The following is a 72,089-nucleotide window of genomic DNA, read 5'->3' as shown; positions in this document are numbered from 1 at the left end:
GAAGCAACCAGGGGGCAAGAAGAAAAATAAAGGGAGAAAAAATAAGCAGGATGAGTCATCTCCTGAAAAACCTTCCGCAAACCCTTCTAGGCAAAGGAAACCCCCTGCGAGGTGTCAGATATGCGATCAGGATCATCGGACGAGAGATTGTCCACACAAAGATGAAGTTAAGAAACTCTTTAAGAGTTCAAAAACCTCAGCAGTATTGACTAATCCGTTTCCAAACCCGGGAACCAAACTGGTTGCTAATCAAAATGCTTCCCAATCCCAAGTGCTTATGTTGTATATCTCAGAGCAGCAAAATGATGCTTTGACAAGGAATAAAGATTACGGGAATCCACAGCTGTCGAATAACAAGGCTAATGAGTGACCTGGTAGTTCGGCAACAACCTTGACCGAAGTTGTGCCACCCATCATTCCTGAGCCAATGATAAATCTGCCAAAGGGAGTAGTACACAAATCGACATTTAATACTCATGCCAAAGTAGCACAGAATTATAATATAGTAGAGGACCTAGCCCAATCGCCGTCCGCTATGTCGACACTTGAGGTACCACAAAATTTCCCCTCCCAAAAGCAGGATCTATTATCAGTAATAGGTGGGATTGACCCAACAGATTCCAATCTTGTATCCTTTAATCAGAAAGGATATGACCCTCAGTTACCAGCTCAACTAGCTTTCCTTATTCAAGTGAAAGCCCTCAACAAAACTGTTCATCGAACAATTATTGATGAGGGGACATCTACATGTATTATGTCAATGAGTTGCTGGAAAAATTTAGGCTCACCACCCTTGTCGGGATCATCAACAATGTTAAAATCATTTGATGGACGATCATACACTCAATACGGGATTTTAAGTAACTTGCAAGTTGAACTGGGGGGAAAAACAGTAGAAATTGATGTTGAAGTAATCGATGGAAACCTCGATTACAACTTCCTACTGGGAAGGCCCTAGATATATGCCATGGCCGCAGTTGTGTCGACCTACTTCAGGAAGATTTCATTTCCCTTCCAAGGAGGAATTACAATCATCGACCAACAAACATTTCTCCCCAACAGTTCACAAGTTACGGGAAGCATTCCAATGATCCATGGAAGCAATCATTCACTTCAAAATATTGGAGTAGGCCTCCTAAAAGACCTTGCCTTAATGGGTACTTTTGCCCTACCGCCTCCGAGTAATTTGGCAGAAGTGGCCACAGTGGAAACCTGCAATATGAAATCTTCTATATCTAATGGATTCGGAAGATTCCTAAACATTTTGTCAGCATGGATCATCGCCATTTTAGAAATATTGTTGCAATCAATTTTCTTGGCCTGGGGGGCAAACCCAAATCAATGCTCATCGAGTGTTTGGATAGATAAGTCTAAGGAATATGGCACCTCTTCAGATCCTTGGTCGCATGTACATACTGCAGATGAAGGAATCATTCAATCAATGATGATAGGAGAGGCACAATGGGAAGATTACCACCATCACTCCCATCTCTCGGATTACCACGGAGATTATTCTAGTAACCTTAAGCATCCTTCAGTTGTTGATTTTCTATCAAATACTATAAATATGGTGGATTCCGAGGACGGTTCTTATCTCGTGTCGACCTCGTTAAAAAATAAACAAGGAGTCATGAGGATAGTTCTTTTACTATGTCAACCTCATTAAAAAATGAAATGACTTCCTTTCCAAATCGAGTCTTTGATTACGATCTCGTAAAATCAAAGTTGAGTCTTTCGAAGATCTCGAAGGTAAACCTTCATTCCAACCACTGAGATGAATGAAATGAAGCTTGGGGGGCATGCACCACAATTTGTGTTATTATGCTGGGGGCATGCAAACTTATCACGAGCAGTGTTACTGCAGGGTTCAAGCTCGTTAAAAAATAAACCTGCCATGAGCAGTGTTACCGTAGGGTTCAAGCTCGTTAAAAAATAAACCCGCCTCGAGCAGTTTTAATGCAGACTTCATGCTCGTTAAAAAATAAACATAAGCAATGAGCAAATGTTTCCCCCAGCATTTAAGCTCATTAAAAAATGAACCAATTTCCGGTAAATAACCATCGTGAATGTAGTACTTCAGCCTTTAAAGCCTTGGTCGTGTTCTCATCATCACCTCCACTCTGTATTGGCTGATCATTCACCTCCACTTGATTGTTTACCCCTTTTGAGGAACAACTGCGAAGAGTGATCCTATTAGCCATCCTTGTAACACTGCCATGATTGGAAAATTCCAAACCTTACCTGGAATCAGCTGCTACCCGAAGTTATCACTCGTTCCTCAAAGACGAGTCTCCTTTAAGCTCTTTTCAACTGACTCATAAAATATGAAAAGGTTGCCGAGTCATTGGCCTCTCCAGCTCGTTAAAGTGACCGGAAGTGCTATCCCTCCTTTAGATTTTAATATTTTTGGACCTGAGGGATTATTACACAAAAATATCGAGCGCTTGTTTTGTTCGGCTCGTTAAAAGTACCGAAAATTCATCCCTTCTGTATTATTTTATACTTTTTCGGACTTAAGGGATTAGATGATGAAAAAGGATTTTTGGAGTTTCCTTTATGTCCCTTTTCAGACTCTCTAAAATTGAAAAGGACCGAGTTATCTTTGTCGTTAAACTCGTTAAAACCTAATAGCGACAAACTTGTCCATAACAGACAAGAATGAGTTTCACTATTGCTAGGCTCATTAAAACATAGCGATGGGTTTGCCCGAAGGGAAAATTATAGAACATGCATATGTTATCCTCCTCAAGATTGACAAAAGTAAAGAGGTACTGGTCAGTAATGACCGGGGAAAAATTGGGAAGAAAACTTGAAGAAACTTTGTTGATAGCAAGTTGCTCTTGAACATGACACTTTCACTCCACATCCAAGTCGGGTTGGGTTGTTCCATTCACTGGTCACATCACCATGGTTCCATCACATCATCCACATTTGGGGTTAATGCTACCGATCCATCATGTTAGTGTCACCGATATGTTCAAGAGAATTCGCTCAGAGAATTCACCTGTGTCTCACCCACTGCAATACATTTATGCTCCATTCTTTCATGACCGCCACCCTGAACCTTATATCACCAGATCATTTTCACCTCCATTAAAATCATTTGCTCCGTTCCGTGTCATTGATGTGGGATTCATCAAGGCCCTCCTATGATAGATCGCTTCTTGTCGACATCAGCTCATTATCCAAGAATTCAATCTAGGGACAACCCTTTCAGTACTTTGAAGCTTGCATGACTCAATGGCAAGTTTCTCACTTCCGACGATAGGTTTACATCAATGGCCTTCGACCGAAATATTTTGCGTGGTGTTCGATGCCAAGTCCCTTATTCACACCACATGAATTGTACTGCAGTAACTTGAGGATCATTATCATTATCGGTGATTCCTCTCGCACTTGTTAACAGCTTACATCATTGGCTAGTAATCAGGCAATGTCTTTCCATGTTAGACTCCAGAACATCTCTCACATGGATCGACTTGTACTTTGAGTGAAGATCGAACGAGATTGAAGACCCCGGATCTAGTTTCATCCATCCAGGTTGCGATATATATTCAAGAAAATAAAAACATCAAATGTACATCATTGCTGCACAGATAATCATCCAATATAAGGGATGATGACTCTACCAGAATCATCAGTCTACGATTGTTTGTCTCATGTACATGAAAATGAATTTATAAAGCTGAGCATGGGAATGCCCGCCTCAGCTAGATCATGAAAATATTATGAAGATAATGTATTGTACTATATCTTATTACAGGTCACCTTCCAACTTGAAAAAACTTCGGATCCTCATGATAAAGCATTTCACCCGACATCAAAAGATTAACGACCTCATGCTTTAGGGGCCAACTGTTATAGACATTTTTGGGCATTGTCCATAAACCAAGGGCTCCTAAGTCCCTAAAAGTGTTGTTTCATACCCTAAAGGAACAAGGTCAGCTGGTTACATCATCTCCCAGAAGTTCTCCATGAAAACTACTTAGAACTAGTCAAAATTGGATCATCTCACTTGCTCCATGGCCAGGGTGTGATGCATCTCACCTTGTACACACGGGAAGTGTGATGCATTTCAAAAAGCCCTTCTATGGGGTGCGATGGACGAGAGTAGACAAATGGCAGAAGCAGATTGCTAAGTGGATGATCTTGGAATCTTCCAGAAACTTCTCCTTGGACACTTGCCTCTCAGAATCGCCCAAGGATGAGTAAGAGATCAATGAGATCTCCAAGTGGAATCAAGAACTATCAGAGAGAAGACACTAATCAAAAACCCAGAGCTGACTCACACCTCTGCAAATATCTATATATAGATATCTCATCCCAGAGATCCAAGGGTTGGAGGCTGGAATTTTGTATCTTGTAAGGAAGTGCTACTGGTTTACTAGTGCAATATCATAGTGTTGGGTGAACTAAGCTTTTCATGAGGTGAAGAAGGGCTTCTTGCTGAGAGGATGATGCTGGGTTAGAACAATTGGTTGTAATTCTCTTGTCTCTTTCTTGATTATCAATAAAGCTATTCAAGTTTTCCTCCATACTCTTGTATGATTTATGTTTTATGCATTTGTATGGTTAATATACATCTGATCCTATATTGCTTATGATAATAGATCTATGTTCTCGTATAGTATTATGTTTCTTTGAATCTATAGGTACTCTGTGAAGCTGGGTATAAAAGAAAGCAAGTAGCAAAGGACTATCAGAAGAGAGAGGAATCGAGCAAGGAACCAAGCGCAAGGCAGAGGTTGGTCTCCTTTATTCTTCTCTCATCTATCTTTCATAAAGGAAAATGAAAGTAGTTTTACTTTGTTTGTTTCTAAGGTAGCTACCAGCCTTAGTGGGATTAGCAGTTCTGCATAGACACTATTCCCGGTAACACCTGGGTGTTCATCTACTTGAACACAAACCTACAGACTTTATATCTCCCACCACTTATTCATTTCATTCCACCTTTGAACCACCAGAATCTTCTACTTCTAAACAACCTAAAGGGACCTTTTCTTTATATTCAGAGCCACTAGTCGAAACCAAAGAGGATATTCATTCTCAGGTCCATAAGTTGGTTATTAAAACTCCTTTAAAATTATTTAGGAAGTCTCCACCTTCTTTATCTCCTCCTTCTTCACCCCCACATAGTAATTGTCCCCCTCTTTCACCATCTCCCTCTTCCATATCATCATCTTCACAAACATCTCATTCATCATCCTCTACTATGGCATTTCAACGCATTGTATAGGAAAGATATGCTACTTTATTTTTACCTCCAATCATTGATGTTTTCCCTAATGGATATTTAAAGCACCTTCCTAGATATAATGGAGAAGAAGGTCCCTTAGTTGAGGATCACCTTCAAGAATTTCTAGACTTTGAAGTTAACATGAACATAGAACAAGAAAATGTTTACATGAGGTTTTTTGTTCAGTCCCTTGAGGGAAATGTGAGGACTTGGTTTAGGTAGTTACCTGTAAATTCCATTAGAAACTGGGAAGAATTAACAAATATATTCAAAAATCAATGGGGGGTGAAGAAAGATGCTCTTTACTTTTTGACTGAGTTTGAAGGAAATAAAAGAAACTTTGGTGAACCTATCTCTAATTTTATCAAAAGGTTCAACAAACTTTATCATAAGATGCCCCCTAATTGCAAACCACCTATAGCAGCAGCTAAATCTAGGTTTTCAAAAGCTTGTGAAGATGACTTTTTTGTGATGTTAAGAGAAATAACTTCAAGAAATATTGAAGACATGGAAACTAATGCTATAGAGGTGGAAGAAAATAGGTCTGCATTAACCAATTTAAAAGCTAAAGAGGAAAAAGCCCAAAGAGAACTTAAATCAAGCCAAGAGGCCTCAACTTCCTCTAAGACTAAAACTGAAGACTCTAAAATAGATGAAATCACTTCAATTATTAGAAACCTATCCAATAGAATTTCCAAGATTGAGACTCAACCTAGAACAGTTCAACAAACGGTCACTCGACCCCAAAATCAAAATCAATGTCAATACAAAAGAAATCTACCATTACAAATTCTTCAAAGGCCTAGAAATGATCAACAGGTTCCAACTCCTTTATTGATAGATGATCAACATCCTGATGACAATACTACAACTATAATTGAAGATATTAATAATATGGATACCTCTTTCGGTCAGATTGTTATTATTCCTCTCTCACAACAAAAGTAGGTTCTACAAGATCAAGTCTCTTCACAGGCTTCCAAATAACATGCCTTCTCTGAATTCCTAATTGCAGAACTAAATAAAAGATATAGTCTTAGGCCTGGAAGACCCACTAAGGAACCTCCAACAATTGAAACTCGAACCAAAGCTATTGAAACTGAAACAACTAGTATTCGACCATTAAATCAGTCAACTAATACTACTCAAATTGAAAAAACTGTTTTAACTACATTTAATGTTGAAAAGGAGTTAGAAAGAGTTAAAATCCCTATACCACTTTCAAAACTTTCCAAAAACCATAGATATAAAAATCAAGTCTCCAAATGGATACAAAATACCTCGGTTGATGATGAAAGTGATATAATTAGTCTACATGGTGAAAAACCAGTAGTTGTTTTTGGTCCTAGCTCAGATATGGTAGATGAAATAGTACCCCCTTTCTATGTGACTCTTAAACCAAATGATTCTATGTTATACAATTGTATGCTTGATTCTGGTGCATCACATAATCTTATGCCAAAAACTATCATGGATCATTTAAATCTTGACATAACTAAATCCTATCATGATTTGTACACTTTTGATTCCAAAAGGGTGCCTTGTCTAGGACTGATTAAGGATTTAGTAGTCACTCTCGCCCAAATCCCAGTAAAAAGTGTAGTATTAGATATAGTTTTCATAAATATCCCTTCCAAATTTGGAATGCTCCTTTCAAGGTCTTGTTGTGCCAAATTAGGGGGAATCCTTTAGATGGACATGTCTTATGCCACTATCCCAGCTTATGGGGGAGAGCAACTAAGGCTGTATAGAGAGGTCAGATTTGTCCACATTGTTTTCAAAATAGATCAACCAAGAAACCATCCCATATATGCAATTGATCAAGATTTTGGTTGTTTCCAACTTTCTTCAAACCAAACACATGAAACTCAAGTAAAAATTGAAGATGTAATTGAAAGATTGTACCAAATCAAACTGATGTCTAGAAGATATCCTTTGATCGTTCTTGTACAAAGGATGGAGCAGGATCTGGGGTATTATTAATCTCACCAGAAAAAGAGAACATTACACAATCGTGAAAACTTGATTTTGAAGTTACAAATAATGTAGCTAAATATGAAGCTTTTCTTCTAGGACTATAGTTAGCCAAGAGCTTAAAAGTACAAAACCTGAGTGTTTTTACTGACTTAGAGCTCATTGTTAAACAAGTTATAAATATTTTCCAAACAAAACATCATAGGCTAAGATCCTAACGAAATGAGGTTTGGGATTCAGTCGAAAATTTCTTCAATGATTTTAATTTGACTTATATCCCAAGGGATCAAAATATTCATGTAGATTCCCTAGCTATTTCTGCTAGTTCATTTAAAATACCTTATCAAACTAATGTGCTCTATCAAATACAAGTCAAATACAAACCATTCATCCCAGATAAAGTAAAATATTGGCAGATATTTGAAGAGATGAACAGTTAAAATCTTTTATGCAGGTTATAGATGAATTTTCAGTTCTACAAATTGATGAAAATACAACAGAAACAATTGAGAATTCAAATGAAAATGATAATTTAGATTTCAACTCAAAAATTTCTAATCATGATATCATTCAGCTGTCTAACAATTTTATTCCCAAAGGTCTCATTACTTTAGAGAAATTGTTTGATGAAAATGATATCCCTAGAAACCCACAGTCAATCTCTCCACAAGATGGCATAGAGGAGGTAAACATTGGAACAAATGATGACATTAGGAGCCTCAAAATTTATGCATCCTTAGATCCTGGAATTAAATCTCAATGCCTTAAGTTATTTGGAAAATACAAGGATGTTTTTGAATGGAACTATGCCGATCTAAAAACTTATGATACATCATTGATACAGCATAAGATTCCTTTAAAACTAGAAGCAAAACCTTGTGAATAGAAACTTAGGAGGATTAATCCAACACTTCTACCAACTGTAGAAAATGATATTAAGAAAATCCTAGATGCTCGGATTATTCTCCCTCTTAGATATTCTAATTGGGTTGCTAATTTATTTCCTGTTAGAAAGAAGAATCAAGAAATTAGACTTTGTGTGGACTTTAGAAATTTGAACAAAGCATCATTAAAAGATAACTATCCTTTACCAAAAATGGATAAGTTACTTTAGATGGTTTCAGGAGCACAAAGACTTTCCATGCTTAATGGTTTTTCAAGTTATAATAAGATAAATGTTGATCTAGCAGACAGAGAGAAGCCAAATTTTACTACACCCTGGAGTACATTTATGTACTCTATAATGCACGTTGGCTTGTCCAATGCTTGAGTGACTTTTCAAAGAGCTATGGACATAACTTTTGTGGGACAGGCAAACAAATTCATAGTCATTTATCTTGATGACATAACTGTTTTTTCTAATTCTGATCAGAAGCATCTAAAGCACTTGACGAAGGTTTTTGATAGGTGTAGGAAATTTTGAATATCCCTCAATCCTAAAAAGTCTCTTTTTGCTATCAAAGAAGGAAAGCTGCTAGGCCATATAATCTCAAAATAAGGAGTGGTGATTGATCCCAAATGTGTTTCTGCGATAAAAACATTGTCATTACCTAGAAATAAGAAGGAGATCCAAGCTTTTCTAGGCAAGATTAATTTTTTAAGGAGATTCATCCCAAATTATGTTGAAATTGTGAAAGACAACCAATATTCTCCGAAAGGATCATGAAGTTAAATGGATTGTCTCTTCCACGTATGCATTTGACCAAATCAAGAAAGCTACCTTTGAAGCTCCAACCTTGGCTAGTCCTGATTATAACAAGCCATTCAGTATATTTTCCTTTGCCTTTGAAACAACCCTTGTTGTTGTTTTATTACAAAAAAATGAAGATTCCCATGACCAACCTATAGCCTTTTTTAGTAAGGTTATGAGAGATGTCGAGCTTAAGTATGACATAATTGAAAAGAAAGCCTATGCCCTTATACATGCCCTGAAATCAATCAGGATGTATTCGTACATTCACCCATTACTGCTTATGTTCCTAACAGTGCTGTGAAGATTGTTTTAATCCAACCTGACATTGATGGAAAGAGAGGTAGATTGATCACTCAAATACGAGAGTTTGATCTAACTATCAAAACTACAAAGCTAGTCAAAGGTCAAGGATTAGCTAAGCTTCTAGCTAAATCAAAATATAAAGTGCTTGGCATCAACTCTATTTTGGAAATACAAGGGAAGAATCCACAAGAACCTTATGTCCTTGTAGAAGGGAGAATCCACAAGAACCTTTTGTTCTTGCAAAAGGGGAGAATCCACAAGAAACTTCCCAAAACTTGAATGAGGAGAATCCACAAGAACCTTCCCTTCATCCTGAAGAAAATAATCCACAAGAACCTTTACCTTCAAATTAGATCGTCCCTTTGCACATTGGTGGCATATTTCTCTTATCAAATTGGTATCAGGATGTTGTAAATTTCTTGATTCATTTTGAATGTCCAGCATCATTTTCCAAAAGTCAATGTAAAGCTCTCAAATTGAAGGCAATCAAATACTGTATCATAAATGCAAATCTTTACTTGAAGGACCCACTAAATATCTTGTTATTATGTTGGACAGAATCAGAAACTGAAGGAATCGTTGATCAATTTCATACAGGATTTTATTGGCCCACATTTTTCTTACAAGTAGGAGCAAAGGTCATAAGTTGTGTCCCTTGTCAAATGTTTGCTGGTAATCAGAAACTAGCAGCTCATCCACTGATCCCAACAGTAGTCTCAGTACCTTTTCTCCAATGGGGACTAGATTTTATTGGAGAGATTCACCCTACTTCAAGCAATCAACATAGATGGATTCTCACTACAACAGACTACTTTACCAAATGGGTGGAAGCAATTCTAGTAAGAAATGCTACTAATTCAGTACTAATCAAATTCATTGAATAAAATATCTTATCTACATTTGGTTGCCCAACACAAATTGTTACTAATAATGCAACAACATTTTCCAGTGTTAAAATGATTGATTTTTTCCAGAAATATCAGATTTTGTTACATCATTCAACTCCATATTACCTTCAAGGTAATGGTCTTGTAGAATCCTCAAATAAAATTTTGGTAAAGGTGATCAAAAAGACTTTAGCAGATCATAAAAAGAGCTGGGATTATCATCTAATTTATGCAGTCTGGGAAAACAGGATTACTCCAAATAGGTATACTAGAAAGTCTCATTTTCATATAGTCTATGGCAAAGATGCAATCTTCCCTACCAACTTGACCTTCCCTATTTTAAAATTCCTGCAGGATTCAACTAATGAACCTGATGATTTTTCAAGGAGAATAAATCAGATTATTGAACTAAATGAAAACAGAGATGAAGTTCAATATAAATTGAAAAAGTATCAGAATAAGATGAAGAGCCTATTTGACAGAAGAGCCAGGGAAAGGGACTTCAAGGAAGGTGATCTAGTCTTAAGATGGGATTATAGAAGAGAAGATAAAAGAAAACATGGCAAGTTTGATAACCTGTGGTTTGGACCTTTAGCTATTGCTGAAGTAAAGGGAAACAACACTTTTATGCTTCAAAATCTTGAGGGACTATATTCAACTTATCCTATTAATGGAAGGTTTATTAGACATTACATTCAGTACTGAGAAGTTGAAGTAGATTTCATTACTATCATTGTAAAAAACTCTAGTTTATTTTACTTTTCAAGCTGTCAGTGTGACCTTTTTGCAGCAAAGACTCCATAGCCTGAGGAGAAGGCACATGGATCTGCAGGTTCTCTGCATTTTACAGCAGAAAGCAGTCCCTAGTTCGATCCGATGTTGTAGCATTTTTTGGTTTTGGTAAGTTAGTATCAATTAGCCAAAAAATGAAAATATATTTTAAAAAAATGTTAAGTTAGGATATGGACAAAAAGAATATTCAATTTAAAAAATGTTAGGGATTTTTTATGAATAAGTCCATATCAAAAAAAATGATAGAATAGATGCCCTAAAAATGGAGGCAAAAATAAAATGTTAGGTTAAGAAAAAAATAATAAACTTTGAAAGTGTGGCAAATCCAAATGCCACTACTCTTAGTATAGTTTAGTTTAATAAAATTGTGTGCAGATTGTTTAAATGCCACACTAGTTCATACAATCCAATTATACCATTTAATCATGGTTGGATTTGATTTAACTTATTTTTCAATAGGTAGAAAATAAAATTGGCTCAACCATTTAATCTGAGCGAATGGAGGAAATAAGGGATAGATGTAGATTAGTCATTAAAAGGAAATATTGAGTTGCTAGCCTAAATGCACTCGAATGAATAAATGAAAATGTTAGGTGTGTAAAGTGTAGGTAGACATATGAGAAATAATTGGAGCATGAAAGGATTTTGTCCTAAGTTGTAACATTGGATAATGTGTGCATACAATGTTTCATTTTTAATTAACCATAATCCTAGGTACCAATGTATTTTATGGTATCCTAACTTCATTCATTCATTCGTCATAACACCAAATTGTCACATCGGCCAAATTGTGACCCCACCATCACTTGTTGCTCACATGTTGAAACCTTTTCACCTTACCTTACATCTCGTATGATTCCCCGAGATTTGATGATCCACATCGCTCCTCGGCCCTCTTTCGCCATCCGAACTTTATCGGCAAGGGGGGTCCAAAGTGGGCAGTTTCTGAAACAGCCTTCTTAAACCACCTTATCCTCATTTTAGTCTTTCGGGACTTACAATCTGAAACAACTTACCACCTCAAGTTACTCCAAAACGTGGTTTACATGTGACTGTTTATCGCCGCTCCATGTTAATATCCACGTCTTCTCCATGTCACTTCTTCCATCCAATAAACTATCACATATCCGTTATTCATTCAATTCATAACTCCCATGAATTTATCTCCCAAAGACCCGTTGGACAATTAATGCAGATTTAACCGTTCATTCAATAGCTCCACTCCAAGTTTTCCATTAAAAGCCTTGTTCCTCCATGAAAATGGTTATACAATGCATTTATGTAACCAAATTGATCACTCAAAGATGTCCTCCTTGCAACTCAAAGATGGTCCAACACTTAAGCAATTATTTTCTCCTGTTCAGAAGAAAGCCGACATCTAGGTCCACTTGTCTTTGTTCAGTCATACTATTTTCATTGTTATCACTCAGTTTCAGACCAATCTTTTCCATTTCCATCACTTTCAGTCTGCAATTCATTTGATAAGATGCATCCTAAGGGAAAATAAATTGTAGAAATCCCAAATCCTCTTATTCATCCGCAGGTTTACTTCCATCGTACTCCCCTAGTCGACAGAGATTGTAAAATCATTCAGACTTCTTCTCAATTTGATTTATATGAAATTTATTATTGGATGGAGGATCAGTAATTGATCAGATAGATGAAATAGGAATGTGGGACTCCCTCCTTCCCCACTACATTTTCCCTCAAATACACAGAGCACCTAAATTTGTCAGGAAATTCCATGAGTCCCATGATCCCATTCAAAGAGAAATTATTTCACCCACATGAGAAATCCTGTGTTTTATCAATGCTGAGTCCATTGAAAAGATGTTACAAGCTCTAGCTATTACACCAACCCATCCTTTCTCTCATGAAATCCTGATAGAAGCTTATCAAAAGCTAGATTTTACTAAAAGATCCTAGACCCCTTAACTTTTCCTAGATATAGATAGTCCTCTGCCTAAAAGAAACCCTCCCTATGATTCATCCATGTTTCCTGACAAAACCAAGCAAATCACCACTATTTTGTCCTATTCGTTTGGTTACAATTCTGATCAATATGTTAATGAAGCTATTCTAGGTTTCTTGTCCATATTTTCTACTGATTCCAAACCCATTGTTCTCTATAACTTTAGCCAATTCCTAGTTGAAGCCATACATAAGAAATTTTTCCAGTTTAACAGTGAAGAAGTATTCAAGTATGCTTCAATACTTGTGTAACTTTTTATATATTTTCAAGGAGACAAATTTTCATTTACCTTACAGAAGCTAGATGAGGAAGGCAACCAGTAATCAATGATCTTTTGGACTACAATGGGAATGAAGGAGAAATAAGAGTTTACCTATAAATAGTTCATAGAATTGTTTATTCATCCAACTATTAGTCTTATGAGTAGCACTCTAGTACCAAGAATCAGTGATGAAACTGTGAAAGTGTTGCAGCTAGTTGATCAAGCCATAACAGGAGATTGGTATATTTACAAAAACTACATAGAAATCAGGGTTTATGGTTGTGAGCTTCCACCCTACAAACTTCCCAAGTACCTCCCCATCAGAATCTTTGCACTGGAATATATTAGGCAGAGGTTAAATGCAGATGAAGTACACTTTGTGGTAGCAAAGAAAAAATCTCAATTCAAGCTAAAAGCTCAGGTTGGTCCATTCATATGCAATACCAGAGTAATAGGAGAAGAAGCAGACAGATTACTAAAGGAAATGAAGTTTGGTCTCAGTTTCACTTGGCCTTATGACCCAATGGGAGTTATTTCTAAACTTAGCGTTGAAAATAAGTTTACTGCATATCACCACACAGCTAGACCTAAGATAGAGAAGTACAAAAATCAGTTGGAATGGAAATAGAACACCCGTCAAGAAGCTGAAGAGCAGGAAATTTCTACTTCAAATGTGCAAACTCCACTTGCATAGGAAAAGACATATAAAAGAGCAAAGGAAGAATAGTCATCCCCTATAACTGAAGCATCAAACTAGGGCTTTAGGATTGTGCATAGGAAAAAGATACCAAGGATCTCTGTAATTGTTGGAGAAACACATGAGTCTCAGAAAACAACATTTGATGGACTTGGAGAGAGTGTTCTTTATACACAGTCTGGTGGACAGTCTACCCAGTCCCCAACTCATTCCACTACTTCTCATGAACAACGGGTAATTCAGACCGGTGGAATCATTTAGAAGGACAAGGAGGAGGACATATTTCATGTTTTTAGAGAGATTAAAAAGAATAATGAAGAATTGAAGTTGAACACCTATACCAAATTCTGGAAACATTCCTCCAACTCTTAGGCTAGACTCCTTTTAGTTTTTGATTCTGAGAATGGAAAAATGTAGATGGATTTCCTGCAAGCTTAGATTCCACAGCCCAGGACTCATGCACATTATCAGAAGCAATCCTCATTCGAATTTAATATAAAGGATGTGCATTCAATTGATCAAATTGAGATGCATAAACAAACTGGACAGATGATTTCTTCCACTTTAACTCATACTGCCATGAGTTTTTCAAAGTTCTAGGTCACCTTGGCCAATACACAGTCACAGTTGAAACTGGAAAAGGTTTCCTCACTGGAAAAGGACACCAAGATCAAATCCTTGGAATATCTGGTGCTAAACATGGGATATGATCCCTCAAACATAAATGCAGTAGAAGAACTTGTTAAGAAGAAAAATTTTGAGCTCTCAACATTAAGGAAGTAGCTAAAACTTCCAGCTTCTAAGGATTCAATGACCAAGGAGATTGAAGGAACCGAGACTCAAAAATTTGACATGATGAAGCTCATCATGGAACAAAATCTGCAAATAAACCAGATGGAGGAGAAAATGGAAAAATTGTTCAAAGAGAAGGAAGAAGCTATTAAGAAGGCTCAAATTCCAATGGATGTAGTTCCTCTTTCAGCAGTCTCAATAACCAGGGTTTCTACTTCAGGAACAACATCAAGTACAGGTATGGCAGAAGAGTTGAACAACTTGCAGAAGTTGTTTGAAATCTCTCCATTCAGACAGTTGAAATGAAGAAGTTGCAGGATGAATTGAAGGAATTAAAACATATGAAGGCAGTTGCAAACAGTTCATATGCAGCCGAGTTGCAGAGGACAAAAAGTCAGATTGAAGTTTTGCAGTAAGAAATCAAAGATTCCTACCTTGGAAACAAACTAGGTTTGGCAAAGGAAATTCTATGGAAAGAAATTACTAAAATCAAGTTCCTCAATTCTAGAGACAGATATGATAAAGAATTGGGTATAAATGATAGAAAAGAAACTATATTGGAAGTAAAGAAGATCATCACCAAGAAAAACCTCATCCTTCAGTTGGAGGAAAAGTGCAGTAGTGTGAATACTATATTTCAAAGGTTTTTCAGTAGGTTAGAACCCTTGACCAACAAGGGTTTACCCTCTATGCTTGAGATTAATGACAAATTAATGCCCATTGAGGATTATGTTTAGAATCTAACAAAGGTGGGTACTAATGTTGCTTCAGTTTCAAACATTAGAGGTGCAACAACACCAAGGTTTGTGCTAAATGCACTCAGAGATTCCTTTTTCATCCTAGATTAAATTAGGCATATATTTCTAGTAAAACCCACTTTCACTAAGTATACAAAGATGGATGAAATTTATAGGAGAGTAACTAAGTTATCTATCCTAGATAAAAAAAGTTGGGAAGAATTAACTAATTTACTTGACTAAAAGGGTGATCAAACAACATTCAATATTTATAGGGACAATCATCACCAGCTCAACAGTTCTCAGTTTTTTTAGCAACAATCATCAATAGCTCAACACTAAAATAGTGACAGATCGACTATTAGTTTATATCCCTAATTTTGTAATTATCTATTTTTGTAAAGAAGTTTAAGATATTTTCTCAATTCTTAGATTATATAAATAACTCTCTTTCACGAGTTATTAAGAGTTGCACCCTTGAAGAATCATTTCTAAACATTGAATGTACTTGAATTTTCTTAATCATTAATACAAAATAAAATGGATTTTGAATTCTGATTCATACAGTTTCGTTTTTCTGTAAGTTTTTTCCAGTTTTATTTCACAGTGTTTTCTTCATGTTCTTATGTTTTACAAAGATAACCAGGTAGGAGTAATTGTGTTTAAATTATTCTTATAAGCTTCTGAAGTGATCATCTATAAATAGAATGAATTATATAAACTGTTTGTTTTATTAATTCCTTCTAAATCATAATATCATCAGCATCTGTTGTAAGCTTAAGCATATTTTGTTAAACCTTCTAAGCATAGTTTAAAGGTTTTCTTATTATTATTTAATTTTCAATTTGAAGACTATGAGAGTCATACCATCTCTCTATTTTTGGTCACCACCATGCAAGCTATATCACTATGTGAATTTTAATAACAGCCCTCTGTTTAAATATTAATATTATTCAAAAGGTTAGGCATCACTATTTTAAATCTATTTCATACATTGGTCCTCCAAATTAAAACAAAACCCCCAAAACAATTATCTTAGATGCCCTGGCATGATAGCTGACCATTATCATCTCACAGATACAACAGAACCAAGTTTCCGCACCCTGAGATGCTCGTGATTTCGGTTTTCACCCTCTACCCCTACTTTCACGCAGGTTGCTAAGCCTTAGGGTTATGTCAGTCTACCCTTTATTTCACCCTCCAGTACCTATGTGAAGGTGTACAATTGACCTTCACGCAGTCCTAACCCATGGTCCAGGTACTTTCCCACAACTATGACAGTGTATTGTATAGGTTCCCAAGTTATCTCACATGTTCACTTATCTTACTTAGCAATCACAGTTAGTGCCATGTAAACTAATATCCTTACTTGTGTTCAATTAACCGATACAATCACATATATTCGCACATCAAATAAACATTGTAAATTAAACCCAAAACTCAATATAATTAGATGCATTAACATGAACTAAATACATAGTAATTGCAAAATACTTCTCTTTATTGATATCTTCTAGTTTAATATAGACTCTATCCACCCTACGCACACAGCTGCAGGGGTCCACGCACTTAGCCGCGGACTTCCACCCTAGGCCTTTGTGCACTTAGCTGCAGAGCCTCTACATACGCTAAGACCTGAGAACACTTAGACTTCTCCACTCTACTTCACTATTTTCTTCCTTACTTCACTATTTAGAGCTTACTTACTTAGCTCCTTTTTATACAATCCCATGGTCCGCGGACCATGGGTGGATATTTATAGCTGACTTGACACTTTACAAAATAAGGGCAGACAACCCTTTATGACTCTTGACACCTTCGCGCTCCGTGACCACAAAATGTGGATACTTTACAACTTTATTACAAAATTATCCCAAAACATGGGCTTTTATCCCCAAAACTACTCTTTGTGGAACCCGTTCCCAACACCCCCACAATCAATGTTTTTGTACAACTATTTGATCTGATGCTTGGGAGGGTGATCTTTTCAAAATACATGGATCCTGGTACCTAGTATTGAATGTGCACATTGATGACATTATGGTCCCTAATACCTTGATTTGTCTTGGGGATGAAATAAATGTAATGACCAGGGAAACTATGTTGAAGATCAACCTCCATGGGAATTTGAGTTAGACCACTATAGTGGTATAGATTGTAGACAAATCCACATTAGCTCCTGAGGGAGTTATTGAGGATGTCATGGTCTCCATTTAATTCTGAGAGTATCCCACTGATTTCCTGGTCCTCGAGCCCGAAACCAAGTTTAATTGTAATCCCCTTATCCTAGTGATACCTTGGTTGGCCATTGTTGATGCCTACATTAGTTGTAGGGTTGGAAACATGACAATTAAAACTGGAAATTTATCAAAACAACGTTTGTCATATCCTCCTGCATAGCCATGATTTACCCTTATGGTTAGAGGAGTATGAAGAGGAAGAATTTTATCATACATTTCTCTACCTATTCGGCACTCTAGACATTGTTATAAGATGGGGGAAACTTAATGAAGATGACCTTATTGACCATATCTTACAAAATCAACCTCCCACTGGCATACCAATTGAGAAACTGATGAAAGAATCTAAGAGTAATCCTTGTACTATAATTTTCTCTATGGATTCTAGCCTAGAAGATGTTAGGATTGTGGAGATTGGCCCATCTAGGACTCTAAATATCAACCCCTCTCTTAGTCGAGCAGGAAGAGAAGTTATGCAGCGTGCTTAGGCAACACCTGGATGATTTTTCTTGGGATTATAAGGAGATGAAAGGTGTGCACCCCTCAGTCTGTACTCATCATATTTACATCAAATAGGGATGTAAACATGTGTGCCAACCCTAGAGAATAATGAACCCAACTCTCAAGGATATTGTGAAATCGAAGTTACAAAAATTGTTGGATGTAGGGTTCATATATCGCATTTGAGATAGTGAGTGGGTGTCACCTTTTGTTTTAGTCCCCAAGAAAAATGGGAAGTGGAGGATATGTGTTGATTATCAAGAACTTAACAAGGCTACAAAGAAGGACCATTTTCCTTTTCCCTTCATTGACATGTCCTAGTTAGCCTCGCAGGAAAGAAAGTATTCTCCTTCCTGGATGGATTTAGTGGATACAAAAAATCCAAATCAGCCCTGAAGACCAAGATAAGACAAAATTTACATGTCCTTTGGGTACATTTTCCTATAGATTCATTCCATTCGATCTGTGAAATGCCTCTACTAATTTCTAGAAGGAAATTCTAAGTATATTTGTTGAACTTGTTCATGACTCTGTTGATATATACATGGATGATTTCACTCCTTATGGGTGTGACTTCAAGGAAGCACTTTCTAATTTGTGCAAATTCTTAAATAAATGAATTGAAATGAATCTTTCATTGAGTCCTAAGAAATGTGAATTCTTGATGAATGCAGGCACTATGCTTGGCCATTTTTTATCCAAGGAAGGGATACAGGTGGAGCCAAACAAAATTGTCATCATTAAAAGGAACCCTATCCTTAAAAAACAAAGAGATATGAGGAGTTTCATTGGATTAGTTGGGTATTATAGAAGGTTCATTAAAGACTTTAGTAAACAAGCTTAACCCTTATTTGTACTTTGGCTAAAGATTCCAATTTTTTTGGACAAACAATTGTCAATAAGCCTTCGAAGTACTGAAAGAAAAGTTGACCATTGCACCCATCCTTAGGGCTCCCAAACGGGAATTACCTTTCCATATAAACACATATGCATTGGATAAAGCTGTAGGGGAAACCTTAGGACAAGTGGAAGATAAATTGCCTTATGTTATCTATTTCACCAATAAGAACCTTGCTAATTCTGAGTTGAATTATGCTATCACTGAAATGGAACTCATGGCCATGGTGCATTCTTTGAACAAGCTTAAGCATTATATTATTGGTTATCAAACTTTTATTCACACTGATCATGTAACCATTAAGTATTTAATGAATAAACCTAATGTAAATGCTAGTATTATTAGATGGTTGTTATTATTACAGTAATTTGATTTGACTATTATTGATAAACTAGGGAAAGGAATGTGGTCGCAGATTTCTTTTCGAGGCTAACCCTACCTATAGGAAATGAAGAAATGATGAGTGATCATCTTCCATGTGAAAATATATTTTCCATATTAGTGCTTTCTCCTTGGTTTTTTGATATAACCAACTACTTCATTGCTGATAGGTTCCATCCTAATCTATCCTCTAAGGAGAAGAGAAAGTCATTAGGAAAAGTGACCCATTCACTTGGATTTGGGGAAACCTTTTCATATTGGGTTGAGATCAGATCTTATGGAGATGTGTGAGGGAAAAGGAGGTCTTTGACATCCTATGATCTAGGTGGATATTGGTGGCCACCCTCTTATTCCACTTGGACCCTCACCATTGTTTCTTTCAGTTTTTCAATTTCCTTAATTGTAGCACAATTTACTATTTTTGGCAGTTTTGTTAGCCTCACTCTCATATGTTAAAACAATTCTAAGTCCAAATAATAAAAATCATGAAATTTAGGATTTAATCCTACCTTTCTAGATCGAGTTTGTTCCTCATGGGTAAGAGTCAATTTAGGCCTAGTTGGTTGAGATATTCTCTCCAACTAGTTAGGCTCCTAGATTAGTGTGTTGTTGAGATATTTTGTCAACCATATTGTCCAAGATAGATGTACTATATTGAGACAAACTTCCTCATGTATTTTTTTGTACTATTATCATTCTTTGTTTATTACATTGAGAGTGTGAGGAATATAATATAGTGAGGCTCTCAGGCCTTCTCTACCATGTCTGGTTTGGGTATATTTTTGTTGTTTATTTTATTAATGTTTTATTAGTTTATTAAATTTATTCATTTTATATTAGAGCCAAGTTGAATGAGAGATAGCTTGAGTGTGAAATTTTTGTTTTTTGTGATGGTTAGAGTGTTGTAGCTAAGTCGAAGCCTGCACTCTTGTCTGAATCTCCACACTTGTGGGGCATGGAAACTATATAATAATCAATGTCTTGGAAATCAGTCATACTTGAGAACCTGCGAGTATATTTATCAGTAAAGTTTCCCTTTTCAACTCAAATGCAGAGATGAACGATTTGGCTTAAAATCAATGGTTGAAGGTTGGGTAGAGTAAAGAGGTCACATGAGGGGAATAGTGTGTCCATGGTTTCCTGACTGCAATGGTGTCAATGCGTGTCAGGATTTCCTTATATTTTGGTAAAATAGAGATTCTGATGTCTAATTTATTTCATATTTGGCATGCGATTTGTGGCACTGACATGGAATACCTTGGGTCATCTAGTTTCTGCAAATGAGGGTCTATCAGAGTTCACATGTACCATATACTTGAGATCTGAAGTGCATTTCGAAGCCTTGAATTCGATTTACAGATTGGGCACATTTTTTAATTTGTAGTTGTGACTAGTGGTTGTGTGTGTCCAATTTAGATTTCTTTTATAGCGGTGTCTTCAAAATCCCTTTTGTGAAATTAAGAAGAGCTGTGTCAGGTTGAAAAATCATTGATTTCCAACATTTGGTACTATTGATTGATCTTAATTGCAATGTTAAGGATCAATTGTCACGCCACGAGTTCTTCCCATAGTGGCCACAATTTGTTGATCAAATAATAAAAGTCAAGCCAACAAGCCAACATATTGCAGCATCATAGAACCAGCGTTGAGCCAAGTGTAGCCAACATGCCATATGTGTTGCACTTTACATGGACTATGCAAGTAAGATCGTTGAACCTGCAGAAATTGTGTTTGTTCAAAAGGTTCTGCTGGTAATACCACAAACTGTCCAACGTTGTGTGATGTGCGGTGTAAGTTGGCTGGACGGGCGAACAAATGCCTTAAGTACTGCCTCATATGCTGCGGTAAATGTAATTGTGTTCCCGCTGGAACATACGGTTATCCTCCAGGGGATTGTGACTGCTATGCCAATTTGAAGAACTCCAAAGGCGGGCACAAATGTCCTTGAGCTACTACTACTAATTGGATGCATTCATTTTTTGAACTCCACAATTTGTTAAGTTGGTGGCGTTGCAAATACGGTATTTTTTCTATTTTGGAAATCCAGTTATGTTGGTACTATCAAGGACTCTGTTGTTTCTTCTGATTTCACATAACTTTACAACTTCAACTACTTGGGTTGAAAATAAGTGAATAAATCCACCTTTTGCATTTCACCTGGTTTCTTGCCTTTGGGTTCTGACTTTTCTCAAGTTATCTTGCTCCTAGCTATCTTCCACTATGTCGATAGACAGTTTGAAGAGTTTTTCAAGCTACACATTTTGAAGAGTGAGGTATCCAATTTGCCTTGCATTGTGTAATCCCTTGCATTCATCGTCCTCAATTTCACCTCAAAAACAATAGACATAAAATTTGTTGCTAAAACATCAAGCAGCGTGGAAGCAGCCTTGGTATAGCAACGTGCAAGTACCTCATTGAGCGTTGCATCACACTGCCCATTAGGAAACACTCTGTGTTTATTAATGCAGAGTGTCTTACGTTCATTAATGCAAGAACCTTCTTTGTGTGGAGATGTGTTTTTTAAATAAAGTTTTTTTGGGAATGATAAGTGAGTGGAGTAATAAGATGTTTTTTTAATGTAATTTTTTTTGGAGTGATAAGGGATTTGTAATATTTGTGGAGAAATAAGGTGTATTTTTTTAATTTTGGAGTGATATGTGTTTTGTAAATTTGGAGAGATAAGTGAATATTTTTACTTCCAGAAGGTTGAGTCAATGTTTATTTAGTTCTTGAAGACAAGTTATTTCAGGAGTGGATTCTCATTACTTGAGAAGTCTCACTGACGTTGTAAAGATAAAATGTTGATGTGCTCAATGCTCAATAAAGACATATCTTTTTGGTGGTGATTGTGTTCTAGATCCACCCGAAATAGAATAAGGGGATCTTAAGTACACCTTGTGTAGTCATTGATTGTGCATGTTTTGTGTCTAGTTTTGACACTATCCTTCTAATATGGTACACATGAAGTACACAACAAATTAAGCCAATGCATGCACATAATCAATTTCATTCAAGCTTATGTAATCAAGAAAACTACAAGCAATCAAGATGCAACAATACATAATCAAGTTGTCAAAGATGATTCTACATCAACATCCAATCAAGTTAATGAAGTTGTCATCTACATCAACAACATTTGCATAATTTACAAATCATAATTTGTAAGTTGGCTTGTAATCAAAGCCACATTGAGTTGAATTGTAAGGGTGCATTCTTGGTTGAAACCGACACCCAAGCTTTGAATTGATAGGGAGTCAAATAACTCCAGTGAATCCATTGTTTTCAACTAAGTCAATTCTCCTCAACTGAGTCAATTCTCTTCAAGTGAGTCAATATCATTTTAACTTTTCATTGTAAACATTGGGTGCATTTTCGATGGTATCCGACACCCTCATCCTTGTACAAAATTCAAGCAAGTGTGAAATTAATTAAAGCAAATCAAGCAAGTGTGAAATTTATTAAAGCAAGTTTAAGCGAGTGTGTCAAAGATCAACATGGGTAAAGGAGGAAAACGTCTTCAAAGTGTAGAACTGGAGATTAAAGATTTGAAAGTTTGTAATCATGAGTTACAAAACAAAGTTGAAATACTGGAATGGAAGTTAAAGCATAATCAAACCTTAATCAATCAAATGACCAATACATCAGAAGCAACAAAGGATTTTCAAATTGAGCTCGAAGTGAAAGAAAAACTCATTCATGCACTTCAAATTAAGTTAAGTGAAAAGAAAGATTTGCTAGATGCATAATGTGTAGAGAATACAGATGCAAGTTGTGACACAGAATACCTCATCACAATAGCACATGAAAGTTGTGATACAAGTGATCTTATTCAACATAATAATGAAGGTTGCAACATAGATGATCTAATCAATCAAGTTGATATAAGTTGCAACATAGATGAACTAATCAAACAAGTTGATGTCAGTTGTGACACAAGTGATCTTATCCAACCAGGTGTACTACTTAATGATGCAACAAGTAGTACCAAAGACCAAATTGATCAGTTTGATGTAACATGTCAAATAGATGCATTGTTAATGCTTGATGCCTAGTGTGACACAGAAGGTTTAATAAATCAAGGACAAGATGTTAGCAGCAACAGCAAGTATGAAGAAAAACAATAGGATAGTCTTTCCAAGAAGGTGATTAGACCTTGGGAAGAAATCTCCTTCAACAAAGATCGACATGGCCTAGGATACAGCAAAGAAAACACTTTGTTTGTTCCAGATTTCTCAAATCCACTTCAGTTTGTAAGTTTTGGTTCTAGATAGTGATCACAATATGGTTAAGTGTAACCATTGTAAGCGAAATGGCCATATGGAGAGTAAATTCTTTGACCTCCATCCTTATCACCATTATGGCAAGAAAAATCATTCATCCAATAGATGTTGCAAGCGAAATAAACCACCTAGAGTGAAGACCAATTACTCATGGATTGATCCTTGGAAATGGTCATCTACAGTCAAACAATTGTCTATGTGTTACCGAAGGATTCAATCTCACACGAAGACCAATTCTATAGTAAAATGAAGATGGTGAAACTCTCGTACACCTGAAGGGGGGGAATTCAGAAATCAAGTGAAAATAATTGTCTCTACTTTCAGCTGACAAAGGGGAGAAATGATAATGGAATTAAGGGTGGTTGTCTAACTAAAAGTCTCGATAACATTATAAAAAGTAGCTAGTGGGCATCTTCAAATCAGCTAGTGGGCATCTTCAAATTAGCCAGTGGGCATCATCAACAAATCAGCCAGTGGGCATCATCCAATTAGCCAGTGGACGTTCATCAACATCAAATCACACAATGGCCAGTTTCAACATCAACAAATTTGCCAGTGAGCATTCTCAATATTTTGTCAGTGGGCAAGAAAATTCGCCAGTGGGCATCATCAACATTTTGTCAGTGGACAAAGGATGCTGATTGAAAGAAAAGGACAGATGGATCCTTTTACAGCTTGGCACATGATGGAGTTGTCAAGAAAAATTTCAAAGATGACTCAGAATTGCAGCTGACTCATGTTCTCTTCATATTAGAGTTTTTTCAGCATCCAGCTTTGGCAGTTTTCCAGGCAGTGTTTTTTAAGGATCAACAATTTCAGCATGAGGACTTGGAGATGGTACCAGGTTCTTATTTCAGATCAGTGGTTATGAAGGGGTTTTCTCTTTCTCTATTTTTCTTTACATATCCCCAACGAGATCAAGGAATAAGGAGTTAGGGCTTGACCTAGTTGAACCATTGCAGGATCAGCCTCGCAAAAGCTGATGAACTCCCATGGTGGAAGAAAAGAAAGATGAGGGGCTAGGAGATCCTTTCAAAATGTTGCTTGAGGAAGCCCTCAAGCGACTAAGGGATTCGATGATGGATAACTTTGCCCAGATCCTTCGACGATTACCCACAAGCGATGCATCTTTATCCAACAGCCACTCTAGAGGCACTACTCCTTTTAAGGTACAAGTTAACTTCAATAATACCATATTTGAAGGACTTGTTAGCACCTAAATTTGCCTTAGGCTGAGGGAAGGCAAAATTCAGGGTAACCACAAACTACGCTCAGTCTGGTAGCTAGCCCTACCAGAATAGGAGAGGGCTCTCTCTGGGTCACACTCAGGAAAATAAACAATAGGGTCTGAGATGACTCAAAAATGGATACTGATTTTAGGCTAGGTAAATAAATATGATGGAGATGTTTGAAGAATAACTGAGTTTTCTGGGATGTGTGGGGCCAAGGAACAGCATGAGCAGAGAATTTAACTCAAAGACGCAGGTTATTTCGTGAGGCAAGATAGGCGGAAAGTCTAGCAATTAGAGTTGAAAAAAGGTGAGGTGGAGAGATTGTTTGAGAGTGTGAAAAGGGCATAAATACATGAATCCTTTCAACAGAAGAAAACATAGAACATGAAAACTATCCCAAGGCAGAGCAGTGCACTGAATTCTACCCTTTTTACTTAGAAAGATTTCACTGGAAATGAATGTGAATGAAAATATGAAACATAACGAAATACATATGAAACATAAAGAAGATACATTTGCTAAACTCATGCCACAGGAATCTCATGAACCAGAGCTGCAACCTTTCATTAATTCTCTGTCAAAATGTACAGTGAGTGACTGAGTTTCTCTCCCACAGTTCCCAGAAATGCCAACCCTTTGCAAATAGTGTTGCATACAATAAATAGACTATGCCATTGGGAAATAGAATGACACACGGTTGGGGAGTTTTTCAAATGATTACAAACTGGAAATGGAAAGCCAACCATTAGTTACAGATGCAGTGTTACAAAAATGACAAATGGCTTGGGTGACTTCTTGCCTTCCTTTGCCACTTGGATAGGAGCCCACCTTTAGTGAAAATAATTTTTAAACATTGCCTTAGTTGCTGAGAAAAATATAGTGTAAATGAGCAGGCCCACTTGGAGAAAGTCACGAATCGAAATTTCGCGAAGCGGGCGTGATTTTGGCCTTTGGTTGTCTGTGCCCCAACCAAAAACTGTATGTGTCGCGCTACTTGGGAGGCGCTTTTGGGGTACCTGCATGAGTTCAAATTGTGCCCAAGTGTGCTTGTTAGAAAGCTTGGCCTGTCTACTTTCCAACCAAAGTGGAATTTTTGAATTTAGTGCTCATCTTCCCCTCCAAAACTTCATTCTCCCAAGACTACTTCCTGTGTGTCAAAATAGGGGTAGAGAGGTCATTTTTTGAGTGTTTTTGACCTCCTGGGGACTCAAATCATGCCCAAATTTCTTGTCCATGCACCAGAAGGCATGATTTTTCATGCTGAATCCAAAAATGCAAGCCATTTGTGATTTGGAGCTCCCAATCCTAAGCATCACGCCACTGGGAGAAAAAACCTGTGTTGTGACCAAAATGTTGCCATGTGACCAAAATTGCCCCAAATTTCTTGAAATTTGGGTTGGAGCTTCCTTATCAAGTGTTATGCTGGGCCAAAGAGGCTTTGGCCAATATCTGAAGTCGATCAAGCTACCTTTGCCTCTTTTGCTTCTTGATTTCCTTCCTCAATTTCGCCTTCAAATTCCTGATTCGGGCCATGCACACTTTGTTTCGCGCCATGTAGTAGAAATCCATGTGTCTTAGCAATGCATGGCCCTTGTCGGCCTTGTCCCATAGCCTCTCCAAGTGCATTTTAACTCTCTCGAGATTGGCCTCTCGATCCTCATTAATATCTTGCTCCAATGACGTGAGCTCAACTCTTCTCTTTTGTGCAGCTTGGCGATGTTCACGAATGTTTTGTAGCTCCATGATCGCTTGCTGATCCTCCAGCTGTTTGTTCCTCTGCTCTAGATATTTCATGTTCCATTTGGCTCTTTCCAAATTAAGGGACAAGGCTTGAATCTCTACTTGCTGCTCCTGGATGTCTCACCTGAAGGCCCCTCATCCTACATTGGCTCCTTGCCATTGTCCTGTTCCTATGATGTTGATGGAGGAAGCGAGGTCCCTTCCACCCCAGGTGGAGATAACATTCGCTTTGTCGTTGCAAACAAACGTCTGGTGCCTTTCTGATATGTGATGAAAACTGGCACACTAGCAGTCTCATGGCACTCATACCGACGAGAAGGTTCATCCTCATGCTTAACCTCTGATAATACTTGTGAAATGCTGAAGAGGTCACGGGTGATGAAATCATCCCAAGTAATGCCCTGCAATCCCAGCTGATGAACCACCAAAATCTTAATAAGAGCAAAGTGATAAACACTGTTAATTTGCTGCTGAGGGGTCTTGTGCTGCATGAAGGTGTTCATCCTCTCTATGTTCCTGCAAATGAAATATGGGATGTTCATCATCCGTACCCTGGTAAAGTGCATGAGCAACCTGATGTGATAGGCATATAGACGAGAGAACCTCCCCTCATAGCTGAAGTACTTCATGATCAACTTCATGAGTGGAGCATATTCATCTTTCAAATATCGGAATGGAAAGACTCTTGTGAGCTGCCTCAAGCAACTGGCCTTAATGTAAGGCTCATAATGCTACCAATCAAACTTTTGTTTCTTGTGCCATGGTTCTCCAACATTCGGTGTGTCGGTTGCTAATGAGACAGTTTCGGGTGTCAGTGTGAAGGTGACCACGGCCAAGATAGAGTGATCTCCATGTAGGTGAAGCACAAAAAGACGGAACAACTCATGATGAACTCGAACATTAGCCACCCTTTGACAAAATTCAAAACATGATAGATGCTGGAAACATGACATAGCAAGAGGGCAGGCCAGCAATTCAGTGAGGGTGGTTGGCTCATCCCTAACATGTTTGCCACTTTTGTGATGTCTCCAGGGAGCCTGTTCTTCCGAGGATGAATCACTTTGTGTTTCCATCTCATACTCCGATGAATGCTTAGATGCCATGACTGTCGTATGTGTACTGTGCTTGGACTGCCCTTTGATGATGGTATGAAACTAGGTGTTGTTGTGAGATCTACCACCAAGGGGAACAATACAAAAAGGGAGTGTTAGGAAGGGGAATAATATGATGGGAATAGGGGTTATGGGGGGAAATTTTGTTTAGGGATATGTAGGAGGGTTTGGGGATTTTATAGGGTAGGGTTTTGGGGTTTACATTGACCAATGAGTGGAGGGATAGCGAATATGGGTTTAGTAATGTTTTAGGGTAGGGAAAATAGGGAAAAATGGGATGGGGGAAAGGGAATAATGGAAAGGAGTGAAAAAATGAGAGGTGAAAGAGGAATCTTGGCATCAATACCACAAGTTTGCAACCCTAGAAACAATGGCTTTGATGTTTTCTAGTGGTAGGTTTTAGGTGTTTTTATTGCAACTCTAAACGGCCATGAACCATCACTGCATTCCATAAAATTTGATGAGCAAGCCAATATATAGAGCCTACCTGTTAATTTGAAGGGTTTCAAAATGATTGGTTGCAAGTTTGGCACAAATTCGAGCCTCTGTGGGTGTGCACTGCGCTCGGTATATGCCTCGCGCCCGTGTTAACTTTACACTGCAGGATCGTGCTCTGTGCGCTGCACTCCCTATGTGCGCCGCGCCCCTCTGTGTGTGCGTCGCGCTCCTGAAAACGACTCCAAACTCACTCCAAATGCGTGCTTGCACTCTCACACTCACTTTGCAATGTTTCTCTCTTCCTTGGTGTTCACAATGACTTTGTTTCTTGTGGAAACTTGTATATAAAGGCTTTGAAGTCATGGGTTTGATTTTTGCTTCTCCAAAACCCATTTTGCTAATGTTTTGTTTTGACACTTTTCACTGATTTAATGCAACACTGAATTTCACTTTTCCCTTTGAACTTTTAGCTAAAATGATGAAATTTTTTGGCACTTTTGTAGGGGTCGCACAACATGGCATTTGGCCAAGGAAACCATGACTGCACCTGAAGAAATCAACTGGAGACCTTTTTGAAAATTATCACAAATGAGACACTGTTTGACTTTTCTTCAAAACGGAGTTTTGAAGAACAGTCGTAATCTGTCAACATGACGATGAAAATCTCTGAATCATAACTTTGTAAGGGCCTCCCTCTGGCCTGCATGGCTTTATTGGACATGTTTGAAGACCAATTTATCTGATCCCTAGACCTAATGAGTGAAAATGACTCTCGTCCATTAAAATATCAAACATTGACTGTGATGGACTTTAGTGAACATTGATGAAAAGACCTAAGCCAGTAGGTGCCAGACATTAGGGGAAATGACTGACATGACCTTTCCATCAGGTTGTGGCATACCCCTAGCTGAATGTAGCTGAGTGAATGGAGCGAGACACCTAACAACGAAATGCCGAAAGAGTTTTGATCTCTGATGGAGGACTGGCAAGACCGACTCTAACATTGGCTCCAATGGGGGATGGTAGCTCCTTGGAGGTGCCAAGAACATCAAATCTCTGGGAGAGCTGACAGGCCTTCATCCATTGGGCTATGGAGTCATCATTTCGGTAAACGACATGCAACTCTTGACTCATTTGTTGACTCGGACTGACTCGAATATGGACTTAAAATGACTCAAAAAATGACTAAACAAACTTAAACCAAAAATGAAATAAAATGGTATTTACAGTGACAGGGGAAATAGTAGAAACAACTCAGAAGTGGTACCGCTTGAGCAACCGACCATTGATCGGCCCTCCTGGACAATCTTCCCCATTCATTTCCTTCAGAAGAAAGGCATTTTGACCCCGATATGCTGCAATCTTGAAGGGACCTTTCCAGAGATTCTCGAATTTACCGTGCTTACCCTTTTCCTCATTCCTGGCATCCCACTTCAGTACTACATCATCCAGCTGAAATTTGTCCGCCTTTGCTTTTCTGTCATAAATTTTCTTAATTTTATCCTGCAACTTGGATGTGTTTTGGAAGACTTCTTCTCTGGTCTGCTGCAAATGGATCATCTGATTCAATCTTCTCTGCATAGGATCATCTTCACTACCGGCTTCCTGAAGGAGTTTGACTACCGAGACTGCAAGAGAGGTAGGAAACAAGGCATCAACTCCATACACAAGCTCAAAGGGGGACATACCAATGGATTTCTTCTGATTGACCCAATCTGCCCAAAGTGCATTTACCAACTTCTTATGCCAGCTCTTCTTATTAATTTCCAGCAGCTTCTTAATTATATGGACCAAAGATTTGTTAGAGGACTCCGCCAATCCATTGCCTTGTGGATGATAGGCAGTTGAGTGACCCAAAATGATGTGATATTTATGACAGAACTCTACCATACTTTTCGATTTGAAAGCTTCTGCATTATCAGTGACTAACTTATTCAGGCAACCAAAGCGAGACAAGATGTTATTTTCGAGGAATGAAATAATTACCGCATCTGTAGCTTTTCTGGTGGGAATTGCTTCGATCCATTTCGTGAAGTAATCTGTTGCCGTTAGAATCCATCGATGCTGACCGAAGAAGCGGGATGAATTTCACCAATGAAATCCAACCCCCATTGCTGAAAAGGGGCACTCACCTCAATGGGCTTAAGCGACAAAGGCTGTAATTTCTGCCTTCCTTCAAAAATTTGGCATTTATGACAGCTCTTGACATCCTTATACACATCAGCAAACAATGTTGGCCAATAGTATCCTGCTCTCAAAACTTTATTTGCTGTTTCTTTCCAAAAAAGGTGACCACCACAATCCCCTTCGTGGAAATCCTCCATGACCGGCTTTGCTTCTTCTTCCACCAAACAATTCAAAAGAACACCACCGGGATCTTTCCAATAAAGTGCAGAATTTAGAATGCAAAACTTGGCAGCCTTTAATTTGAGAGTTCTAGCTTTGTTTCTAGTCATGCCGGATGGTGGTGACAAATTTTGAAGCACATATAGGATGTCTGAATACCACAAAGAAAGAGCAAACATTTCAGATACCTGAATTGACGAACCTTCCTCATTCTCCTCGGACATAAAAGTGATCAGATTTATGTCTAAGGCGTGCAAGTTTGATTCGGCCATTAAATTTTCTAATCCCTGTCCTTTAACCAGCTTTGTGGGCTTTATCTCCACATCATATTCTAACAAAGCTGTGATCCACTTGCCTCGTCTTCCTTCCGGATCGGTCTGCACTAAAACATATTTGATAGCAGCGTTAGGAACAGAAGCCAAAATATGAGAATGCAGAATGTATACCCGAAAATCTTTCAATGCTTTCACAAGTGCAAGAGCTTGCTTTTCAATGATGTTGTACTTTAAGGTTGCATCTCTTATAGCTCCGCTAAAGAAAGCAATTGGTTTTTCATGATCATCTCTTTTCTGCATCAACACCACTGCCATAGTATGCTCCGAAGTGAATGAAAACAATATAAAATCTTGAGTGTATTATGGGCTGATTAGAAATGGAGCTGAGGAAAGAGCCAATTTGACTAAATTGAAAGATTTTACAGCCTCTTCTGTCCACTTCACTTGGCTGTACTTCTTAAGCATGTTTGTGATCTCTCTTAGGTGCTCAGCAAGATTAGGTACAAAGCGGCGTAAAAAATTCATTTTACCATTGAAAGATTGAATCTCCTTCTTATTCCGGGGCAGATCGATTTGCTGAATTGCTTGTACACGTGCAGGATCAATACGAATACCGTCTTTTGAGATGATGTGCCCAAGTAGTTTGCCCTCCTCCATGGCAAACAAGATCTTTTTCGGATTCAGCGATAGACCATATTTTCTGCACTTTTGAAAGATAGTTTTCAGATGATACATGTGTTCTTCATCAGATTTGGAAAACACCGTCAGATCATCAAGGTATACAACCAAAAAGACATCCTTCTCATTTGCGAAAGCCAAGTCCATTGCTCGCTGAAAGGTGGCACCTGCGTTCTTCAAACCGAAAGGCATTTTAGCGTAATGAAAAGTTCCCCATGGAGTAGTGAATGTTGTCTTGTCTCGGTCATCTTCATGGACTGAAATTTGGTTATATCTAGAATAACCATCAAGTAGTGACATACCAGTTGCCCCAACTACTCGCTGAAGTATATGATCCATTTTGGGCAGTGGATAGTTATCTTTCAATGAAACTTTATTGAGATTCCAAAAATCAATGCACAAGTGAATCTCACCTGTCTTCTTCCGCACAGGCACCAAATTGGAGATCCAATCCAAAAATCTGATGGGAAAAATGATTCCTGATTTGTACATCCTGTTTATCTCCTTTTCAATTGATGGCAGCAGTTTTGGATTTAGCCTTCTCAACTTCTGTCTAAACGGTTTCTGATTAGGCTTAATGGGTATAATGTGCTGAATGATATTAGTATCGTATGTCTTCAAGTCAAAATAATCCCAAGCAAACACGTCAGCAAATGAAGACAACAAACTGATATATTTGGCTTTCATCTTTTGTGGCAATGCTTTAGACAGTTTTACCATTTTAGGATAAGCAGCTATTCCGATATTGACCTCTTCAACACCCTTCTCTGTTGGTTGCAATGTTGGTTTGTGGGCTACGTCATCTTGATCAAAAAGTTCTTTTAAAGGTATCAAGCCTTTAGGGATGATGTTTTCCTTCAGCTGCAATACGTCCATTTGATTGATCTGCACCTCATCTTTGCCATCATCATTTTCTTCATCAATAATCGAGGTCTCTTTGAACTTACCTTTGTTTTGCAGAAAATCATCAATCTCCTCATAATCTTGGAAGACTTGCCAATACCTCTGATTGTTGGGGACAGTCGGACGATGCTTGACATGGATTTCGAATTTATTACTGGAGTTCATTGGAATCTTCAAACTACTGGCTTCCTTAGAAAGAGCATCAGCAATGCTGTTTTGAACACATGGCACACATGTCAAGGTATATTCTAAAAATAATTTTAGGATGTCTAGGACTGCATTCCGGTAAGCCCGCATTCGAGGATGCTTTGCTTGATATTCGCCTCTGACCTGTTTAATCACCAACTCGAAGTCGCCATATACTGCAATCCTCTTAGCATTCAGCTTTCTTAGAATCTTTAAGCCAGCAATCAGAGCTTCATACTCAGCTTCATTGTTTGAACAATCGAAAGCTAATTTGTAAGAGCATACCCGCACATTACTAGGCACCTTGTTCGGGGTAGAGAAAGGACTGCGTACCCAAATACCAATTCCAGCACCATCATTTCCCACTGCACCGTCGAAATCCATGGTCCACAAACGTTCTTCCTCTTCTTCCAAGTGCTGAAATTCTGTTGGCTCTGTTTTTCATGCTTGCTGTCCATTATCTTCAACTGATTTCTCGATGGTGTTTTGTTGTTCTCGTCCTTCTTTCTTCAAAATTCTCTGAAATTTTCTACTATTTCTGGAATGCTTTCTGCTTCAACTAACTGACTATCTACATCATTAAAACTATCTGAATACAAAACAAAAGACTCTAGATCTGTATGTACATAATTAATTGGATGATCAATGGGTTTCTCCTTGCTTGTAATCATGTATTTCATTTTTTGTTCCCGATACAGTTTTCTCGTCTGGCGAAACACTAGAATTGTTGCATAGGAGAAATATAGTTGTAGTGTCCCTTTTAATTTTGTTGCCCAAGACCTGGAAAGAAGAATACCGAACCTGGGAGGAATATCCACTACCACAATATCCATCAAAACATTCTTCATTGGGATTTGATCCAGACTTACAACCAAGTCTTTGATGAGCCCGATACATCTTACTCTGCTGGAATCAAATGAATATAGATCATGGTATTTCTGGGTGACGTCCAAACCCAGCTTATCCATGATAGCCTTGGGCATGAGATTGTGAGAAGCTCCAGAATCGAACATGGCATTGTGTAACACAAAATCATGAAATCTTAAACTGATATAAAAAGGTGGCACATCATTGTCTGGAGACTCACCATTCAATGCTGGTCCAAAGATCATTTTGGGTTGATCATCTTCGACATTCACCATATCAGACATTGGATCATAGTTCAAAATTTTAGAAACTTGCCCTCTATAACTACTATTCTTCATTATTTTAGTCAAGGGAATGGATACCTTCAATTTAGAAATTTCATTTTCTAAACTAAAAGCAGAAGTCTTTCTACCTCTTTGATCGGGCCTTCTTTCTTTTCCTTTTCTCTCAATACAATTTGCTGATTTGATTTTTCTGCTGATGGTGAATTGTTGCTGTCAGGTCCAAGTGCCTCTTTGCCTTTCTTTTGTGCAACTGACGAATCGTTCTTTGATGTCGAAAATTCCTTCCTCTTCTGAATTGGGTTAACTGGCACATCTCTGTTTCTAAGTGAATATTGTCGCTACTAAGCGGACAGAGCATTCATATAGCCTCTTTGATATTCCTCTGATTCTTCTTCCAAAACTGTGTCACTTGCTAGGATGAAATTTGCGTCCTTGTGTTCAGCTGAACTTTCTGCATACTCCTCCTCTTCAGTAATATAAGTAGGCAAATCATCCGAAGTAAAGAAGTGGTTCTCTTCCCCTATTACCTTTCCTCCCCTCATAAGATTCCAGTCCATTCACAAATTTTTGCTGAAGAGGTGTCTGTACTACCTGCTGTGCTGTTTGATCTTGGGTTCGTTGATCTTTCTGCCTTATCCTATATTGTGGCTGCTGCTGGCCACGGAAGTTAGGATTTCTAACTTGTGGCTCAGGTTTGTCGAGTTTCACCCTTTCAAGCATCTGCTCTACCTTCTTGAGTAATTGATCCATCGAGGAAGACTCTTCCTTGATTGTGACCTTCTTTTCTGCTTTCTCTCTAGCTCTTTTGGACAACAGAATTTCTTCAACGCTGACCGCGATTTTCTGCATGTCTTCCATTGTAGCTGGCTCTCTCTCTCTCAGTTGAAAAGCCATGTCAGCATCAAAACCATCCGGAAATTTCATCATTGCTAGTCCCACAGGTGGCCTTAGATGATCAGGAATTTCATTATAAATGGAATTGAATCTAATGCAGTAGTCTTGGACCGACTCACCAGCGTTTCGTTTGATCTGGTCATACTCAGCAAGAATTTGAAGAGGATTCTTTTTCACTTCCCAGCGGTCTAAAAATTGTCTTTGCAGTTCGGACAAGGTGGCGATACGTGCAACTGGAAAACCTTTGAACCATTTCCTAACTTCACCTGCAAATGTCTGTACAAAGAGTCTCATTGCTACATTTTCTGCATCGATCTCATGAAGGTCATAGAAATCTGCCATTCTATCCACATGTTGCTGAGTAGTAATGTTGTGAGGGGCACCATCAAATAAAGGGATTTTTCTTTGATAATCTGCGGGCATATCATCTAGAACTTGAGGCAGCACAAGAGGTGAAAAATGGGCAGCCATCACTCTTGGTGGATTTGGTCTTGGAGGTGTTGGATGAGTGTGTGCAGTTTGTAGGGAATTAACAATTTGAGTTTGAAGCTGTGTCGCAATATAATTATCAATTGATCGGTTAGCCCTTTCAGTTTCTAGGTCTACAAGAAATTATGGATTGGGGACAGCATAGTCAATAGCCCTTTGGGATTTGTTCTCGAACAAAGATATTTCAAACCGCTCATCAAACTCAAGCTCTTCAAGATACTCAAAAATGTCAGGACATGAATGGGATTTGAACACGGGAATTATAGAGCTCTCTTCACGAAGGAGTCTTGGAATCAAATTGGGGTTTTTGTAAATATGAGGAGGATCCGGATCTAGATTGGCTCTGGTATATCATCTCGAAGCCAGCGTGCTATTTTCGAAAAAATCAGAAAGACATGAACAACTTACTCAGCCTATCAAATCCTAAACTTATCATCCGGAAGCTTAGAATTATCAGAGGTATGGGGTGTTCGTAGGTTAAGCCTGCCGTTTATGCAATGGAGAAGACTAACAAACAAAGAATTTCTTTCCCCAGTGGAGTCGCCACTATGTTAGCACCTAAATTTGCCTTAGGCTGAAGGAAGGCAAAATTCAGGGTAACCACAAACCATGCTCAATCTGGTAGCTATCCCTACCAGAACAGGAGAGGGCTCTCTTCGGGTCACACTCAGGAAAATAAACAATAGGGTCTGAGGTGACTCAAAAATGGATACTGATTTTAGGCTAGGTAAATAAATATGATGGAGATGTTTGAAGAATAACTGAGTTTTCTAGGATGTGTGGGGCCAAGGAACAGTATGAGCAGAGAATTTAACTCAAAGACGCAGGTTATTTCATGAGGCAAGACAGGAAGAAAGTCTAGCAATTAGAGTTGAAAAAAGGTGAGGTGGAGAGATTGTTTGAGAGTGTGAAAAGGGCATAAATACATGAATCCTTTCAACAGAAGAAAACATAGAACATGAAAACTATCCCAAGGCAGAGCAGTGCACTGAATTCTACCTTTTTTACTTAGAAATATTTCACTGGAAATGAATGTGAATGAAAATATGAAACATAACGAAATACATATGAAACATAAATAAGATACATTTGCTAAACTCACGCCATAGGAATCTCATGAACCAGAGCTGCAATCTTTCATTAATTCTCTATCAAAATGTACAGTGAGTGACTGAGTTTCTCTCCCATAGTTCCCAGAAATTCCAACCCTTTGCAAATAGTGTTGCATACAATAAATAGACTATGCCATTGGGAAATAGAACGACCCATAGTTGGGGAGTTTTTCAAATGATTACAAACTGGAAATGGAAAGCCAACCATTAGTTACAGATGCAGTGTTACAAAAATGACAAATGGCTTGGGTGATTGCTCGCCTTCCTTTGCCACTTGGATAGGAGCCCACCTTTAGTGAAAATAATTTTTAAACATTGCCTTAGTTTTCGAGAAAAATATAGTTTAAATGAGTGGGCCACTTGGAGAAAGTCGCGAATCGAAATTTCGTGAAGTAGGCGCGATTTTGGCCTTTGGGTGTCTGTGCGCCACGCCAAAATCTGTATGCATCGTGCTACTTTGGAGGCAATTTTGAGGTACCTAAAGGAGTCCAAATTGTGCCCAAGTGTGCTTGTTGGAAATCCTGGCTTGTCTACTTTCCAAACCAAGTGGAATTTCGGAATTTGGTGCTCATTTTCCCCTCCAAAACTTCATTCTCCCAATACTGCTTCCTGTGTGTCAAAATAGGGGCAGAGAGGTCATTTTTTGAGTGTTTTTGACCTCCTGGGGACTCAAATCATGCCCAAATTTCTTTTCCATGCACCCGCAGGCATGATTTTTCATGATGAATCCAAAAATGGAAGCCATTTGTGATTTGGAGCTCCCAATCCTAAGCAAAACCTCTGTTGTGACCAAAATTTTCCATGTGACCAAAATTGCCCCAAATTTCTTGAAATTTGGGCTGGAGCTTCCTTATCAAGTGTTATGTTGGGCCAAAGAGGCTTTGGCCAATATCTAAAGTCGATCAATCTCCCTTTGCCTCTTTTTCTTCTTGATTGCCTTCCTCAATTTTGCCTTCAAATTCCTGATTCGGGCCTTGCACACTTTGTTTTGCGCCATGTAGTGGAAAGCCATGTGTCTTAGCAATGCATGGTCCTTGTCAACCTTGTCCAATAGCCTCTCCAAGTGCATGTTAAATCTCTTGAGATTGACCTCCCGATCCTCATTAATCTCTTGTTCCAATGACGTGAGCTCAACTCTTCTCCTTTGTGCAGCTTGGCGATGCTCACGAATGTTTTGTAGCTCCATGATCGCTTGCTGATCCTCCAGCTGTTTATTCCTCTGCTCCAGAGGTTTCATGTTCCATTTGGCTCTTTCCAAATCAAGGGACAAGGGTTGAATCTCTGCTTGCTGCTCCTGGATGATCTCTTTAAGCTGTGCACTTATTGGTTCTGTATCTGTATCATCATCATGAAGGAGAACAAATTTGGTCTCTCGTTCACCTGATGGCTCACCTGAACGCCCCTCATCCTACATTGCCTCCTTGCCTTTGTCCTATTCATATGATGCTGATGGAGGAAGCGAGGCCCCTTCCACCCCGGGTGGAGATAACACTCGCTTTGTCGCTGCAAACAAACGTCTGGTGCCTTTCTGATATGTGATGAAAACTGGCACACTAGCAGTCTCATGGCGCTCATACTGACGAGAAGGTTCATCCTCATGCTTAACCTCTGATAATACTTGTGAAATGCTGAAGAGGTCATGGGAGATGAAATCATCCCAAGTAATGCCCTGCAATCCCAGCTGATGAACCACCAAAATCTTAATAAGAGCAAAGTGATAAACACAGTTAAGTTGCTGCTGAGGGGTCTTGTGCTGCATGAAGGTGTTCATCCTCTCTATGTTCCTGCAAATGAAATATGGGATATTCATCATCCGTGCCCTGGTAAAGTGCATGAGAAACCTGATGTGATAGGCATATAGACGAGAGAACCTCCCCTCACAGCTGAAGTACTTCATGATCAACTTCACGAGTGGAGCATATTCATCTTTCAAATATCAGAATGGAAAGACTCTTGTGAGTTGTCTCAAGCAACTAGCCTTAATGTAAGTCTCATAATGCTGCTGATCAACCTTTTGTTTCTTGTGCCATGGTTCTCCAACATTCGGTATGCCGGTTGCTAATGAGACAGTTTCAAGTGTCAGTGTGAAGGTGACCCCGGCCAAGATAGAGTGATCTCCATGTAGGTGAAGCACGAAAAGACGGGCCAACTCATGATGAACTCGAACATTAGCCACCCTTTGATAAAACTCAAAACATGATAGATGCTGGAAACATGACATAGCAAGAGGGCAGGTCTGCAATTCAGTGAGGGTGGTTGGCTCATCCCTAACATGTTTGCCACTTTTGTGATGTCTCCAGGGAGCATGTTCTTCCGAGGATGAATCACTTTTTGTTTCCATCTCATACTCTGATGAATGCTCAGATGCCATGACTGCCATATGTGTACTGTGCTTGGACTGCCCTTTGATGATGGTATGAAACTAGGTGTTGTTGTGAGATTTACCACCAAGGGGAACAATGCAATAAGGGAGTGTTAGGAAGGGGAATAATATGATGGGAATAGGGGTTATGGGGGGAAATTTTGTTTAGGGATATGTAGGAGGGTTTGGGGATTTTATAGGGTAGGGTTTTGGAGTTTACATTGACCAATGAGTGGAGGGATAGGGAATATGGGTTTAGTAATTTTTAGGGTAGGTTAAATAGGGAAAAATGGGATAGGGGGGAAGGGAACAAGGGAAAGGAGTGAAAAAATGAGAGGTGAAAGAGGAATCTTTGCATCAATACCACAAGTTTGCAACCCTAGCAACAATGGCTTTGACGTTTTCTAGTGGTAGGTTTTAGGCGTTTTTATTGCAACTCTAAACGGCCATGAACCATCACTACATTCCATAAAATTTGATGAACAAGCCAAGATATAGGGCCTACCTGTCAATTTGAAGGGTTTCAAAATGATTGGTTGAAAGTTTGGCACAAATTCGGGCCTTTGTGGGTGTGCGCCGCACAACAAACCATTGCACTGCGCTCAGTATATGCGTCGCGACCATGTTAACTTTACACTGCGGGGTCGCGCTCTGTGCGCCGCTCTCCCTATGTGCACCATGCCCCTCTATGTGTGTGTCGCACTCCTGAAAACGATTCCAGACTCACTCCAAATGCGTGCTTGCACTCTCACACTCACTTTGAAATGTTTCTCTCTTCCTTGCTGTTCACAATGACTTTGTTTATTATGGAAACTTGTATATAAAGGCTTTGAAGTCATGGGTTTGATTTTTGCTTCTCCAAAACCAATTTTGCTAATGTTTTGTTTTGATACTTTTCACTGATTTAATGCAACACTGAATTTCACTTTTCCCTTTGAATTTTTAGCTAAAATGGTGAAATTTTTTGGCACTTTTGCAAAGGTCGCACGACATGGCATTTGGCTAAGGAAACCATGACTACACCTGAAGAAATCAACTGGAGACTTTTTTGAAAATTATCACAAATGACACACTGTTTGACTTTTCTTCAAAACAAAGTTTTGAAGAACAGTCGTAATCTGTCAACATGACGATGAAAATCTCTGAATCATAACTTTTTAAGGGCCTCCCTCTAGCCTGCATGGCTTTATTGGACATGTTTGAAGACCAATTTATCTGATCCCTAGACCTAATGAGTGAAAATGACTCTCGTCCATTAAAAGATCAAACATTGACTGTCATGGACTTTAGTGAACATTGATGAAAAGACCTAAGCCAGTAGGTGCCAGACATGAGGGGAAATGACTGACATGACCTTTCCATTAGGTTATGGCATGCCCTTAGCAGAATGTAGCTGAGTGAATGGAGCGAGACACCTAAAAATGAAATGTAGAAAGAGTTTTGATCTCTGACGGAGGACTGACAAGACCGACTCTAACAGGCCTGATAGATGCAGACGTCGTAGATAAATGGTTAAATCTATTGGAAGGATATTTTTTAGTTCATGACTTTTCCAATCAGGAAAATATTACTTTTTCACTTCTCAAAGTCGCCCCACATGTCAAGGACTAGTGGGAAACCTATTGTGAACAAAAGGATGAGAGTGAACCCTCATTGTTTTCAGCTAACCCACATGGAATTCTTTCTGAGACGCCATCAAGGAACATTATTACCCTACCAGGAGCTATGAAGATAAATACATAAAGTGGATCACGCTATAGTAGGGAAGGTACCAAGATGTGCCAAAGTTCACAAATACTTTCCATACCCTTCGCACGAAGCTGGGTATCAAGGATACTAAGTGGAATTTGGTGCTCAAGTACTATGATTATCTACACAAGTACATCCATGATGAAATGGAGTTCCTAGACATCTCGTCGCTCAACACAGTGTATCGATACGTTGTAAATATTGAGAAAAATTTTAAACAAAAGAAGTGGGACTTTGGATCTATGAATCCAAAGCAAGGAAAAGGCACCCCTAAACCATAGAAAAAAGGACCAAGCCAAGGCAGGGCTACCTAGGACAACCCTCCGAAGCCACAAGAAAAGAACAACGCCATGAAGATGAAGAAGGACATGGGAAAATGGTGTGAGTTCCATGAGAGCTCCACTCACAATATAAGTGAGTGTTGGGCCAAGCAATCGTTGGTGGCCAAGTTGAAGGCTTCTGAATTAGATGTTAGTTCTGACTCTGAATCAAAACCTGATAAGGGATCTGACAAAGGGAAGAAAACCATTGATGTGGAGCCCATTTCCGCCATGGCCACCACAAAGATCCAAAAAATTGAGCCTGAATATCCAAAGGAAGGGGGATGCCTCTTCCACTCACATATGTGGGTGATGCATTCTCCACTGCAGTTCATTGTTGACAGCGACAGCCAAAATAACCTCATTTCAGCAGAGGTCGTGAAGCAGCTAGGCCTAAAGACTACAACACATCCACAGTCATACGCCATCAGGTGGCTTCATCAAGGAAGAGATCTTAGCGTCAACCAATAATGTCGCCTTCCCTAGAGCATCAAGCCCTTCACGAATGAGGTACTATGTTACGTTTCTCCTCTTGAAGCTTCTGATGCATTCTTGGGATAACCATACTTGTGGAAGTGACATGTTGTATATGAGTCTAGACCTCGTTCTGTGATTATTACTTTGGCTAATAAGTTGTACAAGATACAGTAGGTAGCCCCGCCTACTGCCATCTCCTTGATCACTGCAAAGCAATGCAGTAAGATAATTTCCCAAACCAGAAAATTTGTTTTTCTTATAATTCACCCCCAAGGAAAGAATATGGTTGTGGCCACATCTTCCAGGCAGGTCTCCTCTGCACAACAACAATATATGGACAAAGTCATGGAGGAGTACAAGGATATTCTTGCCTCACCCATAGGGGTACCTCTAAACTGTTAGGTCAAGCACTCCATCGATCTGACCCTAGGCGTGTTGCTGCCCAATGGACCGATCTATCGATGCTCTATTCTAGAGAATGATGAGATCCAGAGGCATATTCAGGAACTACTGTAGAAAGGGCACATCAGGCCAAGATCATCACCTAGTGGGAGCCCGATTGTATTGGTACAGAAGAAGGATGGGACCTAGAGGCTTTGTATTGACTATCGGGCACTGAACAATATCAATTTCTAGAATAGGTACCCAATTCCATGAATTGATGACCTTCTAGACCAGCTCAAGGGGGAAAAATATTTTAGCAAGATTGATTTGAACTCAAGTTATCACCAGGTGCATATAGAACCCTTTGATGTGGGGAAGACTACCTTCAAATCTAACGAGGGCCTTTTCAAATGGTTGGTCATGCCATTCGAATTGAAAAATACCCCTACAACCTTCATGAGACTGATGGATGACATCTTGCGACCATTCACCCATGCATTCATGATGGTGTATTTAGATGACATCTTGATCTTCATTGAGAGTTGGAAAGAGCACCTCTACCATATTCGACAAGGCCTTCAAACCCTTCGACAACACAAGTTGTGTGCTAACTTGGATAAATGCACCTTTGGCCTGACCCAGGTTCAATATATGGGGTACATCATTGATGAGTAGGGTGTACACGTGGAGCAATCCAAGATACAAGTCATTCGGGAATGGCCAACTCCAACCACTCTCACATAGCTCTATAGCTTTTTGGGTCTTGCCAATTTCTACCGTAGGTTTGTGTTTGGGTTCTCTCATATCACTTGGCCTTTAAGTCAATTCACCAAGGGTGGAGCAAAAGAAAAATTCTTTTAGTTGGAAACCCAACAGCGAGCGTTCTCTGAGTTAAAGAATTTCCTATGTTCGGTACCAGTGCTCACATTAACAAACTTGCAACAACCATTTGAGATTGAGACATATGCCTCAAACTATGCTATTGGTGTGGTTCTTACTTAGCATGGGCATCCAGTGGCTTACCATAGTGAGACACTTTCAAACACAATATAAAAGTACCCCACTTATGATAAAGAAATGCATTCCATTATGCAGGACTATCGTCAATTGAAGCATTACATTCTAGGGAAGGAAATGGTCATCCACACAGACCACAGGCCTCTACAGTTCATACAAACACAAGGGAAGTTGCAAAATGACCACCATCAAAAATGGTCCACCTATCTACAACAATTCCATTTGAACATTAAGGATAAGAAGGGTAGCACCAATAATTTCACTGATTTCCTCAGTTGACCACCGATCATGGCGCTAATCACTGTTCTCGACTCCTATGGGCACAAGACATCTGGGTGGATGCATCTTTACAAGAGAGATCCTGAATTCAACAACATATACCAGACACTCCTAGAAGGGAAGAAAGTTCGAAATTTTCACCTTCAGGATTCACTATTATGCCTCTTGGTACACAACTGTGTTCCTTCAAGTGAGCGTGCCAAGACAATTCTGGAGGCGCACTACAATCAGGTCACTGGACATTTCGAAGTAGATAAAATAGTGGTAGTGTTGCAGAAGTATTTGTATTGGCTGAAACTTCATCAGGATGTTGGGAATTACATTAGATCCTTCACTTCTGTGTCATTTCCAAACCAACCATCAAGAAGTAAGGCATGTATACTCCTCTACCTACTCCTAATCAGCATTGGGAATCTGTCTCCATGGATTATTGTCAGACCTTCCTTCTACCAAGCATGGAAACGATTGTGTTTTCGTGGTCATCGACAAATTCTCTAATATGGCCATCATGGTGGCTAGCAAGAAGAATATCACAGCAGAGGCCACTGCTAAGCTCTTCTTTGAGCGAGTGTGGGTACACTTTGGGATCCCACTGTCCATTATCTCAAATCGAGATAGAAAATTCCTAACTGCATTTTGGTCTAGTCTTTGGTCGATGCTGGATAAAAAACTTACTAAGTCCATGAATTTCCATCCCCAAACTGATGGAAAAATAGAGGCTTTCAACAATATGATTGTACAGATTATGCGCATGTACAACTCAAAGCATCCACACACATGGGATGAAAGTCTCCCCTATGTCCAACACAGCTACAACAGATCTCTCCACAGCTCAACAGGCCACAACCCCTTTCAGGTAGGGCTGGGATTTCAGCCATTAAGCCCCATTGATGTGGCCATACTATTTGCAGCCACTCAAGCAGATTCGGCTCACGTGTAGTCCAAAGCTAAAAGGGCTAACAACTTGAACATTGAGCACATTCAACACATCTGCCAATAGTTCCATGATATACTGGACAGAGCTAATGCTAAGTACAAGCAACGCCATGATCAGCATCGAGTGTTGCACAAGTTCCAAGTTGGCGACAAAGTTTGGCTACATTTTCAGAAGGAGCGCCTCGTTGGATGCCACCGCAACCTTATTTCACTCTGATATGGGCAATACATCATCACCAAGGCCATTAGTGATAATTCCTTTGAGCTCAGCATACCACCATTCCTTGGTATGCACCCAGTGTTCAATGTAGATCGCCTTCGGCCATACTTTCCACCATTGTTGGACACATTTGACATTGCATAACAACTCACACCAACAGAGCTCAACCTGGACTCCATGGAACATGCCACAACTGATCAGATCATGGACACATAGATCAAGAACACTTGGAAACAAAGGATACATTTATATCGAGTTGTCAATGTAGAAAATTTGTGATAGGTTAACCCAATAATGCAATAGAAATCAAAGTGGAATACTATAACCTACTTATACTATCAATTTGCGGAATATTAAAGATCAAGCTGAACAATATAACCAAAAGAATAAGAATCAATGGCATAATACACATGAAAATACATTGGGGAAAGCCTCAGATAAAAACCCCACACTATTGTATTATCATACATGGTGGAAATACATAGGAATTATACAAAGCCTTAGCTCTCACAGCTAGCCAACTCTCAGTACAATCCTCAAAGATGCTCATAGGAAATCTTGGCTTCTCTCCAGCCTTCCTCTCTAGCTTCCAAGCTCCTATTTCCTTGTGTTGTTCCTTGTGGATGATTAGCCTACTACCAAGTGGAAAAATAAGCCTTGAAAACTGTGCAATCCTGAAGGATGAATCCTTGACTTCATGCATAAGTTTTCTCCATGAGAAAACACATGCAACTGATAGTACACTGTCCTTCAACATTAATCTCAACTGGGTCTTTCTCAGAATAGACATGCATGAGTTTCTGATGAGGGAACCTTTAGTTAACTGGGGTAGAACTAGTTGAGTGCATTAATGCATCAATTGACGATTGACTCACTATTAGTTCCTCAAATAGTTTGGAACTAATTCAACTGGACTTAACTTAGTAAACTGAGTTAACTAATTACAACTCAAATATAACTCAATCTTATCTCCTTAATTTAATGGATAACTCTTGCAAGACTTCAGGAAGACTTCTAACTTGAATTTCTCCAACTAATTAATTTAAAATAAATAAATTAATTATTTCCAAGTAGCTATTAAGAATAAATTCAATTTTAATTCACAATTTAATTCAAGGAAAAATTAAATTGGAATATTCTTGTTGACATATTTCAACACTCCCTCTCAATAAGAAAGGGATTATTTTCCACCTCAATCTTGTCTCTATGGAACTCGAATTTACACTTTGACAATGCCTTTGTTAAAATGTCAGCATCTTGCTCCTCTGTTGAAATATACTGCAGCAACATGATCCTCGAAGATACACAGTCTCTGAGATGATGATACCAAATGTCGATGTGCTTGGACCTATCATGAAATACTGGATTCTCAGAGAGTTTGATACAACTCTGATTATCATAATAGATCATAGTTGGATCCATCCTCTGATCAAACAAACCAACTAGGATTTTCCACATCAAGATGGCCTCACATGATGCTTGACTTGCAGCCATGTATTCTACATCTGGCGAACTGAGTGCAACCAACCTCTGTTTCCTGCTGTACCAAGAGACTGTCGCTGACCCAAGGTTTAAAATCTCTCCTGATGTGCTCTTCTGATCTGATGGACTCCCTACCCAATCTACATTAGTGAAGCCCTGTAGTTTCACTCCCTCTATCTGTCTATACCATAATCCATACGAATATGTGCCTCTGAGGTATCTCAATACATGCTCTTTCGCCTTCCAAAAAATCTTGGTAGGATGAACCATCGCTTGAACTCAGCCGGTTCACCACATAGCACAAATCTAGTCATGTGTTCATTAAGTACATCAGTGAACCCACAAGCTGCCTATACACAGTAGTCTCAACCACTTCTCTTGAAGTAGCAACCTCCTTCCTCCAGTTACTTGCTAGAGGAGTTTGCATGGGCTTGCACTTCTCCATGTGGAATCTCCTAAGTATCTCGTTGGCATACTTGCCCTAAGACACAAACAACTCCCCATCCTTCTACCACACTTCCATGCCAAGGAAGTAATGCATGATACCCATGTCTTTCATCTTGAATTCTCTTGCAAGGTCCTCCTTGCAAGACATAATCAATTGTTCATCACCAGTCAATATGAGATCATCAACATAAAGTATGATGATCAACAACTTACATTTCACCACAATGTGGTACAGGTTCACATCTACTTCACCCTTTGTGAAGCCCAACTTGGTGAAGTAGTTGTCTATCTTGGTGTACCAAGCAGGAGGTGCTTGCTTCATCCCGTACAACACTCTCTTGAGTCGGCACACATGTGACTCACAATCGAAGGTCTCAAAACCTTTGGTTGCTCTATGTACACCTCTTCCTCAATCTAGCCATTGAGGAATGTAGTCTTCACATCCATCTGATGGATCTTCCAACCCATCTGTGCTGATAGTGCCAACATAGATCTGATAGATGAGTACCTTGCAACAGGAGAAAAGGTCTCAGCATAGTCAATCCCCTCGACCTGTGAAAAGCCATGGGCAGCAAATCTTGCCTTATGCTTCTCCACACTACCATCAACAACTTTCTTTACCTTGTAAATCTAACGGGAACTCACAACTGACTTATTCTTCAGTCTCGGAACCACATCCCAAACACTGCTACAAACTATGGAGTCATACTTCTCCACCATAGCATCAACTCAAATCGGTTGTTGCACTGCTTCCTCAAAGGAAGATGGCTCGATCTCAACACATTCCCTAGCAAAGGCCATGTATCCAGTGTACCTCTCAGGTGACCTCCTTTGTCTGTGCTAAGAAGATGGTGCTCCCACATTCTCTCTCGAAACCTCCAACAATCTGTCATCTTCTCTTGTGTGCTTCTATCCATCTTCGGAAGACTCTGCTTGAGTGGATGTCTCCACTCCTAGAACCTCTACATGTAGCTACTCTGCATCAACCTGAGGCTCCTCCTCCTTAGGAACCAACAGTTCCTCCACAACCTGTAGTTGGAGCTCCCTCTCAAGGGAAACTCATATGGCCTTCTACTCATCAGACTTGAGATATCTATGAACGATTGTCCTTCGACTGGTAGGCAAGTACACTCGATAGTTGTGAGGTGTATCAATGTACCCCACAAATATCCCCAACTCTGTTGTTGGCTCAATCTTCTTCCATGCATCCTTTTTCACATGGCAATATACAGATGAGCCAAAGATCCTGAAGTGACCCACATCTAGTCTCTTACCAGAGAAAGCTTCCTCTGGTGTCTGTTGTTCTGGTAGAGGTCCTTAAATGTCTTCCACATTGAAAATGGAGTATCCTTCCCATGGAGACTCAAGAAAATATGGTCTTGAACTCCCTCAAGGATGATCTATCTCACCTTTGCCACACACTTCTTCCACTCAGCCAACTCTTATGAATTAGTTGAAGTTGGCTTTGGGATTTCTTGATCAAAGAATTCCTTCAAGCCATTGTCTTCTAATACAGCCTCCATTCTATCTTTCCATGCTATGTAATTCGAGTTACCTTCCAAGGCATACTCGAGTCTGAAGCCATAGAACACCATTGGCCAACCTTGAAGTATGATATGAATTCAATTTGCACCTGCAACCCCAAACTTCAAACTTCGAATTCTCTTCTCAGTATACTATTCACAACTCCGATACCATGTAGAAAATTTGTGATAGGTTAACCCGATAATGCAATATAAATCAAAGAAGAATACTATAACCTACTTCTACTATCAATTTGCAGAAGCTTAAAGACTGAGTTGAACAATATAACCAGAAGAAGAAGAATCAATGGCACAATACACATGAAAATAATTTGGGGAAAGTCTCAGATAAAAACCCCACACTATTGTATTATCATATTGTTGTGGCCACAACCACCACCCTATTAAAACATGCTCTGGTAGCAAATCTGAATGGGTCCCCTAGAAATTTGATCTTTTACTTCTCTGAATGTTCTATTTTTATCTCAGGGACTTTAACTCTGCGCCAAGTCAAATCTTCAATTCTTAATGGTCAAGACCCCCCTTGAATAAATCTTTGGAGCATGATTCATGTATAGCCCAATCTAGCCCTTCATTCATATCCTTCATCGGGACTCTTTCAATCCTCATAAACCTTCATGGTGCTCTATGCCCACACATATATCCACCCCCACTCTTTACCCCTCAAAAACTTCCATTGCATCTTTATTCCTATTATAACTCTTTTGTAATAGAAATGCTTTGCAAAGCAGACATGACTTAACATCTCCACACATCCTCATTGCATACTTTTATTGTATATCGCAGGTTGCATTGATCAAGGGCAAGGCCTATCTCTCATGAATAAATACGATGCGATCAGGCCTCCAATCGCAAATCACAATCACACTTTGTTAAGACCCAAAGCCCAAGCTTCAACGTTATGTGAATGGTGGACCCGCCAATATTATCAAGCATAATACATATATTTTTAGGTCTGCTTCCCCAATTGCATATCGCAATCGACAGAACCCAAGGTTTATATATAAGTCGCACCGTGACATACCGAACCTACCAGAACTATTAAACGCAACATATATATTTTCGGTTCTGGTTCCCCTATCGTAAATCGCAATCGGCAGAGTCCAGTGCTTATACATAAGGTGCGATAACATATGGCGAACCTTGTTATAGACATTTTTGGGCACTGCAAACCCAATCAAACATGTCAATAAACCAAGGGCTCCTAAGTCCCTAAAAGTGTTGTTTCATACCCTAAAGGAACAAGGTCAGCTGATTACATCATCTCCCAGAAGTTCTCCACAAGAAACTGCTCAGAACTGGTAAAAACTGAACCATACAGGTTGCTTAGTGCTAAGGGTGTGATGCATCCCACCTGCCCAGTGAAAAGGGTGTGATGCATACTGAAAATCCCTTCTATAGGGTGCGATGGGCGAGAGTGGAAAAATGGTAGAGACAGTTTGCGAGGTGGATGATCATGGAATCTTCCAGAAACTTCTCCTATGACACTTGCCTCTCTGAATTCACCCAGGGATGAGTAAGAGATCATCAATCTCCAATTGGAATCAAGAACTATCAGAGAGAGGACACTAATCAAAATCCCAGAAGCTGACTCACCCCCCTGCAATCATCTATATATGGATCCCTCATCCCAGAGATCCAGAGGCTGGAATTTTGTATCTTGTAAGGAAGTGTTGTTGGTTTCTTGTTGGAATATCATAATGTTGGGTGATCTAAGCTTTTCATGAGGTGAAAGAATGGCTTTCATGCTGGAGGATGATGCTGGGTCAAAACAACTGGTTGTAATCCTCTTTGCTATTCTTGATATTAATAAAGCTATTCAAGTTTTCCTCCACATTCCTGTATGTTTGATGATATATGTATTTGTGTGGTCAATATACATCTGGTCCTATATTGTTTATGATTGTAGATCTCTTTTCTTCGATAGCATTATGCTACTTTGATTCCATAGGTGCTCTTTGAAGCTGGGTAGATGAAGGAGAAGCAACAAGGATCTGTCAGAAGGGAGAGGAATCGAGCAAGGAACCAAGCGCAAGACTGAGGTTGGTGTCCTTCATTTCACTCTTATCTACTTCTCATAAAGGAAAATGAAAGTAGTTTTAGTTTGTTTGTTTCTAAGATACCTACCAGTCTTAGTGGGACTAGCAGCTCCATGTGGACACTAGATTTCCCGATAACAAACCTAACAATAACTATAGATCCAAGTGTATAAGATTTGAAGTCCGACCTTATGGTTTGGCTGCGGGTTTTCTCGTGTATTCCAATAAAATGTTGTGGTCCACATTTTCAAAGGAAAATATGATAGGGGTGATGTTGCATGTGATTGCCCACTACGATGTGAGATTGCGACTCAATTGCATCACAACCTTGGCTGAACTAGGGGCTGATTCTTTCACACTCGCTCCTTTTGATTTCAACATGCCTTATCATTTTATAAAGTTTTAATGAGGGAAAGATTTGTTCTTAGGCATTTCTATCATATGTTTCATAATCATAAAGCTAATGTTAATTATCTCTGTAGGCGAGGATTAAAATATGCATAAGTGGATCCGAAGAGTTCATATATGTGGGTGTATTCTATTTAAAGATCCAGAGGCATTCTCAGTCGGGTTTTCCATGAATTGCCTATGTATTCTGAAAGTGAAGTTGTCCCAGGTTTCATCATGAATAGATGACACGCAATCATTCTCCTTTCCATCAGCATCCATTCATTCCCCCCCAAGATGTAGAATGCTCCAGCAAATTTAACCTCAATGTGTCAATGGTTACACCGATTGTTCTATGTCTGTATATTTTAATTTGTATATTGAAAAGAGAATGGAGGTGAAAAGTTAGGGGAATACTGAGGGTTAGTTCCTTCTACATAAGTATTACCTCCGGAGATGAGGGGAGGACTTTTTTTGGCAAAACAACTTTTGATTTATTGTGCTAATAAAGAAGACTGTTTGGTCAAGAAGGAGCCTTTTTCAGATTTATTTTCCTCTTCTTTCATGTGTTTGGAATCAAGGTGTTGTTGCTGACATAAATATAAATATGTTTTGTTTTTATGCATATTCATACCAGACAGTTCGTGACTAGTCTTGGTTATTCAAATATAATTTGTTACCATGGTTAATTCATGAAAGGTTGCTAATTTGAAACCTGTTAAATGTTAGTTGAAAGTCTTATTTGTATGAAACAAGAATGTGCATTCCTGTGTGAGTAATTAGATTGAAATTAAGCTTTAATACAACCTTGTTCATCTATGAACTCAGTAATTGATTCATTTGGACTTGGAATCTATGCATGATGTTTAATCTATTTTGTTATGCTCCTACAGGATAGATTAGAATAGTTAGGACTAGCATAAGTATTTAGAATTAGTGTAGATAGGATTTTGATACATATAGGTTAGTTGTTTCTTTTGTTGATTTAATTGAATTCTTCCTCCAAGAAGAAATCTTTCAACATATATAATATTTTATGGGATCCTTTAAAACCCGTTGGAACTAGCCACTTCAAATGAAAGCTGATCTAATTGGGGTCTGCGATCGGGTTAGTTCCCCTTGTTAGCATAGCAAAAATTCACCGTGTCAACAAATTGGTGCCAGAAGGAGGACCTGAACTGTCATCCACAACTTTTTATGATTTCATCTATAACTGTCATGCATGGATTCAAAAAGATTAATGTATGGATTGTATAGGTTGAAAATATCATTCCACCCATTTGGAAGAGCCTCATTTCGAAGAAGCAGATATCCCTCTAAGTCCCGTGTTTTGGTCACCCAAAGAAGAGAGACTGTGGGAGTATCCTATCACTCAAGAACAACCAGTCAGAGTACTTACTTGGGCTTGTGCTCCCCTCACTCATCTCCCCATATCTCACTCTTTACCCCCGACAACTAAAAGAAATCCAAGGGTCTTTCCCATAAGCGAAGAGACATCTGTAGCCCCTTCTCTTGAAGATATTGCGCTAGATTCATTGCAAAGTATTGACACTCCTTGGGAAGAACTTCCTGAGGATTCCCCCTCTAAATGTAATCCCTAGCCTGATTTGGAAAATCCTAACAAACAACGCCTCGAAGAAACCTTCAACCAGAACCTCCCTATCCATAATATGGCTAATGTTCCCCCTCCAGGTGGGAATCTGCCTCTACTGCCCCCTCCGAGTGGGAATCAACCTCCACCGCCTCCTCCAGGTGGGAATCAAACTCCACCTCCTCTGGGAGCACTCCCCCCTGGCTCGCTCAAGATGCCATAGCGGTACCTGGGCAGCAGCATGCTTTACCCAAGAATGCAAAAAGAGTATTACCTAAATTCAACCCTGAGCAGAGAGACATTGATGATAACCATATTCACTCTTTCTTCTTAGCCATGCGCATGTTGGGGGTAGATGATGAAGATGTAGTATGTCGCTTATTCCCTTTTACTCTGATTGGTGCGGCCTTCACATGGTACTTTAGCTTGAGAATAGGATCGATCACTTCATGGGGTGCCTTTCAACAGGCATTTTTAGACAAGTTTGACAATGAAAAAACACCTACGGACCTTAGTTTTAGAACTATCCCATTTGATAATGGAAACAAAAGAGAAGTTCAAGGATTTTAACATCTAGTTCAACACTTTGTTCAATAGAATCCCGACTAATGCTAGACCTACTAATGAGGTGCTCATGGAATTCTACATCACTGCTCTCCCTATCCCTACTGCGATGTGGGTCAAGAGAAGCAACGCACAAACCTTACAAGGTGCTATCGATGAAGCAATAAAAGTCAAGAATGAAATGATCAGTCTCACAATATGTCATCATACGACCGAAGGAAAGAAAGCCTCTCAGTCATCTAAGAAGAATAATGGGAGTGATAACAAAGTGGTTGAGGTCAAAGAAAGGGACACCACATATGTGGACGGTATGCATCATATCATTAAGAAATTGACAAACACAGTCATCAATATGAAAAGGAATTCTAGAGAGAGTACAAATGGGAATGGAGGAGATTATAACAACAAAAAATCCTTCAAACCTTTCTATCGTAAGAAGACAAAAGGCATTCATGGTCAACTTGCATTGCCTGTTCCACCCAATGAAGGGAATTTAAATATGGAAGAGCTGGCTCTTATCAGATCGCTCCTTAACAAAGAAGAACCTATATGGAGCTGGAGCCAGAACAAGAAAATGAGGAAGAATACCAAGTAGAAGAGCCCTTGGATGAAGAATCTCGAATCAATGTACTATGAGATTTCTATACAAATGAGAATGATGATGACGAAGGAGATAGTACGGTAGAAATCCACACATGAAGTAAAGGGCCACTTGCGGGCATGATGAGGCTTGTAGACTAGACAAAGAAAGATGTTCGCCCTTTGAAGGCATTCACTCCTAAAGTTCTTGTTGAGAAGGGTAGACCTAATGGTGATTCCAAGAGTACTCTAGTTGTGAACTATCCACAGAAAGATAATTCATCTCCAACTGCAATGAAGGTGACTCAAAATGGTAAACTCCCACCTAAGAACGGAAAAAATTGTATGTTTACTCTACCCTACCCTATTTATAACATTGATTACAGCATTGTGGATGATCGTAAGAAATCCTGAGCTAATATCACATACTTCAATTTGTTAAAGTTAACGCAGCAAAGAGATCTTCTTTTGAAAGCTATGAATGAACGAAATTGCAAATCTCCCACCAATTTGATTATCCAAACCAAGAAGGCAGCATCCAGACCTGTTAGTACCCCCAGTATAGCCAAAACACCACTAGCCATGGAAGCCACTCTGTCAAAAATAAAGCAAACACCCCAAGATGTCAATCCAGCCATGATAGGAAGGAAATCAAAATCAATGACGCCACCTTTCCTTATCACATTTGAAATATTCAACATGAATGTATACAATTTCCTGGTAGATTCTAGTGCCTCATCCACTGTTATGCCTTACACTGTTGCTAAAAGACTTCATGCAATACCCGAGAAAACTGGAACTTGAATTATGCAACTAGACAGAACGAATGTGAAAGTGATTGGAGAATTGAAAGATGTGCTGATTCAGATGGCTACCAAACCACAGTACACACAAGTCATTGACATAGTGGTAGTCGACATACTCAAGACATATGAAATGTTGCTTAGTAGGGACTGGTCAACAAATCTGAATGAGTATTTCTCAACTAATTGGTCCCATCTCTTTTGCCTCCGAAGGGAAAAGGTGATATGCTGAGAGTTGATCGAGAAAGATAAATGAAGTATGTAGTGACAGAACTAAACAACCCTAATGAACTCGTAATGTTTACCAACTCTATCCTTGGGGATTATAGTTTCGACATTTGTGCCTCGGAAACTTGTTTTGGAGAATTCCATGTAGAGACAGTTGAAGAAACTGCAATAAACACACAATTGGAAGTTCTCCCCCATAGTCCAACTAATGAATTATCCTATATTATAATAGATGACAAGACTAATTTCATAGAAAGCAGTTCAATTTATGTAACATTAGATTCTATACTTTGGACACTCTATTTTGATGGCTCTAACTGCCTTGAAGGTGTAGGTGCTGGGAGCATTCTCATTGACCCGCAAGGGAAACAAAATCTGATGCCCATCTAGTTGGAGTTCACGTGCACCAACAACACAGCAGCATACAAAGGCTTGCTGCAGGGCCTGAAGAAAGCCATTGATATGAAGGTAAAAAATCTTAAATTTTTTGGTGACTCATAGATAATTGTGGACCAAGTAAGGAAAAGGATACACTGCAATTCGCCACACCTGGTAAGATACCAACATGAGGGTATGGAGCTTAATTGATAGTTTTGATTCTTTTAATATTACATACATACCTCGAGGGAAAAATCGAGATGCCAATATGATGGCTAGTATGGCTTCAAAACTCTTGCCTGACCTTAGATTAAACAAGAATAAATATTATGTTGAATTGATTTTCAAACCATCTGTTCCTGATAACATCTCGAATTGGTAGGTGTTCGAAGGTGATGAGCAAATCCTGGAGTTCCTGCATTGCGAAAAGACATTCAAAAATGAAATCATTGATGAAAAAGAGCATGACAAGCGTATGAATGGGAGTGAAGATAAGGAAAAGTAGTAGCTCAAATAATTCCCAAGTCATTTGTCAAGATGGAGCACTTGTATGACCTGCATGATAAATTTAAGAAGTCGACTAACTGCAAAATGCATAGCTCATCCATGAAGTATGAATCGATCAACCTTGGAACCAAAGAAGACCCAAAAATTGTTAATTTGGGCTTGGGATGCTCTCCACGAGAAAAGGTTACATTTGTTAAGTTGTTTAAAGAGTACAAGGATGTCTTTGCATGGACATATGGCGATTTAAAAACCTTTGATACCAGCGTTATGCAACATGTGATTCCATTGGAGAAGGATGCTAGGCCATACCAACAAAAGCTTCGCAAGATGCATCCAAGCCTGGAACCGTTGGTGAAGAAAGAATTAAACAAAATGTTGGACGCCAAAATCATTTTTCCTATCAAGCACACCCGTTGGGTAGCTAATCTTGTGCCAATAAGAAAGAAAAATGGAGGCATCAGGTTATGTATTGATTTCAGAAACCTGAATAAAGCATCACAGAAAGACAACTATCATGTCCCTTCTATGGAACACATTCTTCAATGCGTCTTTGGGTCTGAAATGTTGTCCCTATTGGATGGGTTTTCATGATATAATCAAGTGTTGGTATCTAATGGCGATCAGCTTAATACAACCTTCAACACTAAATGGGGCACTTACGCATATCGTAAAATGCCTTTTGGACCTATTAATGTGAGTGCCACATTCCAGAGAGCTATGGACATAGCTTTCCGAGGATTGATTAACAGATCAGTAGTAGTGTACATTGATGACATTACTGTGTATTCGTATCACAAAAGGGATCATATCTATCACCTGAAATAGATTTTCGAAAGATGTCAAAGGTATGGAATATCGTTAAATCCCAAGAAGAGTGTTTTCACAGTCACAGAAGGGAAACTACTGGGTCACATCCTCTCTAAAGAAGGGATTGTTATTGATCTTGAAAGAATAGAGACCATCATGAGAATACAACCCCCTTCAAATAAAATGGAAATGCAATCTTTCTTTAAGAAGATTAATTTCATTAGGAAATTTGTCTCAGGTTTCCCAAAAATAGTGTATCCCATGCAACTAATGATGAAGAAATACGTTGTGTATAGGTGGATCGATGAAGCTAAGAAATCATTTCAGCGGATTAGGGAGGCCATCACAGAAGCTCCTACGTTGGTCAGCCCCACTTTTGACAAGGAATTCTTCTTGTACACTTTCGCTTCTGATGTTTCATATGCTGCAATCCTCACCCAAAAAATGATGATGGCAATGAAGTCCCTATTTCTTATCTGATCTCTAATCTTTAGGGAGCAAAACTGAACTACCTAAACGTGGAGAAACAAGGTTTCACGGTTTTTAAAGCCGTAAAACATTTCCACCCTTATTTATTAAAGACCAAGACTAAAGTAATTGTTCCCCACCCTATTGTAAGATCCTTCTTCATGCAAAAAGAAATGGGTGAATGGAGAGGGAATTGGATAACCACACTTCAAGAATTCTACCTCGAGATTAAGCCGGTGAAGATAGTTCCAGGGCAGGGATTGTGTAGGCTAGTGGCAGAAGCCTTGGCGGATAAAGAAGGGGCATTCGAAGAACCAGAAGCATAGATCTTGCAAAATGCACAAGTAGAATTCTGGGAGGAGCCCCTATGGATTAATGAGATGCTGATGTGTGAGTGTGAAATGTCGGAAGTCATTTTGGATCCTAAGTCATGGTATTAGGACATATGCTTTTATCTAACATGAGGATCATGTCCTAAACTCATGGATGCATCTTGAAGGAGAGCGCTCAAATTGAAATCTAATCAGTATCACTTGGCCAATGACACATTATACAAAAAATATTATGAAGGAATCTTTCTGAGGTGTTTGAAAAAGGATGATGCCGATCATGTCTTGAAAGAAATGCATGACGACCCAACAGGTGGTCACTATGGTGAAGAGACCACTGCTCAAAAAATATTAAGAGCTAGATATTATTGGCCCACTGTGTTCAGAGACTCACATGCCTACGATCAAAAATGCAAGGTATGTCAAACTGCCATGGGACAATAAAGAAAGCCACCCATTCCCCTTAGGCCTGTTATGATTTATCGCCTGTTCCAGCAATGGGTCCTAGATGTCATAGGTGAGATCACTCCGAACTATTCGCAGCAACATAGGTGTATACTCAAGGTGACTGACTACTTCACCAGATGGACTGAAGCCATCCTGCTTTAGAAGGTAAACGAAGACAAAGTAATATCATTTATTGAGAAATTTATTATCAATAGGTTTGGCATCCTTGACGCTCTCATATTTGACAATGCTTCTTACTTTTAATCACTGAAATTGACTGAATTTTCTATTGATAAATCAATTCACATAAGGTATGCATGAAACTATTACCCCTGGGGAAATGGAGTTGCAGAGTCCTCAAATAAAAACCTCATCCACATAATCCGTAAATCTGTCACCAACAACCATAGGAATTGGCACAACGCTCTAACAAAAGCCATTTGGGCCGATAGGGTCACCCCAAAAGTAGCATTAGGAAACTCCCTATACTTCCTCATCTATGGATAGGAAGCCATCATGCCTCCCAACATTACCCTTCCCTCTTTATAGCTCTCTGAATCTTCAAGAGGGACCCCTTCAGCCTTACTTCAAAAAAGGATCAACCAACTAGTGAGGTTGGAGGAATTGAGAGATAAAGCCAGAAATAAATTTAGAAATCACCAAATGATTGTGAAGAGATGGTTTGATCGCCATCTGGTAGGAGATAAATATTACCAAGTAGGATAGCTAGTCGTGAAATGGGAGAAGTTGAATGAGCCAAAAGGTAAACACGCGAAATTCCAACACTTATGGCTAGGATCATTCCAAGTTGAGGAAAAAATTGGTCAAGGAACTTACAGATTGAAAACTTTACAGGAAGAAATTGGAAGACTCTCTGTTAATGGCCAACATATTAAGGGATACTTCCAATAGCCACCACATGGTGGTTACCTCCTGAGTAGATTAGAATTCATTTTATTTTGCTATTAGCTTAGTTATATTTTTGTCCCTTTCATTCTTGTTTTTCCGCAAAGTTTATTTTCCTTTTGTTTTGAATTTCAATCCTTTTCAGCCAACTGATTTCAGTCCTCCAATCTCATTTTCAACTTTTATAACTCTCTTCAGATTGCCCTCATTCTCCACCTTCAGCTTTTACCTCCCTCATTAACCTACTGATGAGTTTGTCGATCTTAAATTCATCGTTACCTTGCAAATCAAACAAACTTTCAATGAGCCTATGAGAACTGGAAAATCAGCAGTGGAATTCAAATCGAAGCCACTCATTAGCATCTGTTGGGAACTAGGTAGGATCTGTTGATAATCTAGATACCTAGAGCATGTAGGGGCATCTTTATAAAATGAAAAAATGTGTAACCACAACTGGACTGGCATGGTGGAACACTGCATTTCTAAAATCCCACTGAGACCTAGCCTATACTTGCCTATAAAGTTTGCATTTATCATCCATTGGTCTCGTCCACCACACTAAGTTTTCCAATACCTGTCGTCAACAAGTAAACCTCCTTTCATGGCCTAAGCTCACTGTCATATACCCTGTGGCAAATCCAATTATGCTCTAGTCCTTGTGACTGAAACTAGAAGGACTTATTTAAAAGAAAATGAAATGTCGAGTCCTTGTGCCAATCTGGAAGGACAGGTTGTTTGGGAAGCCAGTTGGAGTAGGGACTGTTGCTAGGCTCAGAGTACAGGTTGACACAGTAAGCCCAACCTTGCTTAACCAGTTTAAAAATATAGCATGATCCATGACTGCGCCCCATTAAATCATACGAAAACATAGCACTGAAATTCTTACATAAAGTGTAGATAAACATATCTACATCAAGTTTGATGAGCGGTAAAGAGCTGAGGTACACACCTAAATAGTATTGACAGACCAGTGATGGCCCCGAAAGGATTTTGGAAGTAGAAAATAGGTAAAGGAGGGTCAATAAATCCCATAATACTACCATTGAAGAATGCCTGTCAAAACCCTATCAGTAAGTAGAAGCTATTTGTCTTTATCCCGCTTGAAGAAATTAATGTTGAAGTGGAACCCACGCCTGTTCATCTATACAGTTTTCATTTCAAGTTTATCTTAACACCTTGATGTTCTATTGATCCAAGGTTTATTTGGAAATAGAGATAACTGGTTCGCCCAGGTGTTCGTCATTTGGTGGCCACAACCACCACCCTATTAAAACATGCTCTGGTAGCAAATCTAAATGGGTCCCCTAGAAGTTTGATCTTTCACTTCTCCGAATGATATATTTTTATCTCAGGTATTTTAACTCTGTGTCGAGTCAAATCTTCAATTCTTAATTTTCAAGACCCCCTTGAATAAATCTATACAACATGATTCATTTATAACTCGGTCTAGCCCTTCATTCATATCCTTCATCAGGACTCTTTCAATACTCATAAGCCTTCATGGTGCCCTATGCCCACACATATAACCACCCCCACTCTTTACCCCTCAAAACCTTCCATCACATCTTTATTCCTATTATAACTCTTTTATAATAGAAATGCTTTGCAAAGCACGCATGACTTAACATCTCCGCACATCCTCGTTGCATACCTTTATTGTATATCACAGGTCGCATTGATCAAGGGCAAGGCCTATCTCTCATGAATAAATGTGATGCGATCAGGCCTCCAATTGCAACTGCACTTTGCTAAGACCCAAAGCCCAAGCTTCAACGTTCCGTGAATGGAGGACCTGCCAGGATTATCAAGCATAATACATATATTTTTGGGTTCACTTCCCCAATCGCATACTGAAATCGGCGAAACCCAAGGTTCATATATAAGGCGCACCTCGATATACCGGACCCGCCAAAACTATTAAACGTGCATATATATTTTCGAGTCCAGTTCCCCAATCGCAAATTGCAATCGGTAGAGTCTAGTGCTTATACATAAGGTGCAATATCATATGGCGGACCCAATGATAACTATGGATCTGGGTGTATAGGATTTGAAGTCCAGCCTTATGGTTCAGCTGTGGGTTTTCCTGTGTATTCCAATAAAATGTTATGGTCTGGGTTTTCAAAGGAAAATCTGATAGGGGTGATGTTATATGTGATTGCCTGCTATGATGTGCGATTGCAACTCGATCACATCACAACCTTGGTTGAACCAGGGTCGATTGTTTCACACTCGCTCCTTTTGATTTCAATACGCCTTATCAATTTATAAAAGTTTAATGAGGGCAAGATTTGTTCTTAGGCGTTTCTATCATATGTTTCATAATCATAAATATAATTTTAATTATCTCTGTAGGTGAGGATTAAAAGATGCATGGGAGGATCCGAAGAGTTCATATATGCAGGTGTGTTCTATTTAAATATCAGGAGGCGTTCTCGCTCAAATTTTCCACGCGTTTCTGTGTATTCTGAAAGTGAAGTTGTCTCAGGTTTCATCATGAAGAGATGACACGCAGTCATTCCCCTTTCCATCAGCATCCTTTCATTCCCCCCAGGAAGCAGAACGCTCCAGCAAATGTAACCTCGACGTGTTAGCAGTTACACCGATTGTTCTACGTCTGTATATTTTGATTTGTATATTGAAAAGAGAAGGGAGGTGAAAAGTTAGGGGAAGACTGAGGGTCAATTCCTTCTGCATAAGTATTACCTCCAGAGATGAGGGGAGGACCTTTTTTGGGCAGAATAGCTTTTGATTTATTGTGCTAATAAAGAAGACTATTTGGTCAAGAAGGAGCCCTTTTCTGATTTATTTTCCTCTTATTTCATGTGTTTGGAATCAGGGTGTTGTTGCTAGCATAAATATAAATATGTTTTGTTTTTATGCATATTGATAACAGACAGTTCGTGACTAGTGTTGGTTATTCAAATATAATTTGTTACCATGGTTAATTCATGAAAGACTGCTGATTTGAAACCTCTTAAACATCAATTGCAAGTCTTATTTGTATGGAACAGGAATGTGCATTCCTGTGTGAGTAATTAGATTGCAATTAAGCTTTAATATAGCCTTGTTCACCTATGGAATCAGTAATTGATTCATTTGGACTTGGAATCTATGCATGATGTTTAATCTCTTTTGTTATGCTCCTGTAGGATAGATTAGAATAGGTAGGACTAGCATAAGTAGTTAGAATTAGTGTAGATAGGATTTGATACATAAAGTTTAGTTGTTTCTTTTTTTTATTTAATTGAAGTCTTCCTCCAAGGAGCAATCTTTCAACATCTATAAAAATTTACGGGATCCTTTAAAACCCATTGGAACTAGCCACTTCAAACGAAAGACCTAATTAGGGTCTACGGTTGAGTTAGTACCCCTTTTTGTCATAGCGAAAATTCATCGTGTCAATGCATACATGATGGAAATACATAGGAATTATACAAAGCCTTAGCTCTCACAGATATCTAGCTCTCAGTACAATCCTCACAGATGCTCATAGGCAATATTGTCTTCTCTCCAGCCTTCCTCTTTGCCCTCCAAGCTCCTATTTACTTGTGATGTTCCTTGTGGATGATTAGTCTATTACCAAGTGGAAAAACAAGCCTTCAAAATTGTGCAATCCTCAAGGATGAATCCTTGACTGCATGAATGAGTTTTATCCATGAGAAAACACATGCAACTGATAGTACATTGTCCTTGAACATTAATCTCAACTGGGTCTTTCTCAGAATAGACATGCATGAATTTCTGATGAGGGAATCTTTAGTTAACTGGAGTAGCACTAGTTGAGTGCAGTAATGCATCAACTGACTGCTAACTCACTATTAGTTCCTCAAATAGTTTGGAACTAATTCAACTGGGCTTAACTTAGTAAACTGAGTTAACTAATTACAACTCAAATATAACTCAATCTTATCTCCTTAAGTTAAGGGATAACTCTTGCAAGACTTCAGAAAGACTTCTAACTTGAATTTATCCAACTAATTAATTTAAAATTAATTAATTAATTATTTCCAAATAGTTGTTAAGAATAAATTTGATTTTAATTCACAATTTGATTCAAGAAAAAATTAAATTGGAATATTCTTGTTTCCATATTTCAACAGTCAAAGTAGGCCAACTCCTTCACCAAGGCAAATGGCTCACGAGGGACCAAGTTGAGAAAAAGTTTCCTCGTCTCATGGAGGAACTCAACACAATGGGGACCACTGCTTTCTAAGGAGGGAGGACTAATCTAGGTGGATATTGGTTGCCACCCACCTATTCCACTTGGACCCTCACCATTGTTTCTTTAAGTTTTTCAGTTTCCTTAATTGTAGCACAATTTACTATTTTTGGTAGTTTTTTGGGTCTTGAACTTCCGGAGTCGTTTTGACGCCCTAAATGACATCATTTTGGAAAAATTCCTCTAGAAATTGATATGGAAATTGTGTCAGCAATTGTAGTCCTCGTAGATATCTTTCCAACGAGGTATCATCCATGTCAAATGGATATAATATGACCAATTTACAACCCCGGGAAGTTGGCTGCCCAACTAACCCCAACAGGGCCCATAAACTCTCGGTGTTACATCTCCTCGGGTTAGGGTTTTGGTTGTTTAGGGTTTTCCCTTATTGTTTGATAATAAAAAGGCCCTTCAGCCTCATTGTAACTTAGTTCAAAGGCATGTAGCTACCACATCTCTTCTCAGAGATAAGCTACCATCACCCGAGCTATATTATTTCCATTCTATTTGTAAGCATAGTTTAGTCTTTTTCTATTAATGAAATGAAGTGTTTTTCTACTGCATCTCTGTGTTTATGATTATATATGTAAGTTGTAGCATTCATAATTAATTTTGGATCAGTGGTATCAGAGGGGTCTACTCTTTCTCTATTTTTCTTTGCATGTCCCCAACAAGGTCAGGGTATAAAGAGTTAGGGCTCGATCTGGTTGAAACATTTTAGGATCAGCCTCGCAAAACCTGATGACCTCCCATGGTGTAAGAATAGAAAGATGAGGGGGAAGGAGATCCTTTCAAAATGTTTCTCGAGGAATACCTCGAGCGACAGAGGGATGTGATGATGGATAACTTTGCCTAGATCCTTCGACGGCTACCCATGGGCGATGCCTCTTCGTCCAACTCCACTTTGGAGGTGCTACTCCTTTTAAGGTACAATTTAACTTCGATATTCCCATATTTGAAGGCCTGATAGATGCAGACGTCATAGATAAATGGTTAAATATGTTGGAAGTATATTTTTTAGTTCATGACTTTTCCAATCGGGAAAATATTATTTTTTCACTTTTCAAAGCCACCCCACACGTCAAGGATTGGTGGGAAACCTATTGTGAGAAAAATGATGAGAGTGAACCCTCGTTGTTTTCAGCCACACCCACTTGAAATTCTTTCCGATATGCCATCAAGGAAGAGTATTACCCTGTCGGGAGATATGAAGATAAATACATAAAGTGGACCACACTACGGCAGGGAAGGGACCAAGATGTGCAAGAGTTCACAAATACTTTACATACCCTTCACACAAAGCTGGGTATCAAGGATACTGAGTGAAATTTGGTGCTCAAGTACCGCGACTATCTACACAAGTACATCCACGATGAGATGGATTTACTAGACATCTCCTCACTTGGAACGATGTATCCGTACGTTGTAAATATTGAGCATAAGTTTAAACAGAAGAAGCGAGACTTTGGATCTGCAAATCCAAATCAATGAAAAGGTGCCCCTAAACCATAGAACAAAGGACCAATCCAAGGTGAGGCTGCCCTTGACAACCCACCAAAGCCACAAGAAAAGAACAACACCACGAAGACAAAGAAGGACACGAGAAAATGGTGTGAGTTCCATAAGAGCTCCACTCACAATACAAGTGTGTGTTGGGCCAAGAAGTCACTGGTAGTCGAGCTGAAGGCTTCTGAATCAGATGTAGGTTCTAACTCTGAATTATATCCTAATAAGGGAACTGATGAAGAGAAGCATATCATTGATGCAGAGCCCAATGCCACCATGGCCACCATGAAGATCCAGAAAATTGAGCCTAAAGATCCAAAGGATGGGAATGCCTCTTCCACTCATAGATGTGGGTGAAGGGTTCTCCGTTGCAGTTCATTGTCGACAACGGGAGCTAAAAGAACCTCATTTTAGTATAGGTTGTGAAGAAACTGTGCCTAAAGACTACATCACATCTACAGTCATACACCATCGGATGGCTTCACCAACGACGAGATCTTCGCATCAGCTAGTAATGTCACATTCCCTATAGCATCAAGCCCTTCACAGATGAGGTACTATGTGACATTGCTCCTCTTGAAAATTCTTATGCATTGTTAAGACAACCATACTTGTGGAAACAACATTCTATATATTATTCTAGACCTTGTTCTATGATTATTACTTTGGCTAATAATTTGTACAAGATACCGAAGGTAGCCCCACCTACTGCCATCTCTTTGATCATTGCAAAGAAATGCAGTAAGATAATTTCCCAAACTAGGAAATTTATTTTTCTTATGATTCCCTCCCAAGGCAAGAAGAAGGTTGTGGCCACGACTTCCAGGCAAGGCTCCTCTACACAGAAATAGCAGATAGACAAGGTTGTGGAGGAGTACAGGGATACTTTTGCCTCACCCACTGGGGTACGTTTGCACTATCAGGTCAAGCACTCCATCGATATGACCTCAGGCATGTTGCTACCCAATGGACCGATCTATCAACACTCTATTCTGGAGAACTATGAGATCAATGGGCAGATTCAAGAACTACTGCAGAAAGGGAACATCAGTCCAAGTTCATCACCCTGTGGGAGCCCGATCGTATTGATATGTAAGAAAGGATGGGACCTGGAGGCTATGCATTGATTCTCGGGCGCTGAACAAGATCACTATTCAAAATAGGTACCCAATTATGCAAATTGATGACCTTCTAGACCAGCTCAAGGAGGAAAAATATTTCATCAATATTGACTTGAAGTCAGGTTATCACCAGGTGCCTATAGAACCCTTTGATTTGTGGAAGACTTCCTTCAAATCCAAGGAGGGCCTTTTCGAATGGTTGGTCATGTCGTTCGGATTGACGAACTCCCCTACAAACTTCATGAGATTGATGGAAAACATCTTACGACCCTTCACTAATGCATTCGTGGTGGTGTATTTAGATGGAATCTTGATCTTCATCTAGAGTTGGGAAAAACACCTCCACCATATTCGATAGGTCCGTCAAACCTGTTTTGAAACCAACTCACAAAAAGATAGAAAAGATAGATGAACGCCTTAGAAATCAGCCTCTTCGAGGGGGAAACCTTCTTTGCATTACACAAATGAAAAATTCTTGGATGATACAAATGACAAGACCTCCTTTCTATATATAGGAGTCTAAGGGGTCATAATATAATCAGAGATGTCATAACAATAATAATGTAAGGGCACAATAATAAAAATAGTGGGCTTCTATGGGGCACAATAATAACAATATGGGGACTACGAGGGTACAACAATATAATAAGGGGGTTGTACTAATAACAATAACCTATTACACTAGTAGTATAGGGGCCTAACATGCACCTCTCCTTCAAAAAGTGTTGTCCTCAACGCTTGAGTAATTCTTGAAGCTTTTATATAAGATTCTTGTCCTCCCATGTGGAATCTTCAGTGGGTAAGTTCTTCCACTTGATGAGATACTCTGAAATTTATCAATTTTGTAGCTATCGGGTTCTTGTTTCTGTGATTGCTCCAGGTTCCAATATGATTTTTCCCTCCTCTTCAAGTTCTGGAAATATTGTTTGAATTACATTCTACAACTTTTGAATGAGTGGCCACACTTCTTTGTCCTTCTTCCATTCATCCCTTTCTTTGTTTATCCAATCTGGTTGGATAATAGAAATAGCACAAAACAATGCTTCCACATCCTCATCCTTTCTTGAGAGTGCATCTACAACAAAAAAATTCTTCCCTTTTCTGTAGATGATGTCAAAGTCATAACCCAACATATTTGTGACCCATTTTTTCTGTTCTTCCAAAGATAATATTTGTTCTAAAAAGTATTTAAGACTATCATGATCCATTTTTACCTTGAAGTGTCTTCCCATTGGATAAGGTCCCCATTTCTTAAGTGCGTGTAGTATTTCCAACATTTCCTTCTCATAAATAGCTTGCTTGAGATGTAGCCATAAAAATACCCAATCACCTACATCAAATTTTGTTGATTGTGATGTTGATCTACCTATTGTTTCATTTGATTCTGCACCAAAGTGGCATTATCCTTTAAAAGTTGGAGAACTTGTTGTTGATGATCGATGTGATCTTTCACTTCTTGAACCTTTTTCTTCTTGATATGTCCTTCTATCTTGAGAGTTTGAGGAGTGGTAATTTCTTCCAATGCTTTACAGATATGGTTGGATTCATTTCTTGATGCTCGATGTGATCTTTCACTTCTTGAACATTTTTCTTCTTGATATGTCCTTCTATCTTGATAGTTTGAGGAGTGGTAATTCCGAACAATGCATTACAAGATATGGTTGGATTCATTTCTTCTTTCTCGATGTGATCTTTCACTTCTTGAACCTTTTTCTTCTTGATATGTCCTTCTATCTTGAGATTTTGAGGAGTGGTAATTCTTGCCAATGCTTTACAAGATATGGTCAGATTCATTTCTTCTTTCTCTGGGGTTGGGTCATGGTTTATATCCTCTTCTTTTGATGTTTCTTGATCCTTGTCTTCCTCCTCTTCATACTCTATGTAAAATAATTTCTTCTCAGCACACTTATGACCTTTAGTGCATTTACTATCACAATTGTAACAAATCTATTTTTCTCTTTTTTCTTCCAATTGTTGTGGTGTAAACCTTGTAGGTTGTAGAAGGCTAGGAGAAGAAACACTTCCATAATTATAATCATCAGTGGTGGGATTCCTTGTTTCCATAATTTCTCTTTCAATTTTTCTTGCCCACCTGAATGCGTTCTCCAATGAATCAGGTTCCCAAAGACGAACCTCATGTTGAATGTTATCCTTTAAAGTAACTATGAAGACATCAATCCTTTGCTTCTCTAGAATATCATTTACTCTCATATTCAATTTTTGAAAGTCCTCAATGTGATCTGCCATTGAACACTTTTGTTTGAGATTTATCAATTTGCTAAAGAAGGTGCTTCTCTTTGTATCCTTATAATGTGCTATCATTTCCTTCGTGAAAATTGACCACGTAACAAGTGGTTTATGAGAACAAATCCCTTTATACCATAAAAATTGATCCGGTTCTAAATATGAAGATGCAATATATACCTTTCGTAATAGTTTCACCTCATGTAGATTAAAATATTGCTCCATCTGTCGTATCCATTTTACCGGATCCTTTCCATCAAACTTCCTCATATCGCCTTTTCGTGATTTTAGGAGCTCGATCTTGAAATGGCTATCAACCTATACTTTCAGCTCTTCCAGTTCTGAAATTGTGACCTGAAGTAGCCCTCTGTGTCCTCTTTCCAATGCCACCAGTTTGATCAAAATTGGATTCTCCAAGAAAGAGCTATTCACAATCTCCCAAGATGACCTGATTATATACCTTTTCAGAAGAGTGAAATTGTATGAATTGCCATGTATCACTATTTTGACCTTTGGATCTCAAAAATATACAAAAGAAAATACAATCTGTCCTCTTTCTGTAAATTCTTACGAAATTTCAATATGATCCTCAGAGAGATAGTTATGACGATTTTCCCAAGGTGACCTATTTGGAATGTAATTTGGGGGTCTATAAAAACCATAACTTCCTCAGACTATATCTTGTAAACTGTAGTGAGACAGGATCTGAAATTTGGAGCCAAGGTTCAAACCGATTTCTTCTCAAATGGGTTTTTTCTTTAGCATCACAAACTTCATATTGAAAGAGTTATAGCTAAAGTCCCATGATGACTTGTTTTAGTTGAAATTATGGAGCTCATAAAAACCCTAACTTCCTCAAATCATATCTTCGAAAATATAGTGAGACAAGCTCTGAAATTTGGACTTGAGGTTTAGCGCACGCTCATCTCAAATGGGTTTTTTCTCTTCGCTTCTGAAACATCGCAAAAGTAAAGTTATAGAGAAAATTACACGATGACCTATTTGGAGCAACGAAACCCTAGAATCCAAAGCTCTGATACCAAATGTTATGAAACCAGCTCACAAAAAGATAGAAAAGATAATTGAACGCCTTAGAAATCAGCCTCTTCGAGGGAGCAACCTCCTTTACATTACACAAATGAATAATTCTTGGATGATACAAATGACAAGACCTCCTTTCTATATATAGGAGTCTAAGGGGTCATAATATAATCAGAGCTGACATAATAATAATAATAATGTGAGGGCACAATAATAACAATAGTGGGCTTCTATGGGGCATAATAATAACAATATGGGAACTACATGGGTACAACAATATAATAAGGGGGTTTTACTAATAACAATAAGGGGTTACACTAGTAGTATAGGGGCCTAAAAAAACCCTTCGACAACACAAGTTGTGTGCTAACTTGGATAAATGCACCTTTGGCCTAACCCAGGTTCAATATCTGGGTACATCATTGATGAGCAGGGTGTACATGTGGACCCATCCAAGATACAAGTCATTCAGGATTGGCCAGCCCCAACCACTCTCATAGAGCTCCGCAGTTTTTTGGTTCTTCCCAATTTCTACCGTAGGTTCTTGTTGGGTTTCTCTCATATCACTTGGCCTTTAAGTCAAGTCACCAAGGGCAGAGTGAAAGCAAAGTTATTTTGGTTGGAAACCAAACAACCATCATTCTCCAAGTTGAAGAATCTCCTTTGTTCGGCACAAGTGCTCACATTACCAGACCTAAAACAATCATTTGAGATTGATACAGATGCCTCCAACTATGCTATTGGTGTGGTTCTTACTCAGGCTAGACAACTAGTGGCTTACCACAGTGAGACACTTTCAGACACAGTCCAAAAGTATCCCACTTATGACAAAGAAATATATTCCATTGTGCAGGCCTGTTGTCAATGGAAGCATTATATTATGGGGAAAGAAATGGTCATCCGCACAGACCACTAACCTCTACAATTCATACAGACACAAGGGAAGTTGCAGAACGATCGCCATCATAAATGGTCCACCTATCTACAACAGTTCCATTTGAAAATTAATTATAAGAAGGGTAGCACCAATAATTTCACTGATTGCCTCAGTCGACCACTGGTCATGGTGCTAATCATTGTGCTCAACTCCCGTGGGCACGAGACATTAGGGTGGCCACATCTTTGCAAGAGTGATCCTGAATTCATAGGCATATACCAAACACTCTTGGAAGGGAAGCAAGTTCCAAATTTTCACCTTCAAGATGCACTGTTATGCCACTTGGGACACATTTTTGTTCCTTCAAGTGAGCGTGCTAAGATGATTTGGGAGGCGCACTATAGTTAAATCATTGGACATTTCAGAGTATAGAAAACAGTGGCGGTGTTGCAGAAGTATTTTTATTGGCTGAAACTTCATCAGGATGTTGGGAAGTACAATAGATCCTACACCGCCTACATCATTGCCAAACCAACCATCAAGAATAAAGGCCTGTATACTCCTCTACCTATTCCTAGTCAACCTTGGGAATCTATCTCCATGGATTATATGTCGGGCCCTCCTTCTACTAAGCACGACAATGATTGTGTTTTCATGGCCGTCGACATATTCTCTAAGATGGCCATCACGGCGGCCTACAAGAAGAGTATCATAGCAGAGGCCATTGCTAAGTTCTTCTTTGTGTGAGTGTGGGTACACTTGTTGATCCCATAGTCCATTATCTCATATCGAGACAGCAGATTCCTGAGTGCATTTTGGTCAAGTCTCTAGTCTATGCTGGATACAAAAATTACTAAGTCCATGGCTTTCCATCCCCAAATTGATGGTCAAACAAAGGTTGTCAACAGGATGATCATACACATTCTGCACATGTACAACTCAAATCATCCACGCACATGGGATGAATGTCTCCCATATGTCTAACACAGCTACAATAGAGCTCTCCACAGCTCAACAGGCCAGAACCCCTTTCAAGTAGGGCTGGGATTTCAGCCATTATGCCCCATTGATGTGGCCATACCATTTGCAGCCACTCAGGTAGATTCGGCTCACATGCAATTCGAAAATGAAAGGGCTAATAGCTTCATTGAGCTTATTCAACACATCTTCCAATAAATCCATGATATATTGGACAGAGCTAATGCTAAGTACAATCAACTCCATGATCAACATCGAGTGTCACATAAGTTCCAAGTCAGTGACAAAGTTTGGCTACATTTGCAAAAGGAGCACCTTTCTAGACCCCACCACAAGCTTTGCCCACTCCGATATGGGCCATACACCATCACCAAGGCCATCAGTGGCAATGGCTTTGAGCTCAACATCCCACCATTCCTTTGTCTACACCCAATGTTCAATCTAGATCACCTTCGGTCATACTTTCCACCATTGTTGGACACATCTCACATTGCAGACAATCTCACACCAACATAGCTCAACCAGAACTGCATGGAACAAGCCATAACTGATTATATCATGGACACATAGATGAATAACACTTGGAAATAGAGGATACAAATATATCGAGTTGTCAAAGTAGGCCAACTCCTTCACCAAGGCAAATGGCTCATCAAGGACCAAGTTCAACGGAAGTTTCCTCATCTCATGGAGGAACTCAATGTAATGGAGACCATTTCTTCCTAAGGAAGGAGGACTAATCTAGGTGGATATTGGTGGCCACCCACCTATTCCACTTGGACCCTCACCATTGTTTCTTTCAATTTTTCAGTTTCCTTAATCGTAGCGCAATTTACTATTTTTGGCAGTTTTTCAAGTCCTGAACTTTCGGAGCTGAGGCCCTAAAGGATGTTTTTTTTGCAACATTCCTATAGTGGCTGCTATGGAAATTGTGTCGAAAGTTGTATTCCTAGGATAGATATTTCCAATGAGGTATCATACACGTCAAATGGAGATAACATGACCAAGTTACGATTGTGGGAAGTTGGTTGCCCAACTAGCCCCAACGGGGCCCATAAACTCTTGGTGTTACATCTCATCGAGTTAGTGTTTTGGTTGTTTAGGGTTTTCTCTTATTGTTCAATAATAAAAAGGCCCTTTAGCATCATTGTAACTCGGTTCAAAGGCATGTAGCTGCCACATCTCTTCTCATAGATAAGCTACCATCACCCAAGCTATCTTATTTCCATTCTGTTTGCAAGCATAGTTCAGTATTTTTCTGTTAATGAAATGAAGTCTTTTTATGCTGCATCTCTGTGTTTATGATTATATTTTTAAGTTGTAGAGTTCTTGTTTAAGTTCAGATAATCCTCTCAGCATGCCATGATGGACCCTATGGGGGCCACTTTGTTGCTAATAGGACAGCCTTAAAAGTTCTACAATCAAGTTATTATTGGCCCACTTTACATCAAGTTGTAAGGAGGTACACCACTAGGTGTGATCAATGCCAAAGGATGGGTGAACCCACACCTAAGGATGAAATTCCCTTACAACCTTAAATGACTCTAGAGCCATTTTAGAAGTGGGGCATGGATTTCATTGGACCTATTGATCCCCCATCAGGACAGAAGAAATATATCATTGTTTGCACTAGTTACTTGACTAAATGGGCTGAATCAAAGGAATTAAAGGCATAAAATGAGAAAAAGGTTGTTGAATTTATAAGGGAGAACATATTATACAAGTTTCTTTTTCCAAGGGAGTTAGTCATCGATAAAGGACCATAATTTACATCAAATCTAATTAAAGATCTCATGAATTGGCACCACATAAGCATAGGACATCAACTGCCTATCACCCTCAAAAAAATGGGTAGGTGGATGTCACAAATAGAACATTGGACAACATTATCACCAAGGTTGTTAGGAGTTTCAGAAAATATTTGGCAGATAGACTTGTGGAAGCCACTTTGGCCTACAACACTAGTTGGAATACCACCACTGGATTCACTCCATTTGAACTACTATATGGGAAGAAGGACATGTTTTCTAGTGAATTTTAATACAACACCTTAAGTATGGCAACTAAATTAGACTTGGACCTCACTATAGCACAACATGAGAGATTGTTCTAACTCAATAGTCTAGATGGATTTAGGTTGCAAGCTCTCTTGCACAGTGAGGTAATCCAACTACAAAGGAATATCTGGCATGACAAATTCATCAAAGAGAAGACTTTTCAAGAAGGAGATTAGGCCCTGTTGTATGATTCCATATTCAAGGATTTCAAAGGAAAGCTAATGACAATATGGTTGGGTCCCTATCTAGTAGAGAAATGTCATGAGAATGGGTCTGCCCATATCAGAACAATTGATGAGGAAGGAATTCCCTTACTTGTCAATGGTTATAGGTTAAAGTTGTATAAAAGATCTTTGTCCAAGGAATAATTTATTAGTTCAATTACAAGAGAATTTAATTTGATTAGGTTTCTCACAGTCCTCAATCCACATAGCTTCTAAAAACAAAAAAGAAAAAAGAAATAAAGAAATAAAGGGCCTAGGTGAAAACCTGCATGAGGCATCTAAGGCCCTCTAGGGCTGAAAACCTCCTCTGAGGAACCTAGTGTAGCCATGAAAATTGAAAACCTCTACAGTGATAGCTTGAATGTCTC

The sequence above is a fragment of the Pinus tabuliformis genome, chromosome 7 (genome assembly GCF_031772625.1).
Source record: "Pinus tabuliformis cultivar Carrire ecotype Pingquan chromosome 7, CPIR1, whole genome shotgun sequence".
In the NCBI taxonomy this organism is placed as follows: Eukaryota; Viridiplantae; Streptophyta; class Pinopsida; order Pinales; family Pinaceae; genus Pinus; species Pinus tabuliformis.
Note: the sequence above shows the minus strand (reverse complement) of the source record.